We start from the raw sequence: 65294 nt of genomic DNA, 5'->3' as shown, positions 1-65294 counted from the left end.
GGTATCCAATTCATCGAGGTAAATATGTTTATTAATGATTATTCTCCATTCATGATTCTATCCAGGATTTTGTAGTTTTTCCATTGACAATCCTCCAAGAAATGTGACTAATGATTATCTGCATGCTCTCCCATAGAAAATGTCAGATTACAAAACCCCCAATTATGTTAGCCTATGTAAGGATTCTCAATGGAGAATTTTGATCCAAATATTGTTCCATGATATTCTAACTACAACTTATCCAAATGCTTATATATCTTCCATATAAGCTTAGCTCCCAGTGCCATGTTCTGTTTAATCATTTTCCTCAATCCCGCTTCCTCGTATTCTTTGGGTTTGCAAGCCAAATCCCACCCCACTAAAGGAATCTTTCTCTCCTCTTTCAATCCTTCTCAAATAAATCTCTTTATAATACCTTCAATACTACTAACTGCCTTACATGCCATTTTAAAACAGGACATCACAAAAATAGGTACAATTGCCAACACAGTTTTAATCATCAAAATTCTTCCAGCCAAAGTGAAGCATTTATTTTTCTAGACAACAAGCTTATTTCTACAGTTATTAATTATTTCCCCCCAATGTGATGTTCTAAAATCTCCACTAATAAATAGCCCCTAAATATTTAGATGGGGGAGAAGCAATAGAAAAACCTAAAATATTCGCAATCCTTTTTTGCATAGATTTATTTATATTGAAGAAATGCTCTTTTGATTTATCCCTATTGATACTTTTACTAGAAATCGATACATTTTCCACATGCATCCTTAATGATCTTTGCTTCTCTTAATGAGGTTTCGCCAAAAAAATTTGTATCATTTGCAAACTGTGAAAGAGATAACATAGTGTAGACACCTAAAATTAATTAAATTAATATTTGATTAATTTAAGCCTATCAACATAATTAATTAATTTAATTGTGTTATCCTTATTCCTCTCAGAATCAATTAAATCTAGTTTAATTAATCCTATCGCTATTATCCAATAATTAATTTATCAAATAAATTAATTATTCCCCTATTCTTCTAAAGTCATCTCAATAATTATTTCCTCTAAACCCACTCAGTTAATTAGTTATAATTAATTAACCTAGTCATGTGATTCCTACGAATCACTTTTTCCTAATCCCCACTCAACCTAATTAATCCTTCTTGAATCTCTCATAATCATGCTTATCATTATTCCCTCAATTTTTAATTTCCACTCATGTCACATCAACATTGAGTCTCTCAAAGAAATTCAAATTTCTTTGAATCCCTCAATGCATCCTTATTTTGGAATTTTAAATTCCTCAAGTTTGAAATTCAAATTTCTCCCCCCTTTTCCAAAGGAATTTTATATTCCTGTTTATTTTCCCAAGGCACCCTTGATCCATGCCTTCTATCTGAAATCAATCTCAACCCTTCATAATCAAATCAATCTTGGCCCTCCATTGGCCTTCTCCAATCTATAAATTGGAGCTTATTCTCCTCACAAATATATCCACTTCTCATGCATCCACGTGCTGCTCTATTCTCCTCTCATCCTCTTCTAAATCCTCTCTCAAATCTATCAAATTCATAATCCATCACTCAAATCCAACAATCCAATAATCCATCAATCTATCTTGTTGAGCATTTGGAGAGCATTCCACATCAAGCAATCAAAGGAGCACATCAAGTGGAGCATCATCAAGGGGCGCCTTCACTTCATCAAGCTCAATCCGAAGGTAAAATAGCAAGGTGAAATGGTCTCTTTATGATATTTTAGCATTTTCATGTTTAGTTCATTATGTTTTGATCATTTTGGGTTCTAATCTGTTTTCCCCTCTCCACATAGTCTTCTGACACTTGCATACCTTTCCATATTCTATTCTCCCTTAGCCTCTTGATAAATCTTCCCATTGCTTCCACCATTGTCATAAACAGAAAGGGAGAAATTGGGTCTCCTTGGTAGAGTCCATTTGAAGCACCAAAAAACACACATGGAAATCTATTGACCAACATCGAATAACGTGGGGATGAAATACAAGCTTTGATTAAACTACTTTAATCAGAGCAAAAACCAATTTTTTCTAGAACCGCAAGAAGAAAATGCCAATTAACATGATCATAAGCCTTACTTATTTCTATTTTAACAAGCATACCTCTAATTCTCTCCTTGTTGACCATGCGAACCACTTCATGAGCTATAATGATATTGCCAATATTTTTCCTTCTTGGCACGAAACTGTTCTGTTCTTCAGATTTAATTTTATCCAACACCCTTTTATATTTGATTGCCAATGTCTTTTGTAATAATTTTGTATAACATGTTACAAAGAGAAATGGGCCTATAATCTCCAAAGCTTTTTCAACCCTTCTTTTGGGAATAAGAGCTATGATCGTATTGTTTAGATCATTCACAAATCTTTTTTTCTTCCTAAAATCCTCTACCACTTTCTTCACATCTTGACTAATGAAATTCTAGCATTTTTGATAGAATTCAGCCAGAAAACCCATCTAGACCTAGACTTTTTTCAGGATGTAATTGGAAGGTAGCTTCTTTTAATTCTTCCAGAGTAAATTCTTTCATAATCATTTTATTATATTCCAAAAAATCTTCCCTATCCGAGGATAAACTATGTCTTTGGCCATCCAAAATATTTCTAAAATGATCCATTGCTTCCTTTCAATTTATACCAAAATTATGGTTAAGTTTATGTTTTTAGTGAGAATCTCCTTAATTCTATTTCTATCTCTTCTACATTTGATCGACACAAGAAAATACTTCATATTAAGATCCTCTACATCTAGCCAATTCTCTCCAGCCTTTTCCCTCCAGTATATCTCTTCCCTAGCCAATACTTTTAAATGCTTATCTTTGAGTTCTCTTTCCTTCTTGAAATCCTCTGTGTACATGCCCATCCTAATAAATTTTTCATTTAGATCTTCTAACTCCTTTTCCATTATCTCCTTCTCAACAAAAACATTTTTGAAATGCTCAACATTCCAAACTTTCATCTTTTGCTTCAAAAAATGTAGTCTCTTCATAAAACAAAAGGACATCGTTCCCTCAAAAATATTACTGTCCTCCCGCCATTCTCTCAATCACTCTTCTAGAGAAGAATCTCTCCACCACATATTGGAGAATTTGAAAAAACCAACCTTTGGTCTTTCACTTGAATTAATATTAATTGCAATAGGAAAGTGATCAAAAGTAGAGATAGGTAAAATGTTAACTTCACAATTGAACTGATCTCCCATCCAACCATGTCTTACAAAGAAATGGTCAAGCCTTTTTGCAATATTTATAAATCCAACCCTCCAAATATTTCATGTAAAGATTCCATTTTTAGGAATACAATCTATTACATCCATATTCGCTACAAAGTTTTGGAAATCAATCATCACTCTATTCACTCCAGAAATACCTCCACTTTTTTTTGCTGGGATTGAGTAATGCGTTAAAATATCCCCCAAGGATAATGCATTCATCCTTGACACTTTGATTCCTTCTAATTATCTCTTGCCATGTGTTAAATTTCTTCTTCGTCTTAGTTAGACCATACACATTAAATATGTGAAAAGATTTATTGTCCGCTTTGAATATCACCCTACAATGCATCCATTGAGAAGATTGCTCAATGAGAGTCATTTCAATCTTATCCAGATTCCAAAAAACTCCTAAACCCCTTGCCAAATCATTTAAATCCACAAAAAGCCTTTCCATATCTTACAATACTTTACAAACGCCTCTCCCACAAAGGCATTGATCTTAGTTTCTTGAAACAAGAATATTTTCATCACCATTCTCTCCATTTGACACCTAATTAGACATATTTTGTCAGGGTTAGAGATACCCTTGACATTCCAAGTAGTTATCTTCATGGTTCCTCCCTTGGATTTTGTTTAAAAATGCTTAATGCTCGGGAAACCCTTTTCAATGGCCTCTTCCTCCCTCCTTTGCTTATTTGTGTTCCTTCCTCTCCCCTTCCCCGATCTGCCCAAATTATAGAAAGCCATAGTTTGGTTAATACATCTAGGATCTATATTATCTAGTTTGTCCATATCGATCAAATCCTTGCCAGAAAATATTAACTTCCGCTTGGATATCCTTGCCCTTGGATATCAGCGATAACATTTGAGTTTGATCTAGAATTTTTTCAATACTATTTCTATGGGGATCTATACTCAATGATTTATCCCTAATGGTATTATTTTTTGAATATCTATTCCCTTCCTCAATTTTTTTATTATTAGTTTTATTATCTAGATAATATGTCTTATCTATTTTACTTTGCAAATTATTGTTTGATGTTCTCTTCGACCTTGAACATTTCCCATCTTCTTTCAAAACCAAACTACTTGTAACCATTTTTTCTTTTGACTTTTCCTAATTTTGGGTGGCCCTGTTTCCCTTTGGGATTCATTTTCCCTACCTCTTAAGATTCCGATTGCAATTAGTTTCCATATGATCCCTATCACGACATCTGAGATATTTTTTTTTCTCCTTCCACTTCTATTTTTTGCATCCAATGTTTACTCTGAACATAGAGTTTAATTTCATTAAGCACTTTTCTAACCGCGACTATTTTTATTCTCGCATACAAGCAAGAATTGTTAGAGGAAAATGTTTTATTTACTTAATTAATTTAATCATATTGATTAATTAATTAAGTCACCTTTTCTTTTTTTCACTTAAGCTAAATTTAGAAAGCTTTTTTAGGCATTTAATAATCATTTAATATGCATGCATCGCTTAGGTATATTAATAATTAATTAATTATTAATTATTAATTGCTTTTTAGGGTTTCTATCTTTATAAGTAGATTTCTTTATAAGGATGCCATATCCTTCATTGTAAATCAAGCAATACAAACAATATTCAATCAAGCATTCAATTTTGTTATTGTCTTCAATATTCTCGTTTGTTGTGCAATTTCTCCTTTGTATGTAACAGGTATTCTTGCAGATGATTATTTGGGCTCGTGGGAATTCAACAATCATGAATTCTAACAAGAATCTCCATTGATCAAGTTTGTATCAATATCCATAATTGTTCCTAATGTTCTACCAATCTTTTCCAAACATTCGCCTGAACAGTATTCAATTGGTAGATTGTATAGTCTAATCCATATAGAGGAGTTGTATGGGTCTAAAATTATTGGATTAAAATTTACATACCATTTTTGCATACATAGGGGATAATATTGCATCTCTCATAATCTTCCTTGTAATATTTTTTCTCTATCCCCTTCCGTTGTAAAAATCACAATAAAGAAGCCTTTAGGCAGAGACTTCAACATATGCTCCATCCTCCAGAATTTTTCAATCCATTTTCGAATTGTTTCTTTGTCTCTCTTCGACCTAATGATTCTACAAATAACTGCTAAATCTTTCACTAGGTTTCTATCTATCAGTACTTCCCCTAAAACATCAATGGTTAATGCTCCCCTATGATCTTCTTCATCACATAAAATCTACTCTTCCTCAAACTCCCTTTCTCCTTCAGAATTTTTCGGATCATCATTTTCTTCCCCAACATCTCCGCTCTACAACTCTGCCATCCCCTCCTAAATTTCCTCTTCAAATAAAAAATCTATTTAAATTTTATTTCAACATATTATTATTCGTTGAAAATTACACGTCATAACAAAAATCTAATATAAAATGATAAATAAAATATAAATATATTTAAAAATATTTATATATTTATTTTTCTTTCAATTATTTAAATATTTTTTATAAATTTAAAAAATAACCTTTAAAACTAATTTTAATATATTATTATATTACGAGTTTGACTCAAAAAACTTATTCTCATAGCAATATCATAATTCGACTTGCTGTGGAAAAACATCTCCTACTTATCATATTGTTATATATAAAAATTTACTTTATTATTTTTTTATATAAATTAATAAATAAAATAAAAATAAATGTATTTTAATATTAAAATTATTTTAAATAGAAAATTCTTCAATATTTTAAGGGTTGCATAACTTAAACCCTTGAATGTAAACCAAAATATAATTATAATTATAAGACAAAGAGGCGGACATTAACAAACCATATATTTCATATCATATGGTGAGAAAAATGAACGAATCTTTGGTTTTACGGAAAAAAAGCTATGATTTTTGAAGAGGCGGTTGCTCTCGTTGCAGAATAAAAACTGACATTAGAGATTAGGGTGCCGAATATCTGAACGTCTTGCTTCTCTTTCCCATGATTGTATGTCCTGGATTTACAAAGTTAGCCTGTCATGTTCTCAAAGGGAACTCCTTCGGCGTGATAAAAATTTTGCAGCCCAATTAGGGCACTGAAGAGCTACAGAATAAAAAAAAATTCGGTATTGAGCGCTGTTTTTATTCAATTTATTCTTTTTATCTGTAGTTTTCGGAGAGGATATAGCAGTCATAGAGTTCGCAGGGCAAAACCCTAAAACTAAGGTTAGGGTTTTTGATGGGTCGGAAGAAGGCAGGCGTGGCCGCAGGGGATGATGCCCCTGCCGCTCAGAGCGGTAAAAGTAAAAAGAAGAATCTGATCGTTGATGACGATGAATACGCGATTGTCGATCCAGTGGCTGACAACAACGCAGATACCGCTTTGGAGGATGAAGTTTCTGCTTCGCTTAAAGGTATATCTCTGAATGATAGTAATAATAATAACAAATCTAGGAATAAGAATAGTAAGAAAGGGAAAAAGAATGATGATAATGAGGATGATGATGACGGGGACGGGGCTTTGCTTGAAAAGAGTGATGAGGATAACGTGAGTCATGTTTCGTCGATTGGAGGGAAGAAGAGGGGGAAGAAGGGGAAACAATCTAAGCAGGATTTGGATGATTTTGACGAAGAGAATTTGGAGGCTGTGGATGGGCTTCCAAATGTTAATGGTCATGGTGGGAAGAAGGATAAAAAAAAAGGAGGCGGTGCTAAGGTGAAGGGGAAACCAGATATGTTTTCCTTATTGGCAGACATGGAGGAGGTGGAGGAGGTGGAGGAGGATGGGGATGGTGGAGAGTCTGCTGTTGTGGATAACGTGGGGGGTGACGATGTGGATGATGAATCGGTTGAAGTAGTTTTTACGGGGAAAAAGAAAGCCAAGGGCAAGAAGGTGTCGTTTCAGATAGAGGAAATCGACAGTGTTCTAGATGCGACTGTAGATTTGGATGAGCCGAGTGAATGGATTTTTACAGGAAAAAAGAAGGCCAAGGGTAAGAAAATTGAACAGCAAGAGCATGAATTTGACGAGACTAAGGAGAGCCTTCCAGAAGAGGAAGAGACTATTATTAGCTTTAGTGGTAAAAAGAAGGGGAAGAAGGGTAGTCAGAAGAAATTTGAGGAGGACAGGGAGCCTTCTTTTGTTGATGTAAAGGAGGATGATGATAATGATGATGATGGTACCATTGTTTTTTCTGGAAAGAAGAAGGCCAAGGGTAAGAAAAATACTTCGTTCACAACTTCAATGTTGAATGCTGGGCTTTTGGATGAAGAAGATGGGGAAGGAGATAAATCAGTGGACAATTTTACATTGGAGGAAAAACATGAGGACAGCGAAGTAGATGATGTGATTCAATTTACAGGGAAAAAGAAGGGGAAGAAAGGCAAAAAGACAGGGAAGATGGTGGAAGGCAATGCCAATGCTGATCCAAACGATGATGCGGTCATGATTGATGAGGGTCAAAAGCAAGAAGGGCCTGCAAGTGTTCAAGAGCCTCTACCTTCTAGTGATTCAGCTGTATCCAAGAAACAAAAACAAAAGAAGAAGAAAAGTGGAAGAACTGCCGAGGAGGAGGAGGACCTGGATAAGATTCTGGCTGAGCTAGATTTAGGTACAGAAAAGTCCAAGTCTGCTGGGGCAGATGAAGTGCCTAAATCAGAGATCATTGAATCTGAACCAGCAAAAGCAGAAGTATTACCAGATGAAGTTAGTGCTGAACCTGAAGGGCCTGGGGAATCAGCAGCAGCAAAGAAAAAGAAAAAAAAGAAGGAAAAAGAGAAAGAGAAGAAGGCAGCAGTTGCAGCCGCTGAAGAGAAGGGCGAAGCAGAGACCAAACAGGAAAAATCGAAGGAGGTTAAAGGAAAGATTCTAGACAAGAAGGTCCCAAAACATGTGAGGGAAATGCAGGAAAGGTTGGCGAGGTTGAAAGAAGAGGAGGAGAGAAGGAAGCGCGAGGAAGAAGAGAAGCGAAGAAAAGAAGAGGAAGAGCAGAGCAGATTAGAAGAATTGGAAAGGCAGAAAGAAGAGGCCAAGCGCAGGAAGAAAGAACGAGAAAAAGAGAAACTTCAGAGGAAGAAGGCAGAGGGTAAATTACTAACTGGGAAACAGAAGGAAGAAGCTCGCAGGTTGGCATTAATGAGAGAGCAGTTCCTTGCCCAAAGTGGGGGTTTATCTGATATCTCAAAGGAGGAGCAAATTGCTTCAGCACCCAAGAAGCCAAAGTACGAGACAAAAAAGAAAAAGCGTGGTCCTACTACTGCTGATTCTGCAGCTTCTCAGCAGGCTATGCTAACAGAAGACCATGACATCCAAGACGAAGCTCCGCAAGAGGCATATGATAGTAAAGTAAAGGAAGAGGCCAGTGCAATGATAATTGAGCCTGTTGAGAGTGAGGTTCACATGGATGTTGAGCAGGAGAAAATGAAAACTGAAGAGGAAGAGGAAGATGATTGGGATGCTAAAAGTTGGGATGAAAAAGATGTGGCTTTACCAGTAAAAAGTGCTTTTGCTGAAGAGGAAGAGAGTTCCATAAGCAACAAAACTATTAAGAGTTCCGCTGGGCCTGCAGCTAAGTCTGTCGTAAAAAATACAACTGCTGCATCTGTGCCTAAATCGGCACCCATGTCGAGTGTAGCAAAGCCTGCCCCTCCTGTTAAACCATCTTTGCCTGTAAAGCCGGTTCAACAAGTGCAACCTGAAAGTGAAGAAGACTCTGAAAGTGAAGAGACTGAGAGTGAAGATGAAAACATGGAGGATAACAAGAGACAGGCAGCATCAAGGAAGCGAGAGGTGAGGAAAGCAGAAGCAATATTGAAAAGGAATGCAGATGATTTGCGCTCGCCTATTTGTTGCATTCTTGGTCATGTTGATACGGGTAAGACAAAGTTGCTCGATTGTATTCGGCGGACAAATGTGCAGGAAGGTGAGGCAGGAGGGATCACTCAACAAATTGGAGCCACATATTTTCCAATGGAAAACATACGGGAGAGGACAAAAGAGTTGAAGGCAGATGCTAATTTTAGGGTACCTGGTTTACTAGTAATTGACACTCCTGGGCATGAATCTTTCACAAATTTGAGAGCTCGAGGTTCTAGCTTATGTGATATTGCGATATTGGTTGTTGATATCATGCATGGCTTGGAACCACAAACGCTTGAGTCACTAAATCTTTTGAAAATGCGACATACACCCTTTGTAGTTGCCCTGAATAAGGTAAGCCTGTATTTTAGTTTCAATGTGTATTCAGTATCCATCAGCCATTAATTTTTATGGAAAATTTCCTACCTTCAAAATCACTGACACTAAGGGCTTTCACTGTGTGTTTGACTTATTAAGGTGGATAGGCTCTATGGTTGGAAGGCCCGTCCAAATGCTCCTATAAGAATGACCTTTAAGCAACAGTCAAAAGATGTTCAAAATGAGTTTGAACACCGGCTCACTCAGGTATTACTTTGACAGGCTTCATTTTTTCTAATGGGATGTAGAACATAGATCCGTAGAATGAAAAAGTCGAGCTCTTAAATAAGGGTTTGAAGATTGGAAATATTTAATCAGTCTTTCACACTGTTTTTCAAGCTGAACAATTTTTTGTAATGAATGTAGGTTATAACAGAGCTCAAAGAGCAAGGACTGAATTCTGAGCTGTATTTTAGAAATAAAGAAGTGAAGAAATATGTTAGTATTGTGCCAACTAGTGCGATCAGGTATGACTAAAGCTTTTCCAAATTATCAAAATTTACCTAACTTAGCAGTGAAGAAAAGTTAAATGTGAAGTTTAGTGGTTATTATTCAAGTGTTTGTGCAAACACAGCATGGGATTCAAGGACAGGACAGGATGATCCAGGCATTAGGGAACTAGGGTTTTGTCACATGAGCATTTTAGTTTTTTATGATCACTTTTTTTCTTTGTTTAAGTGCATGTTAAGTTGAGGGTACAATATTCTTGATAGAAATATTGTTCAGATTTTTGGCTGTTGGGTTGTATTTAACATTTATTGTTTGTGGAATTCAGTGGAGAAGGTGTGCCAGATCTCCTTATGTTACTTGTGCAGTTAACACAAAAAATGATGGAGGAAAGGCTTATGTACATCAGTGAAATTCAGGTAAGTTCACTCTAATTATAACCTCTTGAGACATTGTCAAGGTGGATGTATTGTTTTATTCATTTTCAACAGCATTGTTTGAAGTATAGCTGATGTATTGCTGGGATTTGATTGTTTGTGGCCTTAGATGCTTGTGGCAGCTTCTTTGCATGACATTATGGTGGATGGATGTGGGTTTATTTTGTTCTTAAGAGTATTACAAGTCCATGTCTAGGAGCTGAGCTGGATGGTTTATTTAGTTTCTTTTTGAACCAGCATTCTGAAATTCATAGTTCAATTTCCAATCAAAGAGGCATTTTTTCAATTAACTCCTGTACATTCTGATTGTTACCTCATTTTGCATACACATCTATTAGGACTGTCACAATCACATGAGACAAAGTTCAGTTTTCAATTAATTTCTGATGTATCTGCGTTTTCCATTCCAAGGCTTCAAGATTGGGGAACGCTCATATGGTGAAGACAAGTTTGATTAGTGCCCAATTATTGGTGCCCTATCATGTTTGCCTAGTAGTCAGCCTACACAGGCAGACCCAAGAATGCTTTTGCAGCCTCATCAAAGCTTGGCTTGAATATCCCAATTGTTGGAAGAACCCACCTGAGAAATATGATATTAAAACTCAGGAGGTCAAGACATATTACAGTGCATACCTCATGCTCAATAATTCTGTAAGTTCATGCACAGTTACACAACTATAGTACATACTGTGGAAGCAAACATCTGCAAAAAATTGCGATTATACGCGATTAATCGGCAGTCGGGCAACTTGCCGATTTTTTCCCCAAAAAAATCGATTTGATCGGTCAAAGATAGTCCATCGATTTTTTCCAAAAAAATCGCCAAAAAACGCCCAAAAAAATCGATTTGATCGGTCAAAGATAGTCCATCGATTTTTTCCAAAAAAATCGCCAAAAAACGTTGGATTAATCGATATTAGCTGGGAGTAAAACGCGGAAAAAATGCGAACCCTCATTGAAAATTCAGCGAATGTATAAAAATCATACGAAATTTGTGAAATTAAATTCGATGGATAGCTTGCAGAGGTGTCTTCTGTCGGCGGATGACTAGTTCACCCTTGCTGTTGTCGGGAAGTATGAGGGTCGCTGAAGGGCCACTCGCTGATGCCGTGCTTCCGCCAGTAGGGTTTGTAGTTGCGTCTAAAAATATTGCCAGATTTTTGTTAATGCTATCAAATATAAATGCATTTTGATAATGTTAAAAAAGACTTAAAAAAATTGCGGATTTGAATAGCTGTCCAATATAAATGTCAATTAATATTAAAAACTAAGTAGAACTTAATCAATATAAATGTCAATTAATATTTTGATAAACATTTAATATATCCTATACTTCTGTTTTGCTGATTAATTCGATTTTTTCCCTATTTTTTGAAAAAATCCTATACTTCTGTTTTGCCGATTAATTCCCGATTTTTTCCCTATTTTTTGAAAAAATCTTATACTTCTGTTTTGCCGATTAATTCCCCAAACGATTAATTGCTTCTTTGGTACATACTACATATAATAAGGTATGCATGATTGTTCAATCAATTCTCAGATAGGAGATGGGGGAAAGCTGGGGACAAGGGGTCCCTGGATTTAAATTTGAAGATGGTGGCTAGCAATGTAGTTATATTTGTATAGTTGAATTGAAAACCAGAGGGGGGGTGTCAGAGCAGTGCTCCCAGTAGGGTTGAGGGGCACTAATCAGACTTGGTCCAGGTCTTTGAGATCACATGGACCTTCATGCTGTATGTCATCTTCATGATTTTTATCATTATGTTTTCTCCAACACCAAGTCCAGGAAAAACATTGAGGTCTGGGACTTCTTAAGAACTCATATGAATGTCTGAGTGTAAACTAACCGGGAAAATACAATAGATAATCTGCATCAAGAAGTTTTTGTATAGCATGATGTAGCTTTCCTAATCCTCCTTACAAGAACAACCAATAGTTATGATATACCTATTTTTTGCCAGCTTAGAAAATGAATTGTATGTCCATGTTGTAAAGCTAAATGATGATTCTTAAATTTGAATTGAGTTTCAACATAAATATTCTCAAAAAAAAAAGGATGGACTCAAATAAGAGAAACCCCTGGTAGAAATGCCTTTGCCAGGTCGGCTGTATAATATGTTTTTCCCATGTTGAATAACAGATCAAATCTGACAAACAACTTCAAAACACATTTACATACTAGTAAAGAAAGTTCTGTAATGAAATCTGGAGGATGCAAGAATAAAACTGGAAAGTCCCAAAACTAATATAGCCTGTTAATATAGTCAACTGGAACACTTAAGGATTTTCTCACATTTTCCAGAAATCGTCATTTTTAAAGCATATACCCACCTAGAAAGCATTAAAAATTCATAGGAAGGAAAAAAAAAATTGAATCTAAAAGCACGGGACAAGTAACCGAAACTAGCACTCAAAAAATGATCCCCTAGAATCCTTGTTTCTAATAAAACAAACTAGAATGATAGAGCATGTGTGTTATTGTTAAAGTTAGGATCAGACTGAAAGCAATAAGCAGAATTAACACAATAAACACTCAGAACACAAGAGTACCCTGGGAAAACCTCCCTCTTGGAGGTGAAAAATCCAGCATCTAAATCTCAGCTTATATTTAAACAATATCAGTATTTGTCTTGAACAACAGAATATAACTTCAACCAAGGGCACAAACAGTAGTATGAACAGCGGCATCAAAATCTGAACTATGACAAACTTATCTGCAAATATCCTTGATTGAGAATGATGCGCTCTTCAAAGAAGACAATTCGCTGGTCAAGGAGCCAAGTTGCAGACCATGAAGATGATTTGCTGCTCCCAGAATAAGTTCGCTGTCCCTGGAACAGAACTCGCTGCCTTAGGAAATGTATTCGCTGATCAGACAGTAGGTTCGTTGGCCTTAGAGATGGACATGCTGATCAGAAGAAGTCATTCGCAGACCCAGTAAGTGATTTGCTGATGAGATGATACAATTCACTATTCTGCTGAAGGTAGATGATCGCAGAACTAACTGAAAATGAGAGAATGAATATGTGCTTGAAGCATGAATAAACTTTGCTTATATATGTGACTTTATCCACCTAATTCATCCTAGCTCGGCTCACAAGGATAACAATTAATAATAATATAATGCTCTAAACTTGGCCCCAATATAGGGTCAGCCCCATTACATTTACAAGTTACAATGTTCAATATAGGGTTAGCCCTATTCACAAGTTACATCGCCCATTATAGGGCCAGACCAAATTACAAGTTACATTGACTATTATAGGGTCGGCCCTATAGCAATTACAAATTACATAATGTGTTTGGGTCCAGCCCAATACAAGTAATACTTATGTTTGATCCGAACTAGCTATTATTTCAACACTCCCTCTCAGCTAGGGAGGATTCTAGCCAAATAACAAATCATCATGGACCTTTCCATGATATCCATCTTGCATTGCCCACAAAGGATGGATCCAAAAACTTTCTTATGCATACCTGCAAGAAATGAATACACACAAATATATAAATACACATCATGAACTTCTTTCATGATATCCATCTTGCATTGCCCGCAGAGGATGGATCCACCTTGCATTGCCCACAGAGGGTGGAGTAGGTCTTTCACCTCAACCTTCCCCTAGAGAAGGATCTAATGTCACCTTGCATTGTCTGCAAAGTGTGGTTCCACCTTGCATTGCCCACAGAGGGTGGTTCCACCTTTCATTGCCCGCAGAGGGTGGAGGAGGTCTTTCACCTATACCTTCTCCCAGAGAAGGATCCAATGTCACCTTGCATTGCCCGCAGAGGGTGGACAATGCAACTTAATGCATCACTAGGATTGAGACTCCCTCTCAGCCAAGGCTGTGTTCTCCACAATTTCAAGCCTATCTTTGAAGTATTCAAACTTCACACAAGCAAGGGGCTTGGTGAGAATGTTTGCAACCTACTCATCAGTGCTGACATATTTCAGCTGTAAGGCACCTCTTTGTACCATATCACGAACATAGTGATAGTGAGTTTCCACATATTTTGATCTGTCATGAAACACAAGATTAGCAGACATTTTAATAAAACTTTGATTATCACAATGAATAATTGTGGGTTCCCAAGGTTGTCCAAACAACCCTACAAGAAGCTTTCGAAGCCACATTGCTTCTCTTGATGCAACACTCGATGCAATATACTCAGCTTCTGCGGTACTCAAGGCTATAGAGGACTGTTTCTTGCTGGCCCAAGAAATCACAACAGAACCCAAACTGAAACAGATACCCGAAGTGCTCTTCCTATCAATAACACTTCCTGTCCAATAAAAATTTAAGTAGCCTTCCAAGGTAACGGGAGTGTTGATTGGATATTTTAGCCCATAGCCAACAATTCCACGCAAGTATCTCAAAATATGTTTGGCTGCAACAAGGTGAACATGCTTTAGCTTGTTCATAAACTGTTTGAGTACACTCACTACATAACAAATGTCTGGTATAGTGTTAACTAGATACATCAATGATCCAATCAATTGTCTGTGTTTAGAAGGATCTGCAAAATCAGAGTTAGCTGCAGATAAACTCAATTTCTTCAAGTTAGTTTCCATAGGAGTAGACATAGGTTTGCAATCCAACATTCCAAATCTCTTCAAAATATCTACAGTATATTTTCCTTGACTTAGAATAATTTCATTAGGTCTTTGCCACACTTCTAACCATAGAAAGTAATTCATTAGACCTAGATCCTTCATTTCAAATTCAGTAGCTAATTCTTTCTTACACCTAATGATGAGACTATTCTTTCTTACACCTAATGATGAGACTATCTTCACCAGTTAGTAATAAATCATCCACATATAAAACCAGAATTATCATTTCACCATTAAATACTTTAAAGTAAAGGTTAGGATCAACATCATTCTTACAAAAACCCTAAACTAACCAAGTACTTATCAATTCTTTCATACCAATCTCGAGGAGCTTGCTTGAGGCCATAAAGAGCTTTCCTTAATCTGTATACATGAATCTGATAACCTTCTAGTTATTCAATATAGACAACAAAAACAATCTTTATATCCAACTTCCAGCCTGCAGCTATAATGGTTCTAATATTAGTATATCTAGCAGCAAGAGCAAATGTTTCCTTATAACTATGAGCTACACATATGGAACTCCCTCTTGATTCTTGATATAAAATTGTGGTAACCAAGTCTCATGAAGATTGCATAATATAAGAATCAATCAAGGAAGGCAACCAACATAAGTTACCATAAATCAAGGATGATAAATGCCTATCTATTCTTTACAAAATGGACCCATAGCACAATAATTATGATCATGGCATACCTTCAAGTGAAGAAACCAAGCTCCCACTTAAGCTTGAAGGCATGGTAATTCAAGAATATCTTGAAGAGAAGCATCAACATGATTAAATATCCCAATAGAATGACCTATCTTTTTATTGACTAGACTTCCACAATTGACAACATATGCCAAGATTGCTCAAAAGCATATTGCCAGTCTATGATCAACTTCAATCATAGTGTAAAGCTACACAACATTCTTTAAATGTGAAATTGTTTTCGATAGTTGAATAATAGAGAGTTAGCTGTGCCTGATCATATCAAAAAACTAAGGCAAGTGTATGCCTTCAGAAAACTTTGACAATCTATTTTACAAAATCCATAAGCAAGGTATATAAGCCAAAATTTCTTTCCAGCCAATGCGTAAAATCAGATATGAGTATCAACCACTCAAAAGGATACACATCGTAGTTTAGCACACGCGTATGATCAAAAGACAACTTCAATAAGTTAGATACCTCATTCATCTTAGGTTTCATCATCAAGAGAATACTTACTTCAAAAAATAAAATAAAAAATGTAATACGTAGTATGCTCAAATTGAAGAGATAATATCACAATGAATATTATGTGAGGATAGTGAAAGCCATGATAGAAAATGTATTTGAGCTAAAGGCAATCCTCTACACAAGAAGAGCAGAGCAAGGTTATAATAAATGTATAACAAAGAACATGAGAGCTTTTATGAAGAGCTGAAGAGAACCAAGTGTTACACAGTCCCAGTCCTACATGCCAACCTTATCATAGAACAGAGAATACAGTCCGTATGATGTTAGGAGACACACCAACAAGACTATTAAGCATTTCAAGATTTAGATAGAATACGATACATCTGAGCTAAGCAACAAGTATCATCAGAAGAAGTAAGGTCATCATTGGGCATAGATACTAAATATGATGGCTAAGACATCTTACCTTTACATGCCTACCACACCAATGATATAAATGACACTATATGTTTTCAACTAAGGTTTCATGTTTCTGAATCTCCTATAATTTTATTCATCTTTCAATCTTCTTATTTGTGTTTGTTGTTATATCATAAAACTCCTAGTTTTATATTTGAATACACATGTTGAAATCTTAAGTGCCAAAGATGTATTTAGATCAATGCATCAATTCGGATCATTACATATTCATAGCAAACCACATCAAATAGGTTGAGAGATAAACATACTAAAAAATAGAGAATAGGGCATAACCAAATACTTATTCAATAATTCAAACTGGATTAGAACAAATTCTTAACACAAGAACAAAGCTTGAATTAGGGTGATTGTTACAAACCCTAGGAAGATAGTTATGCAACCTTTAAAGAAATAAAAGGAATACTAAGATCTGAAAAACAAGTGCACAAACCGACGTGTGAAAGCATCGTCATATGAAGTAGTTAACAAGCAACAGAACCTTGTGCACTAGATAAGACACCAATAACAATAAGGCAATCAGATGCAAATCTCCAAAGCAAGTGGACCCTACAATTGAGAATAGAGTAATGAGAACAACTGAAATCTTATTCTTGCTATTGTCCCATCGATGCCTTCAATTTGTCAAGCAGACATTGTTGTTGAACTTTCTGATTCACCGTAGACTTCTTCAGCCCTAATCTGCACAAGAAGAAGTACAGGTTCTTCCTTCAAGCTGTTAGGCCTTATAGAAGGAACTTGGCTTTGATACCATGTTAAAGTTAGGATCAGACTGAAAGCAATAAGCAGAATTAACACAATAAACACTCAGAACACAAAAGTACCCTGGGAAAACCTCCCTATTGGAGGTGAAAACCCCAGCAACTAAATCTCAGCTTATATTTAGACAATATCAGTATGTGTCTTTACAACTTTGCTTCAACACTTGAAGCAATGTGAACAACAGAATATAACTTCAACCAAGGGCACACACAGTAGTATGAACAGCAGCATCTAAATCTGAACTATGACAAACTTATCTGCAAATATCCTTGACTGAGAATGACGCGCTAATTAGAGAAGACAATTCGCTGGTCAAGGAGCCAAGTTGCAGGCCATGAAGATGATTCACTGCTCCCAGAATAAGTTCGCTGTCCCTGGAACAGAACTCGCTGCCTTAGGAAATGTATTCGCTGATCAGACAGTAGGTTCGTTGGCCTTAGAGATGGACTTCCTGATCAGAAGAAGTCATTCGCAGACCCAGTAAGTGATTCGCTGATGAGATGATACAATTCACTATTCTGCTAAGGTAGATGATCGCAGAACTAACTGAAAATGAGAGAATGAATATGTGCTTGAAGCATGAATGAACTTTGCTTATATATGTGACTTTATCCACCTAATTCATCTTAGGTTGGCTCACAAGGATAACAATTAATAATAATATAATGTCTAAACTTGGCGTCCAATATAGGGTCAACCCCATTACATTTACAAGTTACAATGTTCAATATAGGGTTAGCCCAATTCACAAGTTACAATGTAATATAGGGTTAGCCCAATTCACAAGTTACATCACCCAGTATAGGGCCAGACCAAATTACATGTTACATTGACTATTATAGGGTCGGCCCTATAGCAATTATAAGTTACATAATGCGTTTGGGTCCAGCCCAATACAAATAATACTTATATTTGATCCGAACTAGCTATTATTTCAACAGTTATATTGTCATTAGTTTACTCTTATGATCTTAATGCATACCAATTTAATAACAAGGTAGACAAAATTTGTAATAAATGGGCCCAACTTGAAAAAAGAGGAACAACGATGGGCAAAATTTAGAATAAATAGGCCCAACTTGAATAAAGTGGAATAAAGATGAATGTCACTGAATCAAAGAAATCACTTTTTTTTGATCAGAATTCACCATGAAACAGAAATTGTAAAGCACATTCTAAAAGATCAAGCAGACCCTTCTCATTGCTAGTTTGCCTAAACATTTGTAGCCTACAACCACTGACAACAAATTTACCATCTATGGAGAAAACATGCCTCTTTGCTTCAGAATTTGCAAATGGCAGCTACTACTCTTAGAACTAGATTTTAGCTCCATTTAGCTAATTGCAGAAGAACTTGCAACCAACTCTTATTGGCTTGATCTCACTTTGTGGATGACTACAGAACTTGATATGATCTACCTCAGATGTTTCCTCGCATGGAGACAATTTCAGGGAAAAAAAAGTAAATATAGACTCAGCCATATGTAACCACATATGCTCCTTCCTTAAGGTAATTGTTGTCATTTCATGACACCATTGGTCCATTAGTAAGAACCGATCAGAGAAACGATCCATGGACCAGCGCTGTCCCAGTTGATCAAGGAGAAAAGCAGAAGAATTAGGAATTGTGAAGTGTTGTCTTATTTGGAGGAACTCCCTTCCGTTTGCTTCCCTTTTCTTTCATGTTCCTCAGAATTCTAGAACTTCGAGGTTTTGAGGTTCCTTCTCTTTGCCTTCTCTTTTTTTCTTCTCCGGAACTTTGAAACCCTGAGGTTCCAAAGTTCCCTTCTCGTCTTCTTCCCTTCCTCAGAACCTTGAGGCTCCGAAGTTCCTTTCCTTTAGCCCCTTTTTTTTCCTAGGAACTCCGGAACCTCGAAGTTTCTTTCCCTCCTTGCCTTTTCTCTCTAGTTCCTCGGAACTCCGGAACCTTGAGGTTCCGAAGTTCCCTGCTGCGTCTCTTTCCTCTTCTCCGGAACTCCGGAACCCTGAGGTTCAGAAGTTCCCTTTCCTTGCCTTCTTCGGAACTCCGGAACCCTGAGGTTCGGAAGTTCCTTTCCTCACCTTTTCTCTGTTTTCCGAAACTCTGGAACCTCGAGGTTTCGAAGTTCCTTTCCTCCTTGCTTTTTTTCCGTTCTTCGGAACTCGGGAACCGCGAGGTTCCGAAGTCCCTTCCTTGCTGCCTTTCCCTCTTCTTTGGAACTCCGAAACCCCGAGGTTCCGAAGTTCCTTTCTTGCCTTCCCCACTTCGGGAGCCTGAATTTCCAAAGTCCTCGGACTTCTTTTTGGCTTGCAACACTTTTGGATGGCGTGATCAACACTCAAAGTTTTAAATGCTCCGACGACTTTTGTGACTTATGCACCTTCTCTTGTGGAGCTATAGGGGTGCATTTAACGATTTTGGCAGGATTTTCATCAAGAGAGGTACGGGGCCATGCTTGTTGTGGTAACTTATGTCATGTCTGCATGCTCTGACTTTGGAAGGTCAGTCAATACACCCTTCTCAGGGTTGCCTTTTCAGGATATGGCTAGGTTGCTTGCATGTACAGGAAGTCAGGTGCATGCACTTCCCTGCACTGCCAGACTGACATTTCCCTGCACACACAAGGGTCATGATCACTCTTGTAACGAGTTTTCTATATAAAGGCTGTTGAGCCTCGTTGTAAAGGGTTCTCTCCCTGCTGACTTGAGCTATTCTATGCTCTTTCACTTCTCTTGTATTTATCGTGCATTTTTGCAATTGTAAGTTTGGCCATTGGCCTTTGAATGAATTGAAATCATCATTCTTGCCTTACTTCAACTTAAGGATGTTGTGTATTTGTTCTTACCTTCATTATAAGTGTATGTTTGTGGCTTTCTTTCACATATATGCTGTGTTAATTTATTTCTGAGTGTGACTTGTGGGAATCTTTCTCCCCTCTTGACATTCAATGAATTCTAACCTCCATACATGCGTTGGGATCACTCATACATCTGAAGTTTGTGCATCTCTTGGGTATTTCAGTTGATTCTTTGGGTCATTTTTGGTAGGGAGAGAAACAATCTCTTCTTGGTGCATCACCTCCTTTCATTTTAAGCATTTCTCTCTTTCCTTTTTCTTTGCAAGTTGTTAGGATAGGCTCAGGAGTAAGTTTTGAAGTGTTGACTTGGTTCAACACCTGCTTCTGGATTGAGAAGGAAGCCGGCTTTCTCTGGAGATTCAACCCCCTTGCATAAGGTCCCACACTTTGGGGTTGTTTTCATGTTTCACAAGGTTGCTGAGGGTGCAAGCTTTTGTGATAACAGTAATATAACGTGAAATCTTCTTCCAACTCCTGAAAAGACTTACTCCCTGATGTGATATTCTTATTGGAAGTCATTTTCTCTGCAACCATAAGTCCTTTGTAGCTTCTTTTTTCTGCTTGCTTATCTTTTTCAAGACGTTTCAACTCCTCACACTGTTTCTGTGAGAATAAAATCCTGTAAGACTTTGCCTGAATTTACAATAAATTCATTGAAGGATTCGCCTGAATTTACATTTAATAACCATACGATACAGTACTAATCTGACTACCATACCATTAAACAACAGACTTAGCATACCAACAACCGTCAAATGAACAAATTCTCTGTCACCAACCTCATGGTGGTGATTAAAAATTAGACACAATTTTTACAATGCACTATTTAATGTAAAAATTTCCAGATGCTTCTTTGGGGTAAAACTGAAAACACAAGGTCCAACAGTTGCCTATGCTCATCTCCTTTTTTTCCAAATTATAATGAAGGAGTGTATTAAGTATAAAAAGAAAAGCAAACCTTTTCCCTAAGCTGAACTTTACTCTGAGCTCTTTCTGCGGCATTCATAGCTTCTCGTTCAGCTACAAAAATGAAATAAGTAAACAATTTTTTTAGTTGAATAAACCCACCAAAAACCATTTATGACAGAAGTGAATTTGGGAGAAACCAATTTAGTCCATCTCCTTGTCATATGAGACCCTTTTCTATACAGATATACTTTGTAGACAAATTTAAATCATATAAAGTGGCATTGATAGAAAATCTATCCAGGACATACTGTATATGGTAGCATGACCAAATAAACAAACCTTTCAAGTCAGGCTTCCACTCAACTTTTGTTTTATTCAAATGATTCACAATTTCATCGATATGCTTCTCAACTCTGACAGTTCTGACCTGAATGTGTCAAGAGAAAAGATGATAATTCATGTCAAGATTCAACCTGAGTTAACTTTTAGTGTCTAATACATAATCTTGATTCCTTATACCACTTACTAGAAACATGAGAGAACTTCACAACTAGAAAATAATTGCAGATCTCACATACCTAAAGTGTACCTTCAGAATTATAATAAATAAGAAACCAAAAACAACTATATATAGGGTCCTCAATAAAGTCGAAAGGCGGCATCAACTGTGGCTCTCAGTACCTTCAAGCAACTTGTTTGGCATAAGGAATCAAGATTAGGTATTAGACAGTTATCCGAAAAACTCTTTCATAGTAAAGTAAACCCATCCCATCTTCAAGAAAGCCCATACTCACACCCCAAAATTTACTGTAGGTACATCATTCATCTCAGCAAAAAATTACTGTAGGTACATCGTTCCACATTTGATAATGACAAGCCAGGATCTGGGCATGGCAGCAAAACTCTTTCTTGGGATTGTCTTGGCAAGCCCAAAGATAAAATATTATTTTTATTCATTAAGAAAATTATGGGAAAATAAAAAAACTGATTATTTATTTATTTTCTTTTTCTATTAGTTTCATGCCAAAAAAGGATGAAATAGCAAGTTTGGAGATAAAATTGCAATTAAATTGTATTTTTTGCCTTTTTTTGGTGCCTTGGGATCCATGCTCAAGTATGGAGAAAAACAGCAATTCAGTTCAGATCAGATTGTGAAACATACCAATGGCAGATTACTTGCAAGTCATCACAATTTTCTTCTCCAGTACCATCCAGTGACTAGTGAAAAAAAGTCAGTATTAAAGGGACACATACATTGATATTATGTTTAATATATGGATAAATATAAAAGCCTTGTGAGGACAGGTATCCTTCCACCTAAAACCCACAAATACGTGTGCTGAAGATAGCTTATCCACATGGAACCTGCAGAGAGGCATCCAGGATATAAATATTCAAATGTATCAAATAAAAACAAATTGTCGTTCCTCTGCATAAGCCAAGATCATGCATTCATAAAAGCTAATAACAATTAATATAATAATAGATAATAGGACCTTTGTATTTGGACATTGTTTGCATGCTACTATATGACTGTGAAAAGCAATCATACTTACACATCTATTACACCTTGAAATGGCCCAGAAAACAACTCGCTGATTAACATTTCTATCTAAACTACATGCCTGGGAATGATTCATAGCATTTCTGGGACACATTTGTATCTATATTTTACATCCTGATAGAGCTTCCCAATACGGCTTCTTTCCATTGGAAATTTCTTTTTAGATTTACTTACAACCTTGCCTCATCAGACACAAATGACCAATTTTGAAATTTTAGGGGACTTTCTGCATGGTAAAGGAGTATTTTGAAGGCGAATATGATAGTGTTTGTGGTTTGACATCAAATAAATAATAAGTGCTTGGAGTTGGAGTCTTTAAAGAAATTATTGCTTAAGTGAGGATAGCTAGCTCAGGAACAATATGGAACCCTGTGGAAGATTACTCAAGAAAATTGGGAATTGGAAAGAAAAGTTATTTAGGCAGCAAAACTTATACCAACTCTTAAAATAGAACCGGAGGCTTTTAAAAATTTCCAAAAATCCAAAACAGTCAGAAAGGCTTCTTGGGATGTTGGAAAAGTTTCTCGAAAGCTCAAGGCCCTCTTGAGAAGAGTTTAGGATGGGGAGATATTCTAAAATCTTCAAAACAGCTTCTAGGATTCAGAGACCAAATTCATATCAAAATGACCTGGCATAAACATTACTACTAGTCTTGCTCAATGATTATATGGCAGATTATCGTATAGGGTACAAAAAAAGCAAGGTTAGGTGTGAGATATGGGTTAGTTTTGATGGTGAAGATGGCTCTTAGTCAAAGCTTCTTAGAAAAAAGAGTTCTATACATACTAATGTGGAATTAGCCTTCCCCAGCTGTGCCAGAAAAATCAGAACATCAATTTAAAAAGTTTTCAATCCTCAATAAGGAATTCTTTCATGCTTGCTTTATTAATTAAGTAATATAAAATATTTGAACAACCGCCTAAGAGAACATGCATCCAAGTAAACAAAAACAGAACAACTGTTTTAACAGTCTATTTTGCCTCCACTACTATATAAGTGTTTCTTTTTTCTTCCAAGGTCAACCATTTGTACATGTATTCATGTTGTCCGTCTATTCAAAGGTTTGAGACAAATCAAAACTGATCATGACATAGAGAAACTTTGGGTACTTCCTGGCATCCCTGTGGCAGTAGAGATACTTCTATAAGTAACAAGGCCATCCCAGTCATGTTAGGGCATTTCCCCAATGTCGCCAACAGGGCTACTCCTGCAGGTGTCTCCAGCTTCTGCAGGGCATTTCTGAAGCATTTCTACATTTGACTCCCCTCCCTGTTTCCAAAACTATACATTTTCAGGTGGGATGCTTCTTCATGGAACACTACTATACACTTCAATTTATGCTCAAATGTTAAGTGAAATCAGAAACCTAATTAATGTCTCGGCAAGTATGAGGCTTTTGTATCTTGCATTGGTGAATGCTTGTTTTAATCTATAAAGGTTTTAGTTTTTTCACTCTCATGTAGATATTAAAAATGTTGAAATTGTCTAAGATATTGACTATCCTGGTATGCATCATGCAAGAATCCTTACCTAGTATGTTGTAAGAAAAGGGCCTTTGTTATAAAAGTGGGTTTTAAGGCATTGGCAGGGTCAAATGTGTCTTTGCAGATTACGATTGTTAGACTTAATGTGTCATGATAGGAAGTAACATTATAGAATGGTGGCTTGGGATATCATGCCCATGACCCTTAGTAATCTTATTAGCTATGAAATATATTGTTCAGACTTCAGAGGGATTTTTTAGCCCTTTGCTACCCCGGGTCTTCATTCTAATGATATAATGAGGCAGCTTATGTTATGGGATCATTTTCACCTATTATACTATACAATATATGTATCTTCACTCCTTTGGACACATGCAATATATGAATTGCTGATAGATGCTTATACTAATTAGTGTGTGATCGTTATTTTTTATATTATTCATACGAAATAAAGAGTAGCACTTTGTTGATTTGGTGAATGAATTTATTTTTATGTGATACTTCATTGTGGTCATTGCTCTTCACTATTCAAAATAATAATTTAATAAATAATAAAATTTCTCTATGTGCTATGCTGGGGAGAAGCCTTGTATTGTAAGTATTTGCTTTTCTGTTCAGAGGATATTGTTCTTGATTTTTGGTTACTTTAGCTTTCATTACCAATATATAGTACACCAGAATTGAAGTTCACTAAATATTTAGAGCAATATTGGGACAGAAAAGCCAATTTGTGAAATGACTTAGGCAACGCATTGATCACTTTAGATTGATGTAGTCATCCAAAGACTCATTATGATGCCCTTGCCCTGAAAATAAATTGTATTGTATTTATATTCATTTGCAACATTTGTGGGAAACTCTGTTCTTCTAGTTAAATTTCAGCTTTTTGTAAAAGTTTTGGTTTGAAAATTTAATTTCATTAGTCCTTTAGGTCATGAACATCATATTTTTTCAGTTCTGATGGATTTGAATTGTTACTTCAGTGTACCGTCTTGGAGGTGAAGGTTATAGAAGGTTTGGGAACTACAATTGATGTTATATTGATAAATGGTGTGCTTCATGAAGGCGATCAGATTGTGGTCTGTGGAATGCAGGTGAGCAAGTCTAATAAATACTTGCCATGTTAAGAGTTGGAGTTAGCATAAACATTTGTTTCTTGAGTGGTTATCTGACCTTTGTTATAAATGCATTATTATTAGGGTCCCATTGTAACAACTATCCGTGCTTTATTGACTCCACATCCAATGAAGGAGCTTCGAGTGAAGGTAAGTGACAAATTATTGCATTTCACATTAAAAGGTTTTTAGGATCACAATTTTCTTTGGAAGTTATTTCTATGGAGTGATTTAAAATATTTCTTATGAGTTGTCCATTGTGGTAACCTATATGGTTGTATGTCTTCTTGGAAGCTTTATTATGGTGCTATATTATTTAATATATCCTGTGGCATTGAAGAGTCTGAAAAGTTTTATATAATAAAGGAGAATGGGAGGTATTTGTGATCTACTACATTATAATACAAAAATCCACACTCACAAATTTAGAATACTCAAACCAAGTCACATTGATCATAGTGTTTAAATATAATATAATATAAGCTATTCTTTTGTTTCAGGGATCTTATCAACATCACAAGGAGTTAAAGGCAGCACAGGGAATCAAGATAACTGCTCAGGTATCAATTTCAGGCTAATAAATTAATGTATATGAGCGTAAATTTTCAAATTTATGTGGACAAAATAAAATTTAGCTGCAATTTCTTGATTTCAGGGTTTTGAGCATGCCATAGCAGGAACCCAGTTATATGTTGTTGGACCTGATGATGATTTAGATGATGTTAAGGAAGAAGCAATGCAAGATATAAACAATGTAATGTCTCGGATTGACAAGAGTGGGGAAGGAGTTTATGTTCAAGCTTCAACTCTTGGATCTTTGGAGGCTTTACTTGAGTTCTTGAAGACCCCAGCTGTGAGCATCCCGGTTAGTGCAATTGGTATTGGGCCTGTGCATAAAAAAGATGTCATGCGTGCGAGTGTAATGCTTGAGAAAAAGAAGAAAGAGTACGCTGCAATTTTGGCATTTGATGTCAAAATTACTCCCGAAGCTCGGGAGCTTGCAGATGAAGTTGGTGTCAAAATATTTGCAGCGGACATTATTTATCATCTGTTTGACCAGTTTAAAGCATATATGGACAATCTTAAGGAGGAAAGGAAAAAGGAGGCTGCAGAAGATGCTGTTTTCCCCTGTGTCCTGGGCATTTTGCCAAATTGTGTTTTTAACAAGAAGGATCCTATAATTGTTGGTGTTGATATTCTTGAAGGCATTGCAAGGGTTAGTATCTAAAATTAGTTTCTTTGGTATGACTTGTGCATGTAAAAGATTGTTGTATTTTTGCATAAAGCCATATGTGGTGATTGCATCTACAGATTGGCACGCCATTATGTGTTCCCACAAAAGATTTCATAGATATTGGCAAAATAGCTTCAATTGAGATCAATCATAAAGCTGTTGACATGGCTAAGAAGGGTGAAAAAGTTGCCATGAAGGTACTTTGAGAAGCTGTCTTTGTTGTTAATTTTCTATATGATTTTGGATACTATATTTGGAAATGTCTTTGTTAATCAATTATCATATAAACTTTACAGATTGTTGGGAGTAATGCTGATGAAGCACAGAAAATGTTTGGAAGGCATTTTGAAATGGAGGATGAATTTGTGAGTCATCTCACTAGAGGATCCATAGATATATTGAAAGAAAACTACAGGGTAAGGTTATTGGATATCCACATTAACATAGTTTTACTGTGTAGCAACTATGCATTTTATGATTATAAAACATTGGTTCTTTTTATTTTTGGCTGATAAAGCAACTTTTCAATGTCTAAACTGGAAATTTTTCTTTTTGTTTCAGGATGATTTGTCCAATGATGATTGGAAACTTGTGGTGAAATTGAAAAAGCTGTTAAAAATTCCTTAAGCCACTACTAATGATGCATTGTGGGATGGAACTTTGGATTGGAGCAAAACTCCGATGAAAATGGAAAGATGCACCCTGCAACATTACAGACACCACATTCAGGATTACAAATGGTGAACTTTGTTGATACCAGAACAGTAGCTTCTGCTTCCTAAGTTTCTGCATCCTAAGCTTCTTCTATATGTTTTGCTATGTGGTCTATGTGCTGCATATCTGGCTACAATAAGACAGTAATGAATTTCAGATCCTCTCTATGCAGGAGGGCATTTGAATTTCTCTGCTGTTTAGCACGTTTTCTGAAATTTAATAGTCTGAAGGGGCAAGTGCGGTCTTGCCACATGAGAAATGGAAGAGATTGATTCCAAGAGTATAGATTTTGTGTAATGATCTGTTTTATGATTTCTTCAGGTAATGAGGAAAATATCATGAAAATGTTGTTTTAAATAAAATCATGTTTTACCGCAATTGTATGAAACCAAAAATATTTCCATGTTGATGATGCCATACCAAATGGTCTCAGTATTTTTTGTCACTTTTCTTTGTCTTGTTTCATTTACCTATTGGCCGATTCTCAAATAGACAATGTTGGCCCAAATTTATCAATCTTTACTTGGCAGCAACATAAAAAAATATAGTTTTTCAAATATGCTCAATGTGTATACCATATTTTATTTGTTCTAAAGGAATTTATGGTTTCTTATATTTGGTTGCACAAATAAATTGTTGTAGCAACGTTCAGGTCCTGGACTTGTGCTTGTTGCATAATATTTGGAAATAGAAGTGTAGAATGGATAATTCTACTGCCACCCCCTTTTAAGAGACACATAAATGTAATGGAATTCAAAAGATCATGCTGAATGCATCTTGTGTTTTTTTCAATTAAAGGAAAGGCCTCATTGGAATGGATGTGGATAAGCAAAGAGGGCCCAACTAAGAGTATCATATAGATTGTATTTTAACCGCTATGAATGAATTGATTCCCAAGTCTATATGGGTATATCAGGGTGCCACAACTTGCTGGGTCTTTGGCAGATTTGTTGAGTCTTGAGCTGAGCTGATTTGGAAATGTTTTGTTTAAATATGGAGGATAAAGCAGCACCTTTTGAAGGATGAGCTAGAAATCATGGTTCAAAAACCAATTCTTTCCAATCAGCAGATTGAGGTTGAAGAAGCAGTCCATCAAACTGAGACCAGCAAGGATAACTCGAGTTTCATTCATACAAGGGGGTGCCCTATAAGGCATCTAGTCCATTTGCAGGCCAAGAAGATAACACAAGACAAACTTATACCCAAGCTCGAAGCTTCAATTGAAGAGCATCATTCTCAGCTGGCCTATGCTCTTTCAAGCAGCAATATGAATGAACAAAATGAAAAGGTAATCCACTTTATTTTCATTCTTGGAGCAGTATTGCAGCTTTTTGTGAAACACCTCTTCATCTTTCATCTTTTCTCAGCTGTTTATCAGCATGTAATGCATCCCAAGTTGCGGAGAAAAGGATCTTATTTCCAAATACCAGTGAATGGTTTTGTGTGACCAAGTTTCATTCTTGGATAGGTTAGGATAGTATAGGTTTCCTTCCAGTTTTTCATTCCTCTAAGTGCTTATGCACGTGTTTCAGTTTGTTATCCCAGCTTTGTAGTTAGTTTTGCTGCTGTTCAATGCTTCTAACAGCAAGGTCAAGGTCTGAAGCTGTGTTTCCCAAGCCATATCAATGACTCCTATGCCCAATGGATGCTAGGCAATTGGTCCTTCATGCTTAGTAGGCAAGCATCCCTGAGAGGTCACCAAAATGTTGCGTATTTTTGACTTCAGTTAAAAAATAAGCCTTATAGGGTCCTAAGTCTTTCATGGTTTTAAAATTTTTGAGAGCATTTTTTTAAATTTTCCCTTTTTGTGCTTTTGGAGGGAATTCAAAAAATTTAAAGAAAGTAAAGGTTTATACCATGATATTGAATAAAGGACTTGAATATCCTCTTCCCATGTAGATGTCTTTGCTTTTGCATGGAGTATCTTTCCATGTATGATAAGATAGAGCTAGGGTTTGTTGAAGGAAGAAAGTTTCAGTTGTTATCTAAAAGAAAGCCTTATTTTGTTGCAAAGTTATCTTCATGCAAGCTTTTGATATTGGCTGGAATCTCAAACAGAGGCTTGAAGATGTTTTTTCATGCGTAAATCATGCATATATCTTTGGCGGCAAGGAAAATGAAGGGGTTTATTTAACACATTTTCAGTGTTCAACGGAGTACTGTAAGAGCTATCTCAGAGTTTAAACATAAAAACTGCATTATGATCAAGAGAGATGTGCATGGGAAAGCTTTCATTCTCCCAAAAGGAGCCATGCACGGTATTCTTCAAGGAGACAGGTTTGCCTCACTTCCTTAGAACCCTCTCACTACAAAATAGAAAGAATTCAATCTTATGTGTATGAGTAAAAGGGGATGTTTTATTACTAATGATTTCCAAGTATTAAGGAAGAAGGTTTTGTTATCATATGCATGTCTCAGTAAGCTTTCCTTATTGAACCATTAAAGGGTTTCTAGTCTTAAAAGATCACAGCCTAAGTGATAAAATGAATAGAAAAACCTTTACAAAGCATCCACATGTAGAGCAGATTCAAGAAAGAATAGGTTTGAGACAAAAGCTCTGAGACAATAAAGAGGATTCATGAAGAGAATGACCCTTTGCACTGTCAAAACAGAGGATCACATTGAGAATGAACAGCAACTCATAAAGTAGCAGCCAAGATTTGGATCTGAACAATCCTAAATAATGAGAGTCCCTTTTGGCTGATAAAGTGGTGTCTAACAGAGCTCCAAAAGATCTCAAGACTTGTTGATGACAAATAAAGCAAAAGGAGTATAGTGTCATATTCAATGGATAATGCAGCCCTGAGCCAGCAAAGACAGTGAACAATAGATAAAGTGCAGATCAACAACGAAGAGATCAATGCAAACACAGGCACAGTCAGTCATGACTTGGAAATTTTCATGAAGTCTACAGTATTCAGCATATTGTGAAAACATTCAATTAAAAACAGTGAGCATAGAGCATTCAAAGGCTTTGACAATAAAATACTCCAGGTTTGTAATGCCCTAGAACAAGTTACAACAAGAGGAAGATGCAGAATGTTGCAAGCCAGAGTCTTGTTTGATAAAGACAGCAAGTATGAAGAAGCCATTCATAATATCATAGTGATACAAAGCCTCACAAAAGAATGGAGGATAAGTTATAATTTGTCTTAAGTGCAGAGATAATATGGAAGCCCTAGCATTGGAGGCATAAGAAAGACACAGTCAATTTACAGCCCAAAGTGCAAAGAAAGCAGACAAAGGACTTCAAAAGGCATATGTACCGAGAGATCTCAAAGGGATAGATTTGCAGGTTAGTGAACAGAGAGGTCAGGCTTTCACTATGAAAGGAACTTGTCATAACACTTAGAGAAGCTATAGCAATACAAAGGGGAATATACAGGTTAAAAGAATCATTCCTAGCCTGTAGGATAGAGCATGAGACCCTAATGAGGTCATTGAACAGTGAATAACAATAATGGGGGATGAATAGAAATAATAGTGTCATCACAGAGTAATCAGCCACCAAGGACAGCCTAAGAAAGATCATGACAGAGGCATAAAAGCACAATAGGCAGGCTATATCAGAATAAGAACTCTATGTAAATCAAAGAAAAGTGTCATGACAAGGTCATACACAGTGAGACGGTTTCCTGTAGCAGAATTATTGAAGCTTCAAAATCTTAAACAGTATAGTCCTTGGCATGATTAATAGAGCGCCCTTACTGTAGCATCAAGATCAAAGATCGGTCAAAGGACAATATTCGGTGATCAAGAACAAAGATCTCAAAATACCATGGTGACAGTAGAGAACAGTCCCAGTGGTCATCTAGCAACCCATAGTTCTAGTATATAAAGCAAAAGGTTTATGAGGGAAAAGATCATTATCAAAAGAGCAGTCCAATCATCAGTAGCAGATCTAAATCAGAGCTACAAAAGACAGCGATTTTTGTGCAAAGGGAAGTGAATAAACACACTCCTATTCATAAAGAATAGCAAACATCATAACAGTCAGGTTAAGGACAGCTACAACAGGCCAATGGTCTAAATCAAAGACACAATGATACAAAGAAAAATCAGTAAGTACAACCTTTCAAGAAGCCTCTCAAAAGGCCTTATGACAGCACAAAAAAAAATTCATGGAGATTGAGTACCAAAAATGCAGTGCTACAGTCATTAGACATAAAGGGGATAACAATGAGAGCAGCTAAGAGATGTCAAAAGAAGATAGTGCAGTCATAAAGAAAAGTTGAGACAGGGAATGCAGTAGTAGACCTTTGAAAAAGAGAAGATCATTTGTAGTCTAAATAAAGAAGATCACTGGTGAGGTAGAGGGCAGTAACATCAATCCCCATGCCAAAGAACAATGGATGATATCAATGAAGGGTCTAACATTTGTATTAATCATCAAGATAAAGGGACAGCTTATCACCATATCAAAGCGATCAGTCAAAGCATTTTGAAGAATAAGAGACTGATCACAGTCATAAGTATCAAATAGCAGCAATCTCAATATAATAAGCAAGGATTGTAACAGGGATCATAATGGTCGATCAAACACAAAAGTAGCAGCCAAGGTACCTTAGCAGTCATTATAGCCCTATAAGGAGCTAGGTTAAGTCACAGTAAGAAGTGAAATACAGTCAAAAAGCATTGGCAGGGATATAAGGGTTTAAAAGGCAAAGTCTAAAGAGCAGTTCTATGGTAAGAATATAGGTACAGTCAATCTAAGGATCTCAGACCAGTCAATCACAATGCGTATCTCAGAGCAAATCAAAAAGGTTACAGTGATTGCAAAGACAGTTAAAAGGCACAAGAGAATCAGGCCAAACACCTGGAACAGTCAAAAAGGCAGTAAAGTGCATTACTAGCCCATAAGATTCCTTCAAGAACAGTGAGAAGAATGCCACAGTGCAGTGATAAAGTAGCTCTTAGCTCTGTCATAGTAGTCAATGAAAGCCATTGGGTTATAGGTATTGCAGCCAAGAGTTTTAGCAGACCTATGACAGTGAAAGGGCATCAATAAAAGCAGTGATTATAACTGTCACAGTCAACACAAAGCACAGTGGTCATTTGACATTAACCATGAGCAAATAATTGATAAATCAGTATCCAGAGGTCTTGTTGTGAAGGCATACTCTCAAGATTAATATGTATGAACAGTCCTATAAAGATTTGATAAGGCAGTGAGCACGATAAGCTCTTAAGCAATTCTTGTCAATATCAAAGGTAGAAATTGCAGTATTAATCTATGATCAGTTCAAGAGATTTGAAGGAGTTTGAAAAGAAAAACCACCAGTTCACAATCAGTTAGCAGGGCTATCAAAGACACCTCGGTTAAATCCTAGGAAAGAGGAGATTTTTTGGTGAGTTTACAGCAGTTCATGATCAGTTTTGACTCCTCAAGGATTGGTTATCACTTGACATGGCCTTTAAAGCAGTTAGACTTTACTTTCCAGCAGTTACAAAGCCCTTTTTGCATGGTATCATCTCAAATTCGACCCCAAAGTGATAGCTCATGCAAGATGAAGATATTTTCAAGAAAGAGACCTTCAGTTTGACCCCAGTCCAAGAAGGTAGAAGCAGTTCAACCTCAGTTCACCTTCAGTTGTTTTCAAGGCCTTCTTTCATTAAGACTTCTTCTTTCTTTTTCTCAGTTAATTCCTTTCTGTCTGCCTTTTGCTTTCAGCTGGGCATGAGCAGCATTGTAGCTCACTGAAGCATTTTTAGTTGTAAGAAATTCCTTTATATTTCAATAAAAGCAGCAATTTTCCTTCTTAATACTTCATGAGTTGAATATGAATGATTGATTTGATGAAAATTTCTGTGATTCATGCTTTGAATCCTTTAATTTTGTCTCTTTTAAGCAGTTTTGAGTCGAGAAGATGCAAGATTAATGCAAGTCATAGATTTTGTAAGTTAATTTTTATAGTTTGAATTTGAGAAGACAACTTGTTTTCCTTTATGTAAGCTTTGAGATTAGCCCCTTTTTATGAAATACTAATGTATTACTTGCTTAGTTGAGTTGTGATGAATGAGTCTTCTTTGTTGAGAGGTATTGTGAGTCAATGTAGCTGTTTAAGCTTCTAAATCATTTGGTGCATCACTTCTTAGGATAGGTTTCCATTCAAGTTTTCTTCCTATCCCTTTTCCCATCAAGTCAAGTTTGCAGGAGGTTTCATCAGAGAACCGACTCGCTCTGGAGGTTGATTTCCACAATAGGCAACCCACAAGCCTGAAAATCTTCCAATATTTCACAAGATTGCTGAGCTTTCTGCTGAGTATTCACGGGTGCAATCTTGGTGACAACAGGAATTTGTCAAAAATAGCCAAGATCAAGAGGCAATGGAAAGCACAAATACAAGAGAGAAATAATATGTGGCAAGAACAAACTGTATTTCTATCAAGATGCAAAATATCCAACTAACTGAGTGAGTTGATTGAATTGAATTATTTCATACAATGTAGACGAGCCTGCTTATAAAGACAAGGCCATATGGATATGTGAGCACACAATTATGACGTGGCTCAATGAAAACAAGGGTAGGTAGGAAAAATAATAGAATATTCCACTAAAGGTGGATCACCCACCGAAGGTGGAGTGTAACAACAAGATAAGAACACAAAAGGTGGAATTTCTCCTACAACCACACTGCCCTAGGTGCACACTTCCCTAAGTGTCTCATATGTAAATTCCAATGCATGCACTGTCTTAAGTCAACTTAAGTAAAGTTTAATTATGAGACATAATTTACACCAACATTTGTGCCAGTTTCGCTAGGCTGGGACTCTAGACCGGGCCAGCCAAAAATTAGAAAAAGTTTCTGCCTTATTAATGCAACTATTTAGGCACATTGGACTTTGATGTCTCTAGAGTGAGGTTCTAACAGTTTCAGAACCTTGAATGGTACTCGACATACTTGATCCTTCATATTTGATCCTAGGAGTTTGTATGTCATCTGATTTATGCATGTTGCAGAGCTTGGGAACACTCAAATAGATTCTCAGCTCCTCTGTTTGGATAATTTTCAGATTTCACTATCCTTTGTTATGGAATATTCCTTAATGTTATACTTGAACTGTTGCTGAAGAAGCCAGTAGAGTGGACGGACTGGTACCTTGTTTTCCCAACTGGGGACATTCCTAGCTGCCACTGTACATCTGATTTGGTGGGTTCTCTTGTTCACTTTCAAACAGTCTATTCTTTTTACTCCAGGGCATAAGGAGTTGGTTCTAAAGCATCTGTGGCTGTAATAGAGAACTCTCCTCATTTATTCACACTCAGCCTCTATAATTTAAGGACCTTACTGCTCTTTATCCAGCACACTTATAAGTCTTTGTGTGATTGCTTTATTGCAGTTCTGTTGAGCACTTTGAGGATTGCATAGTGTATCGCTTTTAGCAATTAGGACTTCATTTTAGTCTCTCATTTGTGCATGTCTGCACATAAATGTTTCACCTTTTGGTGATTGAGAATGGTGAAGTTCTAGGTTCTCTTGCCTTACGCTATAATACTTTAAAAAGGAAAATGAAAGAGTTTCTATTTCAGTTGAGACATAGGAAACTAGGTGAATTGCTAATCTAAAGTAGTCTTTCATTTGATGTTCCTCACTTGCTATATCACACCATAGACCTTGATTTATTATATTTTTTTTCAGTCTAGTTGACCTATTCTGGGCTGAGTTACTGGGTTTGGCTGTTTCAGGCCCCATGCCCGGACCGGGTCCAGGTTCGGGTATGCATAGGGTGCAACATGGGTGTGCCCCAGAGGCCCTGGGCCACACCCGTGCGAACCCCGGAGCCTTACCGGCAAGTGACTTGAAAAACATTAGACACTTCAAAACATGACTTAAAATTCATCTTATATTCGAACAGGTATAGGGAATTTTTTTTTTCAGTAAAATGCATTCGAAAAACATTTTTTTCCCACCCTGATTCAGTTTTTTCTCCGTTCCGCGAGTTCCAATAACATAGAAATCCCTAGGGAAGGGATACAGGGGGCGAGATGAACAAATTATTACTGGCTGTCATATTCAGGTGAGGCCCATGTCTAATAGGTGGAGCTGCGGAGCATAAACAAATGAAATTTTTGTCTGTCAAAGCGTGTTTGCAGGTCTCGACTCCATGTTATTTATATATATGTTAAAATGTTTAATGTAAATTAAAGTCACATTAGAGTCTTCGTATTTTAAGATATGTAAATCGAAGTCCTATTAAAGTCATGTAATTTAATATATATGTTAAAATATCTAACATATGTTAAATATGTCTTCCTACCATGCATATCTAATATAGTTTATTGAACTATTCAAATATATATATTAAAGTCATATATTTAATATATTTATGATTTATACAGTAATAATATTTAAATCAAAATTTTGAACAAATTTATATTATAATATTTTAAATTTATTATAATATATAATATATTCAAATTTAATATAATACTATTTTATTTTTTAGATTTATTATTTATATTAAAAAAATAAATTTATATAGGATGAATTTAATCCGAATTTTATATGAATTTTATTGTTGCTGAATTCGATTTCAAACCTTATGACATATATATATATATATATATATATATATATATACAGACAAACCTGACCCACGAACCCTATTAGAATATTTAATTCTATGTTAGTCACCCATTTTTAGTTCCTTGTTTAATGGTCATTTACTTTTTTATGTAAATTAGATTTTAAGCTTAATTTAGTTTAGCTCTTTAGTCTTTTACTTCAACGATTTGTTCTAATTATAGAACATCGTCTTGTAGACTCTTTATATACGTGTGTATATCATTCAATGTAATTATCTGATTATTGAATCATTCATTCAATTTATTTTTCATGGTATCAGAGCATGAAATTTTCGAAAGATTTTTTTATTAAAATTTTTGGAAAGTTTTTTTAAGAGATTTTTTCAAATCTTTTTCTGGGCGAATTTTTTTTTTTAGAGATTATTTTTTAAAACAAAAAAATCATCACAGGTCTTCTCTGAAATATTGCAGGGTTCATGCAGTCAGTTTTTTTTTGCAGATTTATTTCCCAGATTCGAGGGTTCGTGTTATTTTGCAGGGTTTTTACTAGATCATGGGTATTTTTCGCCATTTTTTTTTCAGACTTTGTAAGCACGATTTTCGCATTTTGAAAATAGCGATTTTGCTGCAGCGGTCGCATTTCCATTCCGGGTTTTTTTTTGGCATGATTTTCTTGGTTTTTCAAACCTGCGTTTTTTGCGATCTGTTTTTTTCCAGCGACGGGCGGATTTGTTTCGCGATTTCCCATGCTTTTTCGGCGTCAGCGGCAACTGCTAACTTAAGCCACGATTTAAAAGTGTATCGCGTTTTTTGGCGCTCTGATTTTGGGCTTGGTATAGCGATTTTTGCCTGTGTTTTGTCCGTGATTTCTGTTTTTTTGTGGGCGTCGGGTTTTCCGCGAATTTTGGTGTCTTTTGGGCGCCGATTATTATGTAAATCCGACCTAGGGTTTCTGATCCTATTTTTTGTACCTTTTTTTTAAATCGTCTATATTTTTCTGCTTTTTTACAAAAATCAGAGGTATTTTTTTTTTGGCAAATTATTATTTTTTTCTGATTATTTTTAGGAAAAATTTCAGGTTTTAAGTTTGCAGTAAATTTTAATTTATGGGTTTCTCCCAAACCTCGAAATTTGTGCATTGGGATTCGTGCTAGAATTTCCCTCTAGGGTTTCAATTTTTTTTGGCAATTGCTTTTGTCTCTTGCTTTCACTCAGTTGACCTCGTTCAACCTCGATTTCCGTGATGGCATCTTTAACCAACATCATGTTGGAACACAGTCAGAAGTTCAACGACCGCAACTACAACAACTGGAAACAACGCATGTTGACCATTTTTGAGTATCGTTGCCTTGATCAGATTGTTTTGGGCAAGGGTTCTCAACCTACAGCAGCAGGTCCCGACTAGGGTAAATTTGATGAGTGCACTCGAGAGGCTGTCATGCTCATCAAGTTATCAGTCACAAATGATCAACTCCCCTAAGAGCCTTCAGGTAAAACAACGAAAGAGATTTGGGATCTCTTGAAAGGTCTTCACGAAACATCCGACAAGAGCCGAGCTTTCTTTTTGAAGAATATGCTGTTTTCTATCATGATGGATGAGAAGACATCTATCCAGGCACATCTTACGAAGATAAAGGACATCCATGACCGGTTGCAAGCTATTGGCCGCACCATGGCTGAAGAGGATATGGTAGTGACCACGCTGAAAAGCCTTCCCAGATTCTACGAGCATTTCATTGATACGCTCAATATCACTTCTGCTGGTGTTGATTTGAAGTTTTATGATATTTGCATAAAGCTTCTACAACAGGATCGATGGAAGCAACAATTTGGAAGCAGCACTAGTTCGTCCACTGAACAGGCTTTCACAACCTCAGCTTCGTATAAGAACAAGGGTAAAGCTCCGTCCTTCTAGCAGAAAGGGCAAGGTCAACAGGCTTTCACAACCTCAACTTCGTATAAGAACAAGGGTAAAGCTCCGTCCTTCTAGCAGAAAGGGCAAGGTCAAGGTCAAGGTCAACCTCAATAGTCTTCGAAGAAGAAGAGCTTATAGTGTTCCGACTGCCATATATATGGCCATTTGGTGAAAGATTGCAGGAAATTGATAGCATCCCAACAATCCAAACAGGGAGGGTCCAAGCAGAAAGCCAATTCTGCCATGCATCCTGATCAGAAGGAATCTGCCTTCTATGCGTTCATGGCCCAAACCTCATCTGATGATGTTCAATCATCAACCTGGTACATAGACTCTGGAGCCTCTCAACATTTTACACATTGTCGGGATTGGTTTACAGAGTACATGCCTTTCACTGATTCAGTGATCTTTGGTGGAGGCGAAGAGTATACTGTTGTTGGCAAGGGCAATGTTCAGATTTCATCTGGTGGGAGGGATTTGATATTCCTCAATGTATACTTTGTACCTGGTATGAAGCTCAATCTACTGTCAGTTAGTCAGATTATGCAGCATTCACCATAGCTGGATGTTGTTTTCGGGTTGGACAAGTGCAACATTGTTGACAGGGAGACTCGCACTACAGTTGTAGTTGGTATTGAGGATCGTGGTCTTTATAGACTAGTTGATTCTATTGGTTCTCAGGAGCTGGCCATGGCAGCTAGGAGTACTTCCATCAAAACACTCTTTGGCATCAACGATATGGGCATCTAAATGTCCACTATCTCTCTCAGTTGGTTCGAGAGGATCTAGTCGTAGGATTACCTGAGATTCAAACTCAGAATCATTGAGTTTGCGGAGTGTGTCAAGCAACATAGGACTCCGTTTTCAGATGGAGATGCTTGGAGAGCATCCAAGGTCTTGTAGCTCGTTCATGCGGACATCTGTGGTCCCATGAACACTTTAGTCACTGGATGTAGGTATTTTCTATTATTTGTTGATGATTTCAGCAGACGCATGTGGGTTTATTTTCTTATGCAAAAATCAGAGGTGTTCACCATGTTTCAGAAGTTTAAGGCCTTAGTGGAAAAAGAGTCTGGTTGTCAGATAGTCACTCTTCGGTCTGACAATGGAGGGGAATTTTGTTCTATAGAGTTCACCAACTTCTGTGCATCACATGGCATTAAGCGTCAGCGTACCACACCTTACACCCCTTTGCAGAACTGTGTTGTTGAGCACATGAACCGTACAGTCACTGAGATGGCTCAATCTATGTTGGAGCATAGAAATGTTCCAAAACACTTTTGTGCAGAAGCGGTCTTCATTGCAGTCTTACCTTCTGAACCGATCTCCCACAAAGGCCGTTAAGAAGATGACTCCAGAGGAAGCTTGGTCTGGCAGGAAGCCCAAAATTAGTCATTTGAAAGTTTTTGGCTCTACAACTTATGTTTGGATTCCAGATGCCAAGCGCACCAAATTGGATTCAAAGAGTCAGAAATTGATGTTCACCGGCTACAGTGACAAACATAAGGCTTATCGGCTGATTGATATAGCCACTGATCGTCTCATATTCAGTCGCGATGTAGTATTTGATGAAGAACGAGGGCCTTTTCAGCCTTCTTCTCCTGATTTGAGCGCTGAGTATCAGCCTCCAAAGGCTCCAAGTATGGGTGTTCGCCTTCCCTTACCTCCACTTGATGGGAGGGATTCAATTGACTTTATAGTTGTGGGGTCTCCCAGGCATGACATTGCACCACCTGACTTTCCTCAGGACCTTTTGGATCCTCATCTAGAGGACCTTGCTCCAGATATTCCAGGTAATCTTATTCATCTTGCAGTAGATGTTGGTACTTCTACTCTCCGGCCTAAGTGGTGGGCCAAGACCATTGGTGATCTTCATGATGATGAGCTCATTGAGGGTAGATTAGTTAGAGGTAAGAGCAAACAAAACATAGTTAATTTTGCTCTTATGGCCAACATTCACAGTATTTATGAGCCTCAAACACATACAGAGGCTAAAGGTGTACCTGAGTGGGAAAAGGCTATGGTAGTTGAGCAACACAGTCTTCTGAAAAACAACACTTGGGTATTGTCAGATCTTCCTCCAGGGAAGAAGCCCATTGGCTGCAAATGGTTGTTTAAGTCAAGTATAAAGCTGATGGAACCCTTGATAAGTACAAGGCTCGGTTAGTAGCAAAAGGGTTTTCATAGGAGGGCATCGACTATGAGGAGACATTTGCTCCCACAACCAAGATGAGTACCATTCGGCTTGTCCTCGCTCTATCAGCTCAGTTTGGATGGAAAGCCCATCAAATGGACGTCAAGAGTGCCTTTTTCAATGGTGATTTGCAAGAAGAAGTCTACATGACGCAGCCTCCAGGTTTCAAGGTTGTCGGTAAGGAACACCAGGTATGTAGACTAGTCAAAGCACTCTATGGCCTCAAACAAGCTCCTCGTGCATGGTACATAAAAATTGATACGTACTTGATTGATCAAGGCTTTCAGAGGAGTCCTTCAGGTCCCAATTTATATGTCAAACATACTAGTGATGATATTCTATTTCTAATTGTTTATGTTGATGATCTCATCGTTACTGGCAATGCAACACATTTGATCATGCAGGTCAAACAAAATTTGTGTAAGCATTTTGATATGATAGATTTGGGACTTATCCATTATTATCTTGGTGTAGAGGTTTGGCAGTCTAATCGCCACATATTCATTTCTCAGTCAAAGTATGCTAAGAGCCTACTGGATAAGTTTCGAATGTAAGATTGCAAACTTGCATCTACACCTATGGAGATAGGGCTGAAATTATCAACCAAATCAGATTCACTTGTAGTGAATGAGTCTTCATTCAGGCAACTAGTGGGCAACCTCATCTATCTCACCGCCACTAGACCTGACATCAGTTATGCTGTGAGTTATATTTCTCGCTTCATGTCAGCCCCAAAAGTTGAACATTGGGTTGCAGCAAAGCGTGTGCTTAGATATGTGAAGGGCACTCCTGATTTTGGCATTCTGTATAACAGAAGCAAAGATCCTAGGCTGGTTGGTTTCATAGACTTAGATTGGGCAGGTTGTGTTGATGACAGAAAGTCAACTTCTGGGTATGTTTTCAGCTTGGGTACAGGTGCAGTCACATGGACCAACAAGAAGGAACAGGCAATAGCTCTTTCCTCGACTGAAGCAGAGTATCAGGGAACTGTTAAGGTAGCATGTGAGGCAATTTGGCTACGTAGGATGCTTGCAAACATGCAAATGTCTCAACCAGGACCTACTCCCTTGTTTTGTGATAATCAAGGGGTTCTGAAATTAGCCAAAAATCCAGTCTTCCATGAGCAGACAAAGCATGTGGAGCTTCACTGTCATTTCATCCGCTAGCATGTTGAAGATGGATCAATGATACTGCAGTACATTCCTACAGAAGATCAGATTGCATATATCCTCACCAAGTCCTTGAGCCCGGCAAAGTTTCTCAAATTTAGAGGGCAGCTTGGTGTGATAGATAGCATGACCATTAAGGGAGGATATTATAATATTTAATTCTATGTTAGTCACCTATTTTTAGTTCCTTGTTTAATGGTCATTTACTTTTTTTATGTAATTAGCTTTTAAGCTTAATTTAGCGTTTAGCTCTTTAGCCTTTTACTTTAACGATTTGTTCTAATTATAGAACATCGTCTTGTAGACTGTATATAATAATATATACATGTGTATATCGTTCAATGTAATTATCCGATTATTGAATCATTCATTCAATTTATTTTTCAAACCCAAAGGGCAAATTTTTTTTTGCCCAACCCACAAACTGGGTTCGCATGCTTGAACCCGAGTTGGTAACTTAGATTCTGGGTATTTTGGGGACATTAATATAGTTTATTTCTTTCCTGTCCTGCCTGAGGAAACTCCAGTGATCTAGATTCTGGAATCTACTGAAACACTCTTCAATGCAACAAAAAATATTAAAGAGGCAAAATCATTTCCTGCTCTAAACTTTCCCTAGATTTAAAGGCAACTGGTCTAGCCTTTTCTTCCCATTTCTGAATGTCTCTATTCCCTAACATTGTGCAGAATATCCTGCCTATTCTTAGGCTACCTCATTAAATTATTCATCATATAGAGCTCTCCTGCATGAAAGAATGGAAGAAACATCATTAAATGATTCATCATAGAGAGCTCTTCTTCTGCATTTAGCTACATTCTCTTGCCTTATGCTAACATGCATCAAAATGGAAAAGTAAAAAAGCTATTATTTTTTTTCCAACAGTAAGTTGAGACATTGGAAACTTCTTGAATGGTTAACCTAATCTAGGCTTTCATTCGAGAAATAGGAAACTCGGTGAATGGTTAACCTAATGTAGGCTTTCATTTGATGTTCATCGCTTCTTGCACAAAATCACACCATAGACCTAGACTGTAAATTTGTTAGAAGTTTCTTCCATTATTTCAGTTTCATATTTCTGGTCATTCGGGGACATTAATATAATCTATATCTTTTTAGAATTGCTTGATGGAAATGCCAGTTGATCTAGATTCCATAGTCTACTAGCTCAGGGCACCCTAATATACCAAAAGAAATAAAATCGTTTGCTACCATAAACCTTCCCTAGATTTATGGGTTATCTGGGCTAAACTTTCCCTTCTGTTTCTGGACGCCTCTTACTAAAAAATGTGCAGTATCGTCTGCTTTTATGTCACAGGTCACCTCATTAAACAAATCATCATTAGGGCATTCCTTTTGGATCCCAAGGTTTAAGATGTATTTTGTACTTCGTTGCTTCCTATGGGTTGTTATTAGTGCACTATTTCAGTCATATCAGATCCTAATAGCCCTATTCCAGCGTGAAGTCAAGTGTGCAGACCTTTAACAGCTCATATTCACTTATTTCCAGGTATCTCTTTGTTGTGCGTCAAGTTGTATTGATTATCATTGTTAATTGGCATCAACTTGGGGAATTATAGCAGTTGTCTTTCATACCAGCATTTATTATCAGCAGTGAACCTTCTTATTATGTTGTTTAAGATGCAAATGTACTGACATTGTAATGCTATGAATGGTTACTCCGTTGTAAGCTTACCTTTCAATGCACTTTATTACAGAGGGTATCCAAGACAGAATATTTTGAGGTATCAAGCTCATTCTTAACCTCTTGTTGGTACACGAATCATGTAGCTTGCAACTTACTCCTTTATAGCAATGTCCTTCCCCCAAGGTTTTGGATTAACATGAAGAAAACAGAATGTTTTCGAACATTGGTAGACATACCTGCGACAACTAGATTTATGGTCGAAAATGGTGAGGGGGTGAACATACAAATGAAATAACTGACACCACAATTCTAAAAGATACAAGAAACCCAAAACCAAGTTCTGTAGTATTTTTCCATGTTAGGCTTGCTCAATGATCTCACTCAGGTAGATACCTCATTCCAACATCAGTTTACTCAACATAAAAGCTTTTGTACATAGTATTAAGATGCAGACTCAACTCATAATTGAGAGACCCCTTTTGGGATTAGACTTAAATCTCACCAAAAATCTTACTGAGTGATGTCAGAATCTATTTCAAAACCTATCTGGATTCAATGAACAATTTTAGACTTGTCCAGCAACTCAATAATATTTAGTTTTACCGACCTTAGTCTTGATCAATGATCTCGAGGAGGTAGATGCTTCAATCCAACTACAACAATATAAAGGCCTTTGTACATGGTATTGAGATTCAGACTTAAATCATACTAGAGAGACCTCTTTTAGGATTGGACCCAAACTCACCCAGAACCTCATTTCACAGACATCGGAGAGTCTATTCCAAAAACCATCTGGATTCACTAAATAATTGTAGATTTGTCCATCAACTCAGTTAGACTATCAAAGTCAAGCCCTTTGACTCATTTTGTGTGATTCAGCTCAGGAATCAGAGACTTTTTGAAGAACTTCTAGTCTTAACATAATGGCTTTGTCATCATCCAAGCTCCAGCATTTATATTGTACTACGTGCCAGCCAGAAAACTTACTGCAACAGGGATAGAGAACACTTGTCCATTACCAACTACAAAAAACAGCACCACATTGGAGCTGCAGCAACAGGTACAGGATCACATCAACACCTACCTACGGTACCCACATCAATGGATCCAGTTCTCTACAATGCATCTACAGTCACTTCAGCAATTTCAACACAGCACCAGGGATAACATTGGAATTCCTGATGTGTAATTGCTTAATCAGTTCAAAATTATTCTCCAATGCACTAAGATAAGAATGCTTTTCTATATTTTGGTTATGAAACAAAAATTTCAGGTTTTATATATATATATATATATATGTAACAATTTTCAAACAGACTAGTTTAATAACTTATTTGTAGTTTTGCTCCTAGAATCTTATCATATTTGTACGCTTGTTCAGAAGGGCAGAGTCATTTTTGGTATTCAATCTCTGTCCCCGTAGAATATTACCTATATTATTTCTGGAAATAACTTGCAATTCCAACTAGCCACAGACCTTGGAAGATAGTTCACATGTCTAGAAATTTGTACTTTTAATTACTAACAATATAATGTGTGCCAATTTTACTGATCAAAGGGAAACAATAAAATCATTTTGTAAGGCATAACCTGCTTTTGATCTTGGTCTCCTGAGAAATATCATCAATCGAAACAAATTATTTGTGTAATTCATCAGCTTTGCTTGGTGGTGGTAAATTAGTTTCTCAAGACAAGGCTTTCATGAAGCTAGAATGGAAAAGGAAAGTTATGTTGGAAATTTTCAAATAATTTTGGAAAATGCAAACCTATGGTAATATGACTCTTACGATGATAATGTTGGAATATATTACATCAATACTTAGTTTTTTAGTTTAGATTAGATAAAAATAAATAAATGGAGTTAGTTGTTAGTATTGAAAAGTTACTCCCATAGGAGGTTCTTTAGAGAAGCTTCCTTTTCTGAGTGTGGCAATTACTTAAAAATGTGCAGTACCGTCTACTATTAGGTCACCGCATTATACGATTCATCATTAGAGCATTCCTTTTGGACCCCAAGCTTTAAGATGCATTTTGTACTCAGTTGCTTCTTATGGGGTATTATTGGTGCACTTATTACTTTATTTATTTATTTTTTTTGATAAAAGTGGATAGAACCACTGAACTATATTAAATTTTAAAAGTTTTTTAACAGTGTCTGGTTCAAAAAGCACTGAAGGGAAAGAACCAGTAAGAAAACCCTGTAGTATTGCTTAAGTAACACAAGCCTATTCTACCCAATACCAAATGCCCATTGGCATAGTACATCAAAAAACCCATCCCAATTTCATAAGCCGCATTAGATATAAAGGAAGCCGCCAATAGAAGTATATAGAAGGAAGATTAAAGTATGATCACTGAAGGATGCATATCCATTGCTGCCAAAAAACACCAGTCTGAACCACCCCTGTCTATGAAACACAATTCTCCAACCACTAGTTAGAATGATACCACATAGTAGAAATGAAACCATAATCAGCCACCCTGTCAAAATAAACATTGTGATCAAGCATAGCAGAACCCACACCAAATAAGAGCCACACCAAATAAGGAGGTTGATGAAGACAACAACTATGCTCTTCTTTACTTCAAAAATTCCAAAACCGAGGAAGGGATCTCATCCACACTTACCTCCCGCATATTAGCATCACTGTCAATGGCTAAATTAGCCAAGAAATCTGCAATCTTATTCACTTCCTTATAACAGTGGGAAATCAAGAAGGAATCAAAAAAGTCTAATTTTTGCAAAATATGATCAAGTATATATTGTAATTGCCAACAATTCGACTTCTTTTTCATGACACTTTGAATAATAACCATAAAATCACCCTCAATTATCAAGTCCTTAATTCCCAAAGATATAGCCATATCCAAACCAAAAGACAAAGCAAAGAATTCTGCACAATTGTTAGACTTGAAACCAATTGCATGACAACGAGCCTGAATAAATCTTACCTTCTGATCATAAATTACCATACCTGCCCCTGCCAGGCCAGGGTTCCCACGAGAAGCACCATCAAAATTCAATTTAAAGTGCCCTTGCGGAGGAGGTTTTCAGCAAGCAAAATTTCTCTTACTTATAGCATTAGTCTTATTTAAAATAGATCCATGAGAAGGTAAGACTGATAACATTCTCCAAACTCGAGTTACCCTACCATCCCAATGAGAAAAAGAGGTAAGGGTTTCCAAATTCTTATAGATAAAAGACAAAGCAACTTCAGAGATGGAAGATTCAATCCTCAATAAAACCTCAGCCAAGGAAGAACTTGTTTGTTTAAAAATCCTATTATTACGCTCTAACCAAATATTCCAAATCACAATAGATGGAGAAATAATCCAAAGACATGCATAGAAAGATGAGGCAAACAGGAGAGGCCAGGCTCTAAAGTGGGAAAGGAGATCCTTACCAATAACAAAGGAAAGATTAAGCTTTTCAAACAACCATTGCCAGCAAGAATAGGCAAAATCACAATGAAGAAACAAGTGTGCAGAGGATTCTAAATTTTTATTACAAAATATATAAGAAAATACTGCAGTAATACCCAACCTGTCCAACCTCATTCCTGTAAGGACCCTGTCCTGCACTGCTAACCAAGCAAAAGCACCAGCGTTTGGGAGGCAAGCCATATGCCAAAACAGCTTGTATGGCCAAGTAGATAAATCTTTAGCAACCAAGAGAGAATTATAGCCATCCTTAACTGTGTACTTACCAGAGATATTCCTTGTCTAGATAAGCTCATCGTCAGCATCAGAAAGAATTATTACTCTCTCTGCCAACATCTTTTCATATTCCAATTTCACATTTTGATCAATATCTAAAAACTCAATTGATTTCCATTCTGCCACCTTAAGATTCCCACTATACTCAATTTCAAAATAATCAGCCACAAAGACACCCCAAAGGGAAGAAAGAGTGGAAATTAAAGGAGACCAATCCCTCGAGTTCATTAGAGGGGGATGTCCATTCCAAACTTACTCCCAAAATCTGACCTTTCTACCATTATGAACAATCCATGAGAGAGAGGCAAAATCACTGATCTACATTTACATAGAAAATTCCAAATAGCTGAACCAGACGGTAAATTAGAAACTCGAAAAACATATTCTCTTGGTCCGTTATTTAAATATTTAGCAAACATAATTTGTGCCCAAAAGGAGAATGGTCTCTCATACAATTTCCGAACCAACTTAGCACCTAAGGCTAAATTTTGACTTTCCAAACTTCTAATGCCTGTGCCCCCAAGGTTTTTAGGCAAACAAACTTTATCCCATGCTACCAGAGAGAGTTTTTTCTTACCATCTTTATTATTACTCCAAAGGAAGGACCTAAGAGTATCTTGCAAACTAACAAGAGCCGTTTTCGGAGACTGCAAAACAGACATGAGATAAATAGGAATAGCATTTAGGACAGACTTAATAAGAACAATCTTACTAGCCAAAGATAACCATCTATGACTCCAGGATAGGATCCTTCTAGAGATAACTGAAATGATCTTATCCCAAAACTCAACTCTATCCTACTTAATGAAGAAAGGTATACCAAGATAAGAACAAGGAAGATTTCCAGATGCAAATCCCCAAAAAATCTTCAATCTATCCTGAACCAATTGTGAAGCATGAAGGAAAAAAATCTTTGACTTATCAACATTGATTCTCTGACCAGAAAAGGATGCATAATTCTGTATTATCCCCTTTATCACTCTTGCCTCACCCAAAGAGGCCTGACCAAATAACAAGGTATCATTTGCAAACAAGCAATGCGAAATGCTTTGTGGAACATTCTGAATCCTAATTCCCTTCCAAAGCCCTCCCAGCTTAGCGGCTCTTATAGCCCAACTGAACGTTTCAGCTAGAAGAATGAATAAGAAAGGAGACAGGGGATCCCCTTGCCTCAAACCCCTAGAAGAGGAGAAAAAACCACAAGGGGAGCCATTAATTAGAACCGAGAACCTTGCAGAAGAAATACAAGCACGAATTCATTTGACCCATGCCTTGGAAAAGCCCAATTTAAGTAGAACAACACACAACGCCCCCCATTCTACTCTATCATATGCTTTCATCATATCTAATTTGAGGATCATGGCCGGGATTCTCTGAGTAGAAATAGAATGCAGAACCTCATGTGCCACTATAGCTCCCTCTGTTGTCTCCCAAAGAAATGATCTTAGGTAAAATTTTAGCCAACCTTAAAGAAATACCCTCGGTAAAAATCTTGTACAAAGTATTACATAAAGCAATAGGGCGAAAATCAGCAAATGTCTTGGTAACCTCTTTTTTAGGAATAATTGCAATCATTGTATTATTAAGTTCTTTCAAAACAGACCTATTCCTTCTAGCTTCCTCAAGGGCCAATAAAACATCATTTCCTACAAAATCCCAGCATTTCTGAAAAACTAAAGGAGTAAAGCCATCCGGTCCTGGAGCCTTATCAGGGTTCATTGCAAAAACAACATTCTTAACTTCATCCAAAGAAAAAGGAGACAACAACATTTTATTATCTTCTGAAGATACCAAAGAAGGAATATTAGAAGAAATGTTATTACGAAGATTTCCATGCTCCGAAGACAATAGTGACTTAAAAAACCTAACTACCTCTGAAGCAATATCCTCCTGTTTTGTTAAAAGTTTGCCATTTGGACACTCAATACAAGATATCCTATTTTTACTTCTCTTCATTTTTGTTTAAGAGTGAATTTTTTTTGTATTTCTATCACCATTTGAAAGCCAGATCTCCCTCAATTTCTGTCTCCAATAGATTTCTTCTCTGGACAAAACTTCTTCAAGCTCTACTTTTAGCAATTTTAGTTCATAAAAAACAAGAGGCACCATACCATGTCGAATCACATGTGAATTAAGACATTCAATCATATCTTGAATCCTCTGTTTTTCCTGAAAGATGTTCTTAAAATGCAAGATATTCCATTCTCTAATATTAAATTTCAAAAATCTCAACTTCTTAACAATCTGAAACATACGGGATCCAAAGCAATAAGGAGCAGAACTCCACCATTTTTTGAGCAAAGACAAAAAGGAAGAATCTCTAAACCACATAGGTTCAAATTTAAAGGGCGACTTAAAAGGAGCTTTATCTTCCAGAATTGATAGGGAAATTGGAAAATGATCTGACCTCGAAACTGGAAGAATAGAGGAAAAAAATTCGAACTCTGAATCAATCCAAACATCTGATAACAAAAACCGGTCTAACCTTTCCGCAATTTGAGAAAAATCTCTTAGCATATTTGTCCATGTGAAAATCCCATTTTGAAACTGACAATCAAAAAGACCCATGTCCCTAATGAACATCCCAAAGTCTTCCATAATTTTTTTATTAGGAAGAATACCTCCTTTCTTTTCTCCCAAGTCAGTGATAGCATTAAAATCCCCCCCAAAGATTATAAAGGGACCATGCCTTAAAGGGGAGGAAATTCTCTTAAGATCTCCCCATAATTTAGACTTCCTTTGAATACCAGAAGGAGCATAAATATTAAAAAGCCAAAACTTAACCTTCGAAAGCTTGCTTTTAACTAAGGCCAACATCCAGTTTACAGTAGAAGCAACTAGCTCAACCTCAATGTTATAGTTATTCCAAAGCAATGCCAAACCCCTTGATGCACCACAAGCTGGAGAGGAGAGGAATTCCCACTTTCTCCAAGAAGAAAAAACCAAATCAGTAGACTCCTTTGACAATTTTGTATCTTGCAACATGAGAATATCACACTTAACTAAGTCCACCCGGGACTTAATTAAGCGCCTCTTGTTAGGGGCATTTAAGCCCCTAACATTCCAAGATATAATTCTCATTTCTCTCGAGGGGAGACCGAGGTTCCCCTCTTTCCTTTAGACGGAGAAGACTTCCCTTCTCCAAAACTACTTTGAAGATTACGCTTCACAGCCCCCGACCTGGTCATAGGAGGACTGATAATAAACCTCTTACTCCTCTTACTCTGAGGAGTACCACTTCCTTTCATAGCGTCACTAAGAGAAACCGAATGCTTCCCTTTCCCAACACCAGGAGAAAGAGAAAAAGTTTGCTGAATCCCAACATAAATTATTAATTGAATCTTTCGATTCTTTGGAGGCCTACCCCTACCAGGAGAAACCACAGATGAAGCCCTAATTAGAGTAGTTTGAGCAATTGGTAAAATCTTACTTGACTTAGGAGAAGTCGTGACTAAATTATCTATGATGCCCACTTTTGATGAGGCCAAAACCTCAAAAGGGTTAGCAAATGCAGAAATAGGAAGGGTCAATTTAATTCCCCCCAAGTCATTCTCAATGGAACAGATAACCCTATTCGTAATGTCCTCATCCATCTGATGCTCATGATCTTTAAAAAGATCATTTACTTGGTGAACCAGATTTTCATCTGGCACAATAACAGGAATGTCCCCCAACTGAATATTATTTCCTAAGACAGCGTTATTATCCACATCCACATCAACATGCTGCGAAGAATTAGACACCAATTCTTTGACTTGTTGAGCAAGGATAGCATCATCAGGAAACCCTAGAGAAGAAACCCCAACATTAGACTCCGAAACAACCCCATCATTCTTCGCAAAAATCTGACCAATCCCTTGACAACTTTCTAAGTATTCTTTTGACTTCACAGGACAGACAGGATTCCCACCACCATCATTTAGTAACTTATCCAAGGATTTCGAGGTAGTGAGATTTGGAAGCAGATCATCCACATTTTTGTCCCCGTAAACCACAATATTCTGGTGAGCTCCTGTCTTATCCTTACTTGTAAATAACCCTACAGACTTTGGATCGTGAGACACAACATAAACCTCTTGCTTCCCAACATCCCTCATAGCCTGGTTAACCTCAAAAGTAGCGGGATGTTTCCCAGTGGAACCATTAACTAATAGTTTATCCAGAACAGAGGATTTCGAAAAATCCATAAGAAAAGGAGCATCCAATTGCAAGGAAGTTTTACCAAAGTCTTTCTCCAACTTATTAATTTGTTTTTTCCAGATACCCTCATGAGATTTAATGATACAAGTCCGAGGGCAAACATTATTAGGGTTAGTCAGGACACAGATTTTTACCAAAACCTCCCCCTCCACAAAATCAAATCTTGATGATAAGAAAGAACCACAAGTATTACCAATTTGTTCCAAAACCTCTGGGTCCATAAATTCAAACGGTAATTTGGGCAAGCCAAACCAGAAAGGAACTAATTTAAAGCTTGACCAAGCAGGGACATAAAATGGTTTCTAAGCCGAAACAAACACTAAATTTTTACCAAATCAGTAATGTGAAGATTTTAAAACTTCATCCCTAATAGAAGAAGAGTTGAAAACAATAATAAATGCATTTGCAGAGAGTAATTGAAAATAATGCATATCAGACCACTTTTTGTGCAATTTTTGATGAAATTTAGATAAACTAGCTGCATCCCCCCATATTTCCCCAGAAATAGCATGTGTATGCAAACAACGAGCTTTCAAATCCACAACAGAATCAAGTAAATCAATGCATGGAACAGGAGCCCATACCTGTGAAGACCCACCTCCTAAATCAGAGCCGGATTGATTTTCACTTACCTTATCGTCTTTTCGTGATGTCAAAGATTCCCTTACCTTATCCCCCCTTTGATGTGACGAAGATAACTCAAGTGGGTTACTGTTAGACTGTTTGTCCATCATCTTTTCACCAGCGTTCAGCCGAGAAACCCTAATTGCCTCATTTACAGATGAAAACTTCACAACTTTCGCATAGGATGGTTTTCCTCCCAACTCTGTAGATCGTTTACCCCGAAGCCCCTTTAAATGATTTGGGATAAACTTTTGCCGTGGGCCCTGACCAAAATGCCTACGATCCAAAAATCGTTGATGCCCTTCACCAGATCTGTCCATACTCCGCCAATTTCCACTGCTTGGACCTCTGAAAAAACCCCGAAAATACTTGGAGACCGGTCTGAAATTTCTTAAGTCAGCCCTCAACCAATTCTGCGCCGCCATATCTACCCATTTGCCCTTCGTGAAGACCAGCTGTGGGACGTGCAGCGGATCATCCCAGCCCACATCAGCCCACTCGCCAATAACCCTAGTTTCGCCCATACCTAGCAAGAAATTGCAGTCTTATCTCTGTTTTTACTAGGGTAGCAGACCAAAAAGTTATGCAATGGTGGAAAAACCTTCAGCTGCCATGGGTTAGACAGTGATGTCTTGCCTTATAATTTCACTAAACTAGGCTCATAGTGACTGAAGCAGCTGATCGTGGGTCTGTAGCAACTGATCATGGGAGAGAACGAAAAATCTGGCTTCTGAATGTGTCGTTAGTGCTTCAATGCAGTGATTCAAATGCCGAGTCGTGTGATCTCTTCTGCAGAGGACTTGAATCCTGGCGTCCCAGGTGTGATTGGTGGCATGTCTAATGCTCAGTGAATTTTGACACCTGGAAATGAATTTGCTATTGTTGGGCGCAGCTAAACCCTAATGATCAAACCCCCATCTCTGATTTCTGCACGCCTGTGATGGTTAGAGGAGCGGTAGCAATGGCTGCTGATGCGCTGTCAATGTGCTCTCCCTGCAATGGGGTTTTGACGATCCAGGTGACTAGCGCTGCTTCTATCACCCTTATAATATTTTACAGCGCCCTCCAAAAGAAAACACTGAAGCAGAGTCTTCAATTTCAATGCGGATGAGCAGGCCAACCTCTCTCTGACTGCTGACGAAGGAGATTGTTGCTCCTCGTGGTCTGAATGTAGATGCGACTGAGACTAAGCGCAGAGCCTTCCTTCCTCCCCTGCCTTCCAATTCTGCTCTCAACTCTATCGCAATCTTGATCTGATCACGCCTCGCACTTATTACTTCATTATTCTTTACAAGTGACGACTATTTCTATGTTTTGGAATTGTCCCTAGAGCAATTTCTTTACCGATTTTCATATTAGTACTGGTCGTATAGTGCTACACATCAGCCTAACAAGCCATACCATTCTATCGAGGCCTCAAAATGAGATGAAAATAAAATGAAAACATGGAGCAGGGTTTTGAATCACTTTGGAAAGCATACCTCATTTACTTAGCTCATAACTTATTTGTTTATTTTGTTAACAAAATTGATCTTGTAAAGATTATATAGAAAAAGCGTTGAACTCTTTTAAATCTTGATATTTCATGTTTTACTTCAATTTATTGAGTTTGTGCCAAGTTTGTGTTGAGTTTGAGCGTAGAATCCAAGTTTGTGTTAGGTTGAAGTGTCCTACCTCTTGCAACTTAATGTGTGACCTTAATAGAAAAGGGTGGTTTACTTGAAGTGGCACTTTGTCAAGTATGATGTTGTAATCAGCCGATATGCTATATTATGTGGGGTTTTCACCCCAAACCTGTCTCACACTGGTATATGGTATTCATTGGTTGGTTTACGGTTTTGTTCTTGCTGTCCGGTAAACTTCATCAGAAATCTGGAAATCTCTCCATTGCATGCTAAACTCTGTCAGAGAAACAAGCTGGAAAACAGTATGCATATTCCAAATTAGATAAGATTTCCTATAGATATGCAATCAAATCAAATCTTGTCATCAATCAAATCTCACCGTCCTCTCATCACCGCCCAGGATGCTTATAAATAGAGTTCAATAAATTGACGATCTCTGGGAAGGATCAAAGGCTTGATTAGCTGGGTTCTGGTCATTTAAGTTTGCATTGTTTTCCATTGTGGCTATCAAAATATTAATAGTGAAATAATTATGTTCTTAGCCGTTGATGTCTCCCCTCCCTATTGTATTACTATGCAGCCTCTTCACTCACTCACTTGGCCGCAACACACTCTCTGTGCAGATCCACACGAAGGCCACCTAGCCAATGCCCTTCCTTGATGCCTCCCCTTTGTATCTTTCCATAATTTTTGCATTCGATCATTTTGTTGTGAAATGATTGTGACCTTTTCCTCATTCCTTTCTGTTCGATCTACAAATTGGTTGGTTGTCGATTCTCCTTCCCCTGTTTCTCTTGTCAATTTATAGACAGACATTTCTTTTTCTTTCCTCTCGTTGCGGCAGTAGCCCAATCGGTTGCTTTTCTAGGCACTTAATTATATTCTTAATACGCAGTCCTTAGTCTTCTCTTCATATTGATGTTTATTGTTTTGACATCATTCAATGCATCAATTTTAAGTTCTTGAGCCTTTTCTGCTACATCTGTCATTTTTCTAAGGCTTGAAGCTTTTGCTATCGATTCGCATTCCTCTCTTTGATGTCTTCCCTTACTATCAGTTTTCAAAGATTCGTGTTTTAATGATTTGTCATATATCACCTGGCAAATTTATTCTTTTCAAGTTCCTGAGTGTGCATATCCTACACACTGTGATCCACAAGACAATGTTTTCTTCGAGGCTTTCTGTCAAACACTTCACCGCCTTGTCCAAACAGTTCACCGTCTTGTCAATGCCTTGTCAATGCTCGGTCTAAGAGGCATTTATTAAACATTCACGGGCCTTCCCTGTACTCCCACAAATTGCATACGTATTTGCCAGGAAAGTTGTAATTTAAGGGCTGGCTTAACCAGCACACACTAAGCGTTGACCGCATAGTGTGTGCAGGTGTGGGGCCCATTCAACCTGTTGTTTCCACCAACTCCCGTTTCCGTTCCGCTGAGTAGTTGTAAACCGTAACAGTCTCTAGCCAGTCGCCAAATTCCCGCGCATGAACCAAATCAAATTCAAATTATGGTTGTCGTGCTGGAAGTTTGAATGGATTACAAGAAAGAGTGCCTTTGCAGCGAACATGAGGGAAATGATCTGATAGACATGGAAGCGAAATGTGGAAGCATAGAGAAGCCACGCCAACTGTTCGATCGAAATGTTTTCTCATGGAATGCCATGATTACAGGATATACGCGAAATGGAACTTTCCTAGAGCAAGTGTGGTTGATCATGAAATTGTGGCAATAGAGACCACTGAAAATGTTACAGAGCCGAGTGTCTAATTTGATTTCTATTTTTGAATAGGCTGCACATGTGGATGTGTATGAAACTTTGGAAAAGGCAATAAAAGAGTCTTTTGAATGGAGGATTGTTGATGTGGTGGTGTGTAGGCTTGACAAAAATTGCACTTCTGGAGGAGGGCAGGATTGAAGATCTGCATGCCATCATTCAGATTAATTTGACAAGAATTGTTAATACTCTGCATGTTGGGACTCCATTGATGGAGCAGAGAAGTCCCCAAATACCCATGTCCATTGTTCTCATGAATTCCCAGTCAGAAATGGTATGTTACTGCTAAAACTAGTTTGCTTATTTTTAGAATGTTTAACTTCTTTTGTGATTGTAATTTTTAGAATGATGTTTTTTGGGTTGTGCTATTCTTTTGGGCAGTATTCTTTGTATGGTAACTCTGTGTATGCTGCAACCAAATATGGTCTAAAAGGAGTTGGAGAAACTCTCAACGATGCCTTATAACATTTGAATAAGCATAGTCTTTCAAGGGTATGTGAAACCCCATGTTTGATTACTGTAAGTAGCTCTAATTTTGTCTTAATGAAAATAACTTTTAATTTTATTTGTATCTATATCTTGTATTAGATATCATAGAAGAGATGTCTGTATCATGAACCCTATTTGTTTAGGTTTGCTTTCTTGGGAGATTGGTGTTTAAAAGAGTGGAAAAGGCTTCTTGAACAACACCTTTAGCAAATTATTCAACTTTCTAAATATGAATGTTTTGATCGGATGCTAATGATAATGATGTTTTTGGTTGCAGATAGGAGCTTCTTGATCTGCAAACTAATCCTCATCTAAATGATATAGCAGTATATTTTTTTTGATGTTCTTTTTGAACTAATGTATGTGCATGAGGTTTTAGAAAAACATCTTGGACATATTCACATTCAAACAAAACATTTATGCTTTCATTTTTTTCACGATTGTTAATGTATTTTTCAAGTGAGTCTGATCTAATTTTGTTCTTACATTCCCCCTTAGACACTTCAAGTAGGGAGCAAATATAAAAGGTGACACTTCAAGTAGGGAGCAAATATAAAAGGTAAAATAGGCGTAAAAGAATGTAGGAGAAAAATAAAAAAGAATCTTCAAATAGGCAGCAAATATAGAAGGTAAAATAGGCATAAAAAAACAATAGACTAGAGGTAACCAAAAATATCTAAAACAAAAAAATAGATAGGAAAAATTAAAATCTTGATAAAAAGATAAAAGTGAAATCTAAGTTATAGGCATATATGAATATTCACTAAAAGAATGCTCATAACTTATTAAACACTTTTTGGGTGTCCACTTCAACTAAATCTTAAAAACATACATTGCAATAGATAATAAAATAAGTTTACACAACACAAGATTGTATAAGATTCATGACCAAAAAGATATGTAACAAGGAGTCGTGATTATTTGGGATAAGAGCTTGATACATGTGTAGTGGAACAAATATTGAAAATAAATAAATAATGAATGATCAACACTAGAAAAATATACATTAAGGATTCTTAGATTGAAATACTAGGGGGGTGAAGAAAAGGAAATGGGAGCACTTCTATACAATTAAATGAACAAAGAAAATAATATCGTGTCAATCATCAAAGTGGACATATTAATAGTGGTATAAATGATAAAGAACAAAACTTCTAAATTATTTCCATGATGTTTGAGGTAAAAGGGGATATAACTACATTATGCATCAAAGCTACACAAAATAACAAGCTCCAATTTGATTTTTTGTAGGTTTTTGCTCAAAGATTAGAAAACCACAAGTTAACCTAAATAGTCTAGCCTAATCTTATAATTTATAAAATAGATATATGTATTATTTAAAATAAGTTAGAGAAAATAGGGGTAAATAAAGAAGGGGAAAAATAATCATTGAGTTGACTTGTGTATAGCTTTCATTTTTTGTGTTATAGTTACTCAATCATAGACCTCTATAAAATTATTTAGGTGGATAAATAAGATTAGAGAGTGTGATAGGAAGGTATAGTCAACAAAATAAGTTTAACATAAGATTTAAAAAAAATTATGATAGAAGCAAACCTAGATGTAATAGGAGTGCGTGAGGTAAGTACTAATCTAGACATTTCCCCTTGTCCTTTCAACAATAACTCATTATAAAGAGGTGGTCGATTCTACCAATAGAATATGAATTCTTAAGTTATAGTCACAAAAGTACATGTTATTTCAAGTTGAATAATTGTTGTGAAACTATGATAGGATGCTTTTTTTTAATAAAGAATAAACAAATTCAAATTCTTAGTATTTGGTAGCTAAAATTTGTTATGAAACTTCAAATGGATCGATTCTTATCACAATCACCCTTTCTCAAACTTTCCAAAGAGCTTCTCAATGTGTATATCAAACTCCTTTATCCCTTAAGTAACCAAGAAGTTAAACCAATCTCAAATTTGATGGTTATATTAATTAAATTATTGTAGAAATAAAAATTCCAATAGCATGGGGAAGTTTCATAAACAAGAATTTCAAAGAATGATTTCTACATGTTTAGTTGACTAATAAGAGTTCACAAATAGTCAATTCGAAAAGAAAAACTTTGCAACTTGTAGTTCACTAACAAAATTTTGTAAAGAGTTAGTTCACATGGAAAACCCCACACTCCATACCTTGTGGATATCATTATTACATCATTTTGTCTTTTTTGTGGAAATTTTGTTTCTTATTGAATTGAACCTTTTAATTTGTGCATTCATCTAATTCAATAACACTTTTTTATAAATTATATAATGTTGATATCAAGATAAAGCCATCATATCCAATTTAGCTACATTCATACACAATCATACAATGTTGACATCATGCTTACATGATTAGTGGATGAGTGAACCTTGATACTATTAGCATCATGCTCACATTGTGCTAACATAATCTTCTTCTTGTGTCATGCTAATGTCATCATTGAAACTGTTCATATGAAGTGGTCCTTTATATTGAAGTTTGGCTCACTTGACTTTAACTACAATTCCAATTTGTTAGGTGATTCAGACAAATGTAGAAAACCTCATTTGAATTAGTTATTGTTAGACTCTTTTTTTGCCCTTTATACCATTACAAGAAAAAGATTAAAATGGCAAGTACAGTAGCAATTTCGTTTGTCAAAAAATCTATTAAAAAATAGACACATGGAATCTTAGCTATACTTCTCTACAATTAACTCAACAATGGCACACTCAAAATGCAAACTAACGGGAAAAAAAAACAACATTTTGAACATTCTTTAACATGGGCTCAAGGTGGACCTCTTAGGTTCTATATGAAGTTCGATCCAGTTGGGCATCACTTCACATTTTTTGGATACCCAATTCACCTTCCCTGCCTTGCCTACTATGCAAACTGCCTCCCCATTCAACATGACACCTTTTTCTTTCTTCAGGATAAAACATTATTTCATAGGAGCTAACAGACTTACACCCATGAAACTTTTTTTCCAAAATTAGACTCTACACGACTTTACCTTTTTTACATAATTAAATTCATGCTTATTAAAACATAAATATTGATGATCATAATTTTGTACTAATATTTTTCTATAGGTACCACTAATGATTTATCATTATATGCAGTTTTGAAGATGCAAAGTTGGACTCAAAGTATCAAGCAACCAAAAAATAACATTGTACTACATATCATTGTATATGCTTGCATATTTCAATTCTTCTTCTTTTCTTTAACACACGACTTTTACAGACCATGTATACATCAAAGTAAGGGGAAAATGTAGAGAATAAAAGTTTCTTATTTTACATTCACTTTTGGTCTTATTGTGATTTTATTTTCCTACTACTTAATTTACATGTTCTACATATAAGATGACCACATCCTTATATTTACCATTCTTAATACCAATATCCTAATCATGCAATTGGATTCGTCTATATTATTAATGGTTTCCCCATTTTGGATTAGACAACAAGCATGGTTTTGTCACCTAAACAAATTCACATGCAAAATCTTATCCCACCTTCCCAAGTTTACTACACGGAAACCATGTAGATTCAAACTTAACCGCTACGGTGACAGTGACTGGGGGGTTAAGACCAGCTTCACGGGAAACATAACGGTGAACGGGAAGTTGAATGAGACAAAAAAAAATCTAACGGAATAGAGTGAGGACGGGCCCACGAGACACCTAAGGAGTCAAACCTTAGTGTGTTCTCTTTAAGGCTCGCCGTAATTTAAACATTAGTTAAAATTCCTCTATACCTGCCAACTGCATTCAAATTGCTTTGGACTTGAATATGAGAGTGGACTTGAATTTGAGAGGTCTGATTGAAATATCATTTAAATTAATATCAGTCTCAACTCTCTCTATGTGAAACCATCTTCCATTTCTTTCGCTTTCTCACAATTTAGAGTATTAACCTCCCGTCCAAATCACTATTTTTCAGAATTAATATAGATTTAAGATTTTTCACAAGTGCTTGTACTACTATTTGTGTTATTCTTCCTTTGACATCTGCTTCCATCATATACTCTAGATCGATTTTTAGATAAATATATATTCTAATATTTTTTTGTTTTCCCGCATCCCAATTCACAATTTCTCAACTCTAAACTACTATTTAAAAATCTTTAAGGATATGATTCTCATCAAGATATTTCAATTCTATTTTGTTTGTGTTTGAATTTGTATTCATGCATCTCAATTTGATCTTTTTCTTGAAAAGCCTCACTGATAGTCTTTCAAGCATTTGCCTAACGGACCATGGTTCTTTGAACATATTTTAAGCACAAAAATATAAGTGCTCATATGATACACATTTGCAATTAAGAGGTTTAAGATGAAAGAACCATTTATGACATGAAAACTCTAAGATTGGTGCCTCATCAAAATTCAAATAGTCAACCTACCAACTAATGATGAGTAATTAACACAAGATTAAGAGGTTTAAGATAAAGAACCATTTATAACATGAAAACTCTAAGATTGGTGCCTCGTCAAAATTCAAATAGTCAACCTACCAACTAATGATGAGTAATTAACACAAGATAAAACTAGTATATCTATATTTAAAAAATAGAGGTAAATTATGACGAGAGATATCTTATAATAGAAAGGAATCTGACAATTGCAACAATATTATTAGTATACAAGAGTTTAAAAAATCTGGACAATAATAGAGTTGATTGTTCCCTTTTAAATATTATGGCACTCTTCCATTATCATTTGAATGTAACGGTTTCATATAGTTGGAGACAAGTGACGAGGGTTCCATTTTATTTGGAGTAAATAAAATAACACCTCCACAAAAACCAAAAGATGGCACATTTCATGCATTTACCCATCATTTGCATGTCAAATTGTTTCAAAATTGAATTTTTGTTTACAAACATTTTGATGTCATTGTAGATGCTTCTCGGCATAATAAAGAACTTCAAGAATAGCATATTTATTGATAAATGAGCATGGTGGTAATTTGTTTACACTATACCTGGTCATTTGACGAGCTCATATGTTACAATTTTTATTTTTAAATTTCCTTAATAATGATTGTAACACAACTTTAATGAAAACTTTTAGTTAGAGTGTTGCTAAAAGTATGCACTACTTCAAAGCACTAACTCTTTATAACATGGAAACGATGTTAGGCAATATGTAGGCTATTATTAGTCATCAATGGCATGAAAGTTATATGATGACCAATTTTACAAGTGACTATCCCAATTTTAACATTTTTAATGCTTTGCCATTTGAGGTGGCGAGGGAATTTAAGTTCAATTTGATGATAAACATTTTAATGTTTTTTTGGGAGGGGGGAGGGGAGGAATGGAATTTCACCTACATATTTTGAATTATCACAATTTTTGCATGCGTGATAATCATTACATTAATAACCATTTTTCATTATTTTAGTAATAATTATAATCTGGTGGAGGATCTACTTTTTTTTTTTTGATCGGTAAAATATATCTTTTTATTTAATCAAACTTTAAGCATTACAACTTCGAAGATAATGAACTATCAAAAAGCTCCTAAACAAAACATCCATGACTGCCATCACCACCCTCCCAAAATCTGGAATTCAAAACCAATAATCAACAACCACACATCCCCCCCCCCAAACGAGTACGGAAAAACTTATTACATCTTGCTTGTAAAAAATTAGGCATTTCAAACTGAAATTTAAAGTTCAACTGTGAAATTAATTGAGAAAAGAGAGCAGAGAAAATTGGCTACTATGGGTACCGTGCCTGTAATAACCTATTCATGATTCCTCCTTCACGCCTCTTGCAGCCGAGGCACTCGATTCACCAGTCACCCAATTACGACGAGTCTCCACTTTCGGCGTGTTGTCGCCTCCTTCTTCCTTCTGTCTTCTTGCTCGCTACACCTCGTCGGCTCAGAGAAACCACCCCACCATCCCATCCACCTTCTGCATCATCTCTCGCATGTTTAGCTAGTTCTATGGATAGTCTCCTTGTATATTATTCATTTTAACCCTTCATTTTACACCACTTAACATGGGTGTCTTAAATACTTTACCCTAGCACATGATATTGACTAATATGTTGCTCTCTTTGATGTGAGACTCAAAGTAACTTGTTGGAATGCTTGTATCGTAGCTATCAACATCAAAGATTTGTTGATCCATCACCATAGCTACTCTTTTGGACATCTACAGTACAACTTGGAGTATGACCTTTTGCTTGATGAGCTTCTCGTGAATATATCAATACAATTCTATACTGATTTCAATTTCTTATACTCTTATCATTTATATAAATGACGAATTTGGATTTATTTTCCTATGTAATTGATCTTTCAAACATTATTTTTTTATACATTATTTTGATTGTTGTCTCTTCATTGTCCTCATTTTTTAAAAAAAAATGTCATCCTCAAAACTCACCCCCTATTCTGAAAAGACTTCGTGGAAAACTACCAAAAAACATTCTTAGTATAATTTGACTCTCATAGGAGATTTCCATCATTTAAATGTTTCATCTTTGAATTACGTTAAGTTGGTAAAACCTACTACAAAATTTAATGGTAACTATCAATGGTTTTCTCTTCTTACAGACTTTATCTGATGTTTACCATTTCGGTGCATAAGATTTAATATGAATCATATGATATATGATTGAAGAACTAAAGAATAACTCCCTCAATTAAATCCTTAAAAAAAAAAAAAAAATAGTTCAAACTCATATATTGTTGAGGACAATTTTAGTTGCAAATATTAATGCTTTGTGGATAACTTTATCTAACAGAGTGTCGGTGATAATTTTGGTAGCACTTCAAATATTTTGTTCTAGGTTTAAATTTAATTCATACATGTATCTCATACATTTTCCTTGGATAATTTGAGTTACTTTTTTGGATAATTTAGTCAAGACTTACACAAAAAAATCTATAAAGTAAAAACTTGGTCAAAGTTTGTAAACATTTCTTTTCTAGATTAGTTTTGCTAAAAAAACCTTAATAATTTTCAAGTTGTATAATTTTTCCTTGTGAATAATTTTAGCTCACAAATCTAATATTTTTAATCAAGGGGAAAATTTTAGCTTGGACACTCACATATTTTACCAAAAGAATAATTTTAGCTTAGATTTGTGGATATTTTGGTCCTATTCTATTCCTTGAGAGAATTTGTAAACCTTACTTGAAAAGAAATTGACATGTCTTTTAAATAACCTTTTCCTTATATACATTATTGCATAAAATATCCTACATTGAAAACATTTCAATCCTTAAAATTTCCAACAAACATTCTCAAGAACATCTTTTTTTGGAGCTATTGGTGTATTTTCTCTCCTATCTACTATTTTGTTTAGACTATATTAAAATTAAATTAGAAAATATAGTTGTTGGAGCTAAAGTGTCTTTTTCCCTCTCTCCTATCTACTATTTTGTTTAGGTTGTATTAGAATAGTTATTTGCATTCACTATAAATAATGAGGGATTTTGCACTAATGCCTATACTTGATCACATGATTCAAACCAACTCAATTTATGAATTATCATTTTTCAAATTTATTTTATTTTTCTAGATTAACATGGAATGAATAGGAAAAATCCACCACAATTTTTTTTTATAAAAAGTTTTTACAAATTCTCATCCTCCACTATTAAATATGATGTTGTTTGTCATGCATAACTTTTATGCTTTCATTTCATGATTTTTTTTATAGGTAATTAAATTGAACTATTTTTGATACAATGCTATGTAGAGAAATATAACATTCATTATTAAAATATAATATTGGTTTTAGAAACTAGTTTGTTTACAAAATCTAATTTAAATTGAAGAAATGTTAATAAAAAGAGTTAATTCAATTCCTTAGGTCACTTATGTAAGAAAAGAGCAATCCAAAAATAGTAATCATTCCCAAAAATTTAAGAAAATAATTTTTAATTTGTAAAATACTTGTTTGAGTGTATAAATCAATTAGACATCATACCTCATAAAATAAATAATGACATATAAATTAATATTTTATTATTTTTAATTGTAAACAAACACATTAACTTTTTAACATATAAACTAAAAAATCCTATCGGTGTAATTCTTGCATCCTCTTCTAGTGCAAGTGCTAGTATATGATGTGTAAGGAGTTGTTAGACAATCTAATGTCGTAGACATGTGAATGCATCTTATGACATTATAAGATATGTAAGAGAGCTTATGCAGATTTAATGATGTGTAAGAACATGCAAGGAGAATTACATCGTTGACTTTTATTTTTGTCCAATTTATGGTATTATGGAGCATCTAGGAAATGGAGATAATGACTCCAAAATAGACATTGTCTAAGCTTGGTGGGCAGTGAGAATGATAATCACGATATTTAGAGACTTTATTTAGGTCTATGGTTTTTGGTGCAAAGTTTTGTTAAGTCTTTACTAAGGGCTTAAGATAATGATGTACTTGAAATATTTCAAATTTATGTTGGGAGTGATATCTTGTGAAGAGATTGAGTGTATTGCAATTGAGTTTATAGGTAATAAATTGGTTTGAGGACTAATTTGAGGACTACAAAGAGTTTCTTTTAATGTTTGCATTGTCACCTATTGTATGTGTAGTCTTTTATTTTCATATTTAAAACTATATATTTTCTGTACAACACTTTTTTCCTCTTGGATTAATTGTGGGTGTTTTATCCTAGCTTCCTTTTTATTTGGAATCAAAGTTACTTGTTGGGATATAATTTATGAAGATCTTTGTAATGTGGTTCCAAATGTGAACCTATGTTAGTACAATATGTGACATGTGGGATATAAAAATGAGATGCCTCGTTTGTCTTGTTAAAATCTGAGAAATAGATAACAACCTAGAATCGAATTGAAAGAGATAGATCAAATAAATTGTAAATGCAAATGAAATGAACAACATAATAGTGATATGAGAGAAAATTGATGTGAAGTGCTCCAAGGCAAAACAACATCAGATTACTATCTCAAACTATATGAAAATACAAGCAAGGTACTGAGTTTATATAGGATAGGGAGAGGGGAGATGTAGCAAAATGGAACAATAGGGAGAGATAACTATGCAGGTTAAAGGTAGCAAGAGCATCTTCCCAAGATAGCAAATGCCACCTCCATTGTAGGATGTCAACACCTCAAATCACCCACTCACTAATTAAACTCACTTTATTTAACCTAAGAAAGCTTAATAAAAGTGTAGGAAAAACTTAGGAAAAGGAAAAAATATAAACCCAACTAGGAAAATAAAAACCTACACTAGTACCCCCCTTAAGCATAGTTTAGGTGGGTGAAAATATGGGTCCCGACAAATGAAGCCTGATGAGGTACCCATGTACATAGTATTCCACCCAACAGAGAAGAAGCCCCCTCCCAACAAAAGAGAGTATGCCCCCCCATAATAGAGAGAGAAAGAAAGAACTAAGAAGCCCCCCCCCCCCAAAAAAAAAGAGGACACTTGCTGCACCCCAAGCAAAAATCTCAAATGAATGAACTTTCTCTAGTGAATGGTTTGGTGAAGATGTCTGCAGTCTGATTTGATGTCTGATAGTACCGAAGATCAAGAACTTCCGCATGAATCAACTCTCGAATGCAGTGCATGTGAGTCTCAATGTGCTTGGTTCGTCGATGATGGACCAAATTGCGAGAAATTTGAATGGCACTTTGGTTGTCACAAAAGATGACTGTAGGCTTTTGGAAGGGAATGCAAAACTCACTGAGAATATGTTGAAGCTATATGACCTTAGTAGCAGCATTAACTACTTCGCAATACTCAGCCTCAATAGATGAAAGAGCAATAGCAGATTGCTTCTTGCTCGACCACGAAATTGGACTAGAACCAAGAGAGAAGCAATACCCTAAAGTGGACTTGCGATCCTGAGAATCGCCAACCCAATCTAAATTTGTATATCCTACCAAGTCAATATCCATTCCTGTTGCATAGTGAATCCCATAATTGTCAGTGCCCTGTACATAGTGAAGAATCCGCTTAGCTAGCTTTCAATGCAACTCATTTGGCTCTTGCATTAACTTGGAGATTAGGCCCACAACATATGAAATATCAGATCTCATGTGAGTCAAATATATGAGGCTTCCAACCAATTGGCGATACAAGGTAGCATCTACCAAGGGTGAAGAACAAGAAGCCTCAAGTTTGACCTCTGACAGAAATAGAGTTGGTGCAGGCTTACAATTAGCTATGCAAAATTGGGAGAGCATATCAAGAGCATACATAGGTTGTCCAATGAAGATACTAGAAGGTGACATAGTGATC

General features: G+C 36.2%; 1 protein-coding gene and 1 long non-coding RNA gene across 3 annotated transcripts; both read left to right on the top strand.

Annotated features, from left to right (window-relative positions):
* The first annotated feature begins 6056 nt into the window (after positions 1-6056).
* Positions 6057-27622, top strand: LOC131080003 (eukaryotic translation initiation factor 5B). 2 transcript variants are annotated; one of them, XR_009114110.2, is made up of 12 exons: positions 6057-9398; positions 9522-9629; positions 9789-9889; positions 10198-10288; positions 25098-25208; positions 25314-25379; positions 25730-25789; positions 25885-26445; positions 26541-26660; positions 26760-26879; positions 27025-27203; positions 27350-27622. XR_009114110.2 is itself a non-coding variant. In XM_058018053.2 (11 exons), the coding sequence occupies exons 1-11, from the start codon at positions 6426-6428 to the stop codon at positions 27088-27090; spliced, it is 4377 nt and encodes a 1458-aa protein (XP_057874036.2). In that variant the 5' UTR covers positions 6057-6425; the 3' UTR covers positions 27091-27622. The 2 variants fall into 2 exon arrangements, 1 of the variants encoding a protein (XP_057874036.2); XM_058018053.2 differs by having other exon boundaries at positions 27025-27622.
* A 27061-nt stretch (positions 27623-54683) lies between these two features.
* Positions 54684-55453, top strand: LOC131080068 (uncharacterized). Its single transcript, XR_009114116.2, has 3 exons — positions 54684-54844; positions 54952-55089; positions 55337-55453. It is a non-coding gene; the product is annotated as an uncharacterized LOC131080068 (long non-coding RNA).
* Positions 55454-65294: the final 9841 nt, after the last annotated feature.

This window comes from Cryptomeria japonica, chromosome 3 (genome assembly GCF_030272615.1).
Source record: "Cryptomeria japonica chromosome 3, Sugi_1.0, whole genome shotgun sequence".
In the NCBI taxonomy this organism is placed as follows: domain Eukaryota; kingdom Viridiplantae; phylum Streptophyta; class Pinopsida; order Cupressales; family Cupressaceae; genus Cryptomeria; species Cryptomeria japonica.
The sequence above is the reverse complement of the archived record's forward strand: the minus strand, read 5'-3'. Positions and strand labels throughout refer to the sequence as shown.

Bases quoted from the DNA above. Each gene is read 5' to 3' on its own strand.
- LOC131080003 (XM_058018053.2), top strand. From the start codon at position 6,426: ATGGGTCGGAAGAAGGCAGGCGTGGCCGCAGGGGATGATGCCCCTGCC. The intron at 9,399-9,521 runs GTAAGCCTGTAT...TGACTTATTAAG, and splicing joins TTGTAGTTGCCCTGAATAAG to GTGGATAGGCTCTATGGTTG. The intron at 26,446-26,540 runs GTTAGTATCTAA...TTGCATCTACAG, and splicing joins TTCTTGAAGGCATTGCAAGG to ATTGGCACGCCATTATGTGT.